The sequence below is a fragment of the Protopterus annectens genome, chromosome 9.part0 (assembly GCF_019279795.1).
Source record: "Protopterus annectens isolate FY-2018-M chromosome 9.part0, PAN1.0, whole genome shotgun sequence".
In the NCBI taxonomy this organism is placed as follows: domain Eukaryota; kingdom Metazoa; phylum Chordata; order Ceratodontiformes; family Protopteridae; genus Protopterus; species Protopterus annectens.
Window position 1 is genome coordinate 469,179,750 of NC_056743.1, and position 72,089 is coordinate 469,251,838.

A 72,089-nucleotide genomic window follows, 5' to 3' on the forward strand; every position below is an offset into this window, starting at 1 on the left:
TTTTACCCTGTTCTCAGTAAACTTTCTGTCCGCACACAGTACTATGCAGTTCAGACAGCGGGACTCTTTGGTTCCGACCCAATGTTTCTGCACATAAGTTCTGCAAAGGCTGTGCCCGAAACCCAGCATTAATGGATTTTAAAATACGGTATGACACTGAGAGCAAAACAAAGCTGCAAACAAAGCGCTATCATTTAAGGAGGCACAAGAACACATTGCTAGGAAGATAACATTACTTGCCATCTCTGCCTTGAACAACTTTACAAATTAATCCTGAAAGTAAAGAAATCAAATGCAGTAACAAGCCCTGCCCAAAACACCACTCAACTGTTATCTATCTTCCTGGGAGGAAAATAAGCATCATGCCACTTTTGTTATCATTATTCTAAGAAATGTTCTTTTCTGAGAAACTTGCATTTCCTTTTATTGTCAGTTTTGTCTGTTAATTGTAACACAACACATGACCCTTGCAGCAGGAGCACACAACAATGACCTGACATGATTTTAGGTAACATAAAAACTGTGGGATGCAACAGTTCTCAGTCAGTGATTTCAGAGTGATAAATATGTTGTTTGCTAGAATTCAGATATCAATGTTCACAGCACTGATCTTTAGAAGTACATATAGGGTTTAAGATTTTTACAAAACAGCATGTAAAATGATTGCAGAATGCATAATCTATGTAGTGAATAGTAAGCAGTGAGACCAAGGTTAAAATAGAAAGGTGAGGATTAAGTGATTTGACCTCATAGTTAACTTCACAAACAGCAGGTCTTGTGGTAAGTAATAGTTGTCATTAATGCCTGGGAAGAGAAGGTTGGTGTTTATATGCTGTAGTGAATCAGGATTATATGCAGCCAGTGCATGTTAGTAGCTCGGAAGATTGCTGCTCCCATACATCACTCTGATACATCATCCGAAGGAAGGACACTCAACCTCATCAACTCAATAGATTTTATACTATACCCCCTCAAAGTATGTTACCTTCTAACTGGCTTAGTACTTTAGCACATGCAATGGTAATAAACTAGTAGATTTAAAAATGTTAGATGTTTTATATGCACACGGGCTAAAACAAAACAACTGCATGAAACAAGCAAAGCTGATCAGCCATAACAGCATATTTTCTCTGCAATTACCTGACGGTAAGCAAGATAAACTCCAGGACTAGATTGAAAGCAAATCTTCATCGTGATATGACTGGAACCCAAAACGAGTCCCCTTCCAAACAACTTCAATCACGTCAGCTATGAACAAATTCAACACGCATTACTTTAATTTTAACTGTCAGTCCTCAGTTACGTTCCTTAAATTGAAAATGGAAACCATTCATAGTTACCAGGGGCACTTCAGTAATGCAGCCTGAAAACCATTGGAATGCCACTATACAGATATATTACATTCAAAGTGATATTGCATCTAGCGACTAGGGTTCAGTTCAACTAACAGGAAATATCAATAAGCAGTTTAATAATAAAAAAAATAAATAATTAACTAAATAGGTACGAAACCAATAAACTAAAATTTACAGGGTTATAGAACAGGATATTCTAACTTTGATATTACTAGTTTGTATAAGTCTGTTTGTGTCTTTTGGCTTTTCCCAGTTAGGGGTCGCCACAGCGGAACTCCAGTCCGCTAATGATTGGCAGTAGATTTTTACATACTGGCTTGCCGGGCCTAACGCACAACCTTCAACGAAGGAACGCCCATTCACGCATGCCGCTACACAGAAGACGCTCTAACTGAGAATTGAATGGGCAACGTCCAACTGTGAGGCGACAACGCTACCACAGCACCACCACTGCAGTACTAGTTTGTATAAGTAACTATATCAAATAAATAATTTTTAACATATATTTAGTAGAAGGATAGAGAGAGGGAAAAAAAAGAAAAAGAAAACATAAAAAAGACATGAGGAAAGGAAAGTATAGAAAGAAATAATTTGTAACTAATATATAACTAAATTTGTAAATCATGTGTGAAGAGTTATAGGAAACATACCTTTCCCTGTATATATATGGTATATATATGTATGAGTTTAGAAATTTTATAACATATTGAATCCATTTAAAAAGTTTTTAATAGTTAGGTTGCAGTTGATACTTTGAGAGATTTCACAGATGTTGGTACTTCAGATTCATTTTTCTGCTTCTTCTTTTTAACATCAGTCCAGCCATTTTTATCAGTGGTTCTCTCCAAGGATGGGGATGCCCATTTCATATCTTCTGAGATAGTTATGTTATTGTTTTTGATGAATTGTAGGGCTTCTTCCAGAGTGTTGAATGTTCTCATCTCACTTAGGTGGAGTATTTTTATTTTTGCAGGGAAGGGCAATTGAGCTTTATTGTTCTGTTTTAGAGTTTTTATTAGTGGCCATACCTTTTTTCTCTGTTCCAGCACTTTAGTGGAGTAATCATTATTGAATCTTATTAGATTCTGATTGTATTTAATGGGGCATTTCCTCCGTGTTCTTTTTAACACCAATTCTTTGTCCATGACAGATAAAAATGTTATTATAATTGTTCATGGTGGCACAGAAGATAATGATGAGTTGATGCTGAAGTTTTATTTCCCAAAGCACGATGTGCCCTTTCTATACCAAATTAAAAGCGTTCTTTAAGATCTAGAATCTCTGGAATCCATGAATTTAGGAAAGATATAATGTCCCCTCCATCTGTTTTCTTAGGTAAACCAAAAATCCTGATGTTTGATCTTCTTTCCCTATTTTCTAGGTCATATTGGAGAGCCAGATATTTTGCTTCAGGAGAAACTCTGTGTTTCCTCTTCTCTAAGCCTTCCATCAATGTCTGACAAAGAAGCTTCAGTGGTTGTTATCTTTGACTGATGTTGCTGAAGTATTTCTTTGAAGACCTCTGTTATTTTCTGTGTGTTCTCTTTTAGATTCTGTAGATTAATCTTGAAGTCATCCATTTTCATTGTAATTCTTGTAATGTAGTAGTCACCAGTTGTGGTTCCTTTTTTAGTATCAGATCAGAACAAGAATTCTTCAGGTTATTCATCTCTCTAATTACCGTAAATAGACTCTTGAATAATTTGACAGGAAATTTGTTGTAAAAATCAACCAAAACTTGCAATTAGTTACTTTAGACTATTAGGATCACGAACCAGGCGTTGAGTAAAAGTTCTTTAATTAAACAGCTTCACCAGCTCAGCGTTAAAAGATAAAAAACACTTCCAAAATATAACGTCAAGCGCTTTCAATAATAATATAATTGATAGTTAATTAAAGTATTTGGGTTGGGTAGGGGTAATATAAATAGACTCACCACCCTATGTAAAAATGTCTTGAGAAAGCCTGGGAGGGCCCGGGTGAAAGCGCTTGACGTTATATTTTGGAAGTGTTTTTTATCTTTTAACGCTGAGCTGGTGAAGCTGTTTAATTAAAGAACTTTTACTCAACGCCTGGTTTGTGATCCTTGTATCCTGATTGTTCCGGATTACCAGTTGGTGTTTATACAGAGTGTTTTGTGTTTTAAATAGCTTGTGGTGCCACAGGATCCATGGCGGAGCGAACGACGAGTGCTGAGTTTTGTAACACACCAGCAATTCTAGCAGACAAGGAGGAAGGAGCCGATGACGCGCCAGTTACGCGACGAGAGTTCAAGCAGGTTATGTGCCTGCTTTCCCAATTATCGGGACTGTTGACGAACACTAACTCACAAAGTGGCAAGGAGGTACCTGCTAACCAAGAACAATTATTTGCAGGTTACAACATCGGGTCAGGGAGACCCACAACCCAGTTTCCAGACAACAATGAAACGGGAGGAATTATCAACGTAGACGCTGAGAATACCCAACAAGTGAGGAGTAAGCGAGGAGTCATTCAGCCTAACACAGCGGCGATGGACAGGGACTTTAACTTTAGTAAATGGACAAACAAATGCTTTTCTTTTGGGCAAGGTACGATACAATCTTGTGATAATGTAAACAGTAATTTAGAAGTAAAACTGAAAGATTTTAATAACAGATTGTACTCGTATAAAGCAACCAAACTCGAAATAGATTACTTGTCAGAATGTGTTAAAGTAAAAAGAGTACCTAAGGGACTGCGCATTGCCAGATTCCCTAATAATGCTCAACCAGGTACAGAATTGTTTAAAGATCTGACAGCCCTATTCAATAGAACGGGGCTTGAAATGTTAAACTTGATGATCAAAGATTACGAAGCTAAAGCTTCAGCATTATTAGGGGAAGTTAATGATTTAAATAATATTATTGTTAAAGACACTATGTTTAAAGGCATAAAGAAGGACTATGAAAACACATTTAAAGAAATCGACAGTCATTGTGTACGAATTGTTAACAGGAAAATAAAAAAGTTAGAAAGAGATTTGCAGGAGTACAACACAGGGCAGGCATATAAAATGTATGGTAAAAGTAGATGGGTACGGGACCAGAATACAAACAATAACTACATTGAAAATGAACAAGACAATGTTTTTTATGATGGTTTAGATGAACAGGCCCCGAGGAGGAGTGAACGGTTGGCACAGAAGTCCAATCAGCAGTTAAACCAAAATAGGGTAGGGCAACAGGATTTTCAGTTTGGTCAGGGGAGGCAGAGAAGCAGGCAAGTGAGCACTCATGTCAGGAGATGGAATCCCCCAAGGAGATAACAAGTGACGAACCACACAATATTGTTACTGAAAATGAGAATTCACACAATGGGTATTGTAATGTTGTTAAGAAGGGAAATTTTTCTGTATTTAATTACACAGAGATTGAGGTCAATGATTTGTTCTTTGAAGTTTTCACTAAAGGACTACATTTTGTTCCACAAAGTCCTATTAATATACCTAAGACTATTCTAGACTTGGAGCTTTTTACAAGGCAATTGAATATAACAGCGAGTCTAAAAGAGAGTTTAGGTGACAGAGACAAACTCCACAGGAAAAGTGTATGGAACCCCCCGTTACATCCTGTTTTGAAAACATTCGAGGATATGGTGGAAGCAGAAATTAGAAAAGTATGTATTAATGACATGTCAAAAAATAACAATTTTCTGAAGCATCATATAAATTGATTAAAAAACTAAATAGTGAAGGAATTAGAGTCATGAAAACGGACAAAGGGGGGGGGAGTAGTCCTTATGTACCAACATGACTATGAAGCTTCTTTGCACACACATTTACATGACATCGAGCAATATAGTCAGGTGTCAGTGAATGAGAGGAACGTCGCATACGCTAAAATTAAGTATAGGCTGGAGGACAACTTATATCAAGGTGCAATTAATGAACAACTATATAACTACCTAATAGTGCCTAAACCGGTCACTCCTATTATGTTTGGCATCCCCAAAGTACATAAAGGGCTACAACCATTAGTATTTAGACCAATTGTAGCAGGAGCTAGGGGGATTACTGAACCACTTGGGAAGTTTGTAGATGCAATATTGAAAAAATTTACAACATCCCTAAAATGTTTATGTAAGGACTCCTGGGAATTTTTAAGAAGTGTTAAGAGAGAATTGTACCAGGAAACAGAATACATGGTGACAGTTGATGTAGTGGAATTATTTCCAAGTATTCCACATGGAATTGGTTTAGCATGGTTCAATGAGATGCTGGCAGAACACTCAATGTTGGGAGGCAAAATGATAGCACTGCTGGTTGAAATAATGGAGGTTATTTTGAACAATAACTTTGTCTTTTTTTGTGGAGAATTATTCCGACAGAAAAAAGGTGTGGCAATGGGGACCCCCTGTGCCTCTGCATATGCCAACATCGTGTTAAGTTACTGGGAATCTAAATTTGTATTCAACACGCGGTGGGCAGAACATCTTGCACACTACCAACGCTACTTAGATGATATATGTATATTATGGAAGGGTAGTATAGAAGAACTGGAACAATTTATTGAATACATCAATAGTAGTACAGAGTTTTTAAAATTTACGTGCAATATTAGTGCGGACAGTTTGCAGTACCTGGACGTGGATTTACGCAAAAATGGTGAAAAGGGTTGCTTTACGTCACGCATATTTAGAAAAAATAGTTATTCCAACATGTTTCTACACTACAATAGCAACCATCCTTTATTTCAAAGAAAAGGAGTCATCAAAGGACAAATTATTAGGGCAGCTAGAATGTGCAGTGAGGATGTGTTATTTAACGATGAGTGCCTATTTTTGAAAACGTTATTTGAGGAGAGGGGGTACCCCACACAATTAATAGATGAAATAACAGCAGAGGTAAAAGGTCAAAGAAAGGATAAATACTTCCCTTTACTAGGAGAAGAGCGTAGAGACAACCACAATAAGACGGGGGAAAAGGTGAAAAAACAAGGGTGTCTGTTCGTGCACACAAATTGCAATGAAAGTTGGTCAGTGGAAAGGATTATTAACAAGTACTGGCCAATCCTGACCATGAATGAAGAATTTAAGAAAACACTTGGCAACAAACCCCAATTTGTTAGAAGGAGAAACAAGAACTTAAAAGAATTACTAGAAACAAATTATGAGACAAAGAAAGGAGGGAGGAACAGTAAGAGTGGTACATTTAGATGTAACACTTGTAGACAGTGTCCGAATATGATTGACAGGAAAGGTTTCTATTTAAATTCAAGAAAAATTTATATAAAATCTCCGGGGTATTTTAACTGTAAAGCTAAGGGAGTAGTTTATTTAGGGTTATGTCAACACTGCCAATGTTTCTATGTAGGAAAAACGGAGAGGACGCTAGCAAAAAGAGTGTACGAGCACCTCTATGAAATCAGTAAAAGGAAGGAGACCAATGCATTTTTCAAGCACTCACTGACATGTGAAAATATGGAATTAAGGTTTATAGTACTTGAGCAAGTGCATGCTAGCCCCAGAGGAGGAGATTGGGAAACATCCTTAGAGTACAAGGAACTGCTTTGGCAAGTGAGGTTAGAAGCAGCAAAATTCCCTGGTCTTAATGGGGCTATCAGTATTACTAGTTTATTAAAAATTAGAAGAGCAAAATTATAAAAATGGGGTGGGAGAACAACCACCATTTGAACAAATAAATTAGATTGTTGGGTACTAAGACAGGTAATATAGAATTGACCGGTGTGGGTTGACAATAAGTTCAGTATGGACACTAGTATAAGATATAGGCTTAGAGAGGTTAAAAGATTTTTCCAAAGACTTTTAAAATGACATATTGGATACGTTACAGAATGCTATGAAACATTACACAAGCTACCAGGTTTAAACAACAATTGGTTTTTAGCCAAAAGTAGTTTGTAAGATTTTTTTAGGAAGGTTTTAGTTAGAATTTTTAAATGTACATAATTGTTGAAAATATGCATATGTTTTTAATAATCCCAATAAAATGCAAACATTTGGGTTGATGGTAACAAAGAAATAGGGAATTGTGCATGATATTTTGTGAGCAAAGTATAACATTGCATTTATATGACTAACACAGAAAGGGTTTTATTTCTTTAAATTGCAAGTGTGATAATAATATAATTGATAGTTAATTAAAGTATTTGGGTTGGGTAGGGGTAATATAAATAGACTCACCACCCTATGTAAAAATGTCTTGAGAAAGCCTGGGAGGGCCCGGGTGAAAGCGATTGACGTTATATTTTGGAAGTGTTTTTTATCTTTTAACGCTGAGCTGGTGAAGCTGTTTAATTAAAGAACTTTTACTCAACGCCTGGTTCGTGATCCTTGTATCCTGATTGTTCCGGATTACCAGTTGGTGTTTATACAGAGTGTTTTGTGTTTTAAATACTTTAGACTATTAACTAATTACTTATAGTCTTTTTGTTATAAAAAAATAATATAATTTCCTGATTTTAATACTAGTTTGGGGAGCTCAAAAAAGTGCTGCCTTCAGTTAGCCATTTGGCCCCCCCGCTCTTATATTTGTGAACCTACTACAAATCTGCCAATATAAATACACGCAGGAGATGCTAAACACTCCAGTAAATCAAACATGTTGCAAACTTCAAAATAGAACTAAAAATACTACTTGGGGCAGTGCTGTTGCTCAGACCCTGGATAATTAACTTGTTTGTACCCTTGTTATACCTACCTAATATATTCCCTACTCTCCATCTTCAGTTATTGACCCCCTCTCTTATTACATGCTTCACATGCAAAGTCACTCTCTTAAAACAACCTGCTGGACCCACAATAATCTCATAGCTTTTCCACATCTTAATGTATAGTCAATCCGTTAACCTTGTTATGCCAAACTGTATATCACCCACTCCAAAACTATGCCATCCCATGCTTAAATAAGATTAAAAGTATACCCAGCGTACTTGTGTGCATATAAGGGAATAGTAGACATAGTGTACTGCCTATATATAGTTACTCTACATATTATTTATATGTCTTTAATCAAATGTATATAAACAAATATCTGCATTGTAATCTTAGTACAAAATAAGTATATCTGCATTGTAATCTCTGTACTGACCTATGTAATCTCAAGATTCCTGAACGAATATGCAATTGTACTTATGTCCAAGAAAAAAAAAAATGCAATTGTAATCTAAGTGTGTTCCATGAAATGCAGCCTTTCTCCCTGCTATTTTACTGAAAAAAGAGAAAATATTCTGCCCAGCAGAATATCATGACTCAAACTGTATGAATAAATAAATGAATGAGATACATCCCATATACAGGATCCCTGGTCTGATCACTGCTGAGTATAAGGGAGTGATTACCTTGATGATAGTACTTTGTCAATTAGCTGGGCTAAATAAAAAAATGTCTTGATAACCATTGCCAAGTGAATGCCAAAACAGAGAAAGGGTCATCAACCCATGTACCTATGTCCCAGACTAAATGTTTGTTGTGTAGTAGTGTATTGTCTGTACAATATGATAAGGTGAAGGGCTGTCTAACAAAAGTGTTGACAGCACACTTTTACCATGCAGATTTACCAGGGAGAGTTCAATCGGGGTGTGGTTGGGTAACAGAGGTCGATTAACAAACCCCAATAAGCAGTCATTTGAAAACTTTGTTAGCAGAGTTCTTGACCGTCTGTTTGGTGAAATGCAAAGTAAATGCTGAAAAGGAAAGGTCCCAGCTCCAAGCTTTGAGCTGAAATGATGGGCTCTTTCACACCTTCTGATAAGTTGCCTGCATCTCCCAGTATGTTGTTTTTCATCCTGTTTGGTATGCATCCTGTCACATATGGGTCGATTTTTAAAGCAGTTAGCTTCCGAATGATGCCAGCATGGTTAATGGTGACAAAATTGTTTGCCCCATCAAGATATGCTATATTTTTTTGTGTGCACTATCTACAGCCACCATTATCATTTCAAATATTTTTACCAGATTAAATAATTGTGATCTACTACTCAAAAAGCTAAACTATTTAGGGCCAAGATGAATAATATTCCTGATATCATAGTTTATGAGGTCACATAATACATTCCATGGCACTGCAAATGAGGGTTGTAAGGCTTGCAGGTCTGTAAATACCAGAGTTAATTGTAAGACCAGTCTTATGTAGGGGCATCCCCACTTCAGTGGCACATCTATCTGGGACAAAACCACTGACTAAATTTAGGATAAGCAATTTATGGGATGGTCCTCCAGGGCATATTTACCACTGTTAATTAACCAGCTAGGTATATTGTCAGGTTCCATGGAGAAAGTATTTCTGGCCTTGGTCAGTACTTTTCAAAATACGACCTTTAGATCTAACTGGGGAAGAAAGGGAGTTGGATATTTCAAGGCTTTGTACAGATACTGAGGCTATGAAACTTTCACTAAATTTGTTTCCATAACATTGGCAATGTCTGCTGGCTCAGAATAGGAGCTGTCATTATGAATAAGTGCAGTGCAATGTAATGTATTACGTCTTAGATTTCTAACATAGCTAAAGAAGGTCTTCTAATTGTCTTTGGTTTCAGATGTCAGCCTAAGTTCATAGCTTCATTTACTGGACCTGATAATATTCTTCAGTTTGTTTGTTTTTTAAAGGAGTTTATTTCTTTTGTCTGTGGTTTACTTATTGTGTTAGACCACCAAGATGGTTAGTTTTGTAATTTCCTATGATACTTGTTTCATGTAGGGAATGCTAGCTGCATGCATTTGTCTAAGTGTTTGCAATGGCTGTATTATTCCTTAGAGAAGGTTGTTGCTGTAACAGGTTCAGTGAAAGTGCAGTCTTAAGGGAATTTTGATATTTCATCACAGAGTAACTTGAGGTTGACACATTTATAATTCTTAAATTCGGGGGATTTTGTGTAATGACTTTTTGGAGTTTAAAGGAGAAGGTCAAATGTTTGTGATCAAGCTTCACTGGGGGATGAGATACCAAAGGAATAGTGCAGCCATATTAGTAAGAATCAGATCAAGAATGCTACATCTGCTAGTAGGCATCAGATGCTCATTTTTGTTAATTCCTGGAATGCTAGGGCATATCTTAATTTGAAAGTATTGATTTCACAGTTTATTGAAGGGTATAGTCATCCAAATGTAATGGAGTTTATGTTGGTATAGAGATCACACAGAACACAGATGAATCTGTCATGCTCATCAGAGGTTAAAGAAGGTGTCCTGTAAGAAGATTTTTGTTGATAATTAATCCTATCTGCAGTAATTAGAAATTTAGTATGTCCTGTTTCTGGGTCCTTAGGGAGGAGCTTGGATAGAATATGTTCCTTGACAGGTATGGAACCACAGCTGCCATTGGGTTTGATGGCATAAAAACCTGCAAAACTCCATTATAGAGGGGAGTGGTCACTTTGAATTTAAACCCGTTCTCTGTAACTAAGCAGAACTAGATGTTTTCCAAATGAACTAGTGCATCAGGATCAGGCAATTTACTGTTCAGACTTCTTGTATTGAGGAGAAACACCTTAATGAGATGCCATTTTGGGATTAGTAAGTTAGTGTTGTAATGTCTATCAACTGGACTTGCCTAAAAAGGTTCTAGGTGTAGGGCATCCTTAGGGAAGTAAGCTGGGTTGTCAAACATCTTGCTCTGTGCAGATACACACAGGATCCCCCTGGGCATCAGCTATTTAACCAACTAACAAAGCCAATTATCTTTTTTTGCAGATAAGCATTAATTAAGGTAAAGTACAGATTCCACTCAGAACATGCACCTTACTTGCATTTATAAAATTCACAACAACCTCTGACATGTCTCTCTGCATGTCCGTTAGGGTTCACTCCTGTTAGTACCACTACCATGTTGTATCCATACTTTAAGAATTCGAGTCCTTAGGGTCCCCTAAAGTCAGAAATCCTAGTGACTTAGAGACAACTTAGTGTAATCCTCTCCTTGGCTAACCTTTTAGTGATACTACAGCTCACAATAGAGTTAACTATCACTAAAACATTTCTATTACTGCTATGGTTTAACGTGGCAGATTTGTAGTGCTTTTGCTCATGGTGACTCTAAGTGATGTATGGATGAAGTCTGTGTCTCCTGATTCTTGCTGACACAATCTCATTTCAAAAAGAAGCTTTGTGAGTAACTCTTTTACAGCCTCAGCATAATACATTTTTGTGTGTCTAATGAGGGATAGTAGTGAAGGTGTATAAAGGTCACAGGGCAACTTTTTAGCTGAGATGGAAGCCTCCAGATCAGTAATGTATTTACACATCTCAGCAATAGAATTACTAGCGAGTATACCAGTATACCTTCAATAAACAAGAGCATAAGGCTGTTTTTACATGATCTTATGAGACCCAGTGCTAAAAGGCTGATGACAGAGGTGAAATGAGTATGCTGACCATTCATCTTGATGAGTTATTTGGAGTTTAGAAGTGTAAAGTGAATAAAGCAGAAGGTGTATGCAATTATGTTAGAATACATGAAATATACAGGAGGCTCATAAGTGATCGGTAGCCTTATCCCAGATGATGTAGATTTTAATAGGAAGATAAAAAAAGTGGATCGATACTTTTAGGCATTTCAATGCACACTAAGTAGGCAGGAGTACATGAGAGAGTATCTAAAGCTCCAGCGGTTAAAGGGGAGAAACTTCTCAGTCTGGCCTTCTTGTGCTCAATTAAGTAAGCAAAAATGAGGTAAGACAAAGGAAGTTCCAAAGACAAATTTGTAGCAAGGCAGATACCTCAACAGTCATAACCATTAAAAAAGGAAGACAGATTGCCTTGGTGGACACTCACCTGGGGATTCAGAAATAATCCCAGCCCTGTCAATAGGATCTGTGGTTAAAAGGGAGTTGTTTTCTTATCTGCCATTGGTGTAGATCAATAAATGCATGACTATGGCCCAGCCAACACGGGTTTGATTAGCAGCTTGGGTGACTGATGCAGTTGCAAGGGAGGGATGAACATGCCTGACTCTGGAGGTGTGTGTTTTTGGGTGTATCATCTGGTGGTTACTGGTGGAGACTGGGCATGCCACTTTGGGCGAAACTGTCTACAAAGGACAAGGGTGACATACTAATGTACTGCATAGGCAGGGTGATATGCTACATAGCTCCATTGCACACAGACCACTTGGATGTAATCACAAAGGCTACACTGTAAGGGGGGAGTATTGTGTTAGGGCCAAGTGTAAAAGCCTTGGCTAATGGTTATGGTCAAATCCCCTAGGATACCATTAGTTTGCATGTCTGGCACCAGATGTATTGAAATATTTCTGGGAGAAATGGAGAAGCTGGCAGACCTGGCAAACAGACATGGGGCACTGAGTAGAAATTCTGTAAGATGAAGAAAGAGAGAAAAAAGTGCTCAAAAAGGGTGTGGGGGTGTTTTCACAATTCAGTAATTTGAAATTTAAAGACATGTTACCTGTGATGAGGAAAGACCTTGATATTAGCTATTTTGTTTCTGAATCACCCTTAACTACTGCTAGTGCTAATCAGCACTTTCCTGCTGAAGATAAACCTGGTGACCCATCTATGTTATTGGCATAGGCACCCCCCCCCATTCAATGTCCAACACACATGTACACATTTAAGCAAACAAGCTTACACACACACACACACACACACACACACACACACACACACACACACACCACATACCTCTTACTTGTTCCTGAGTTGACAAAATGCCTCTGATGTGTTTTTCTGTTGTTTTGTCCCTGCCTTTGAAAATCACAGATTCTTAGAGTCAGTAAATATTAGAAAACATTTAGAGTTTCTTTATCGCTTTTTGTTCTTAAACTGCACAGTGAAGATAGCAGACCTCTCAACCAATTGGGGACAAATTTCAAAAGAATCAGGGACAAGTCAAGAAAAAATCAGGGACAATCAGGGACACTTTTAAAATATTAGTGCTATTAACTTGAAACATTGACAGAATCAGAGCATATGAATTAATACACATTTTCTGAAGTAAAAGAAGTTTATAACTCTTAATTATTGTCATTATTCATTAAGTGTAATTCATCACCTTTCCTCCAAAAGTTACTAGTTTTAGGAGGGATTAAGAGGGACAGAGTTAAACTCTGAGTCAAAATCAGGGACGTCCCCAAAAATCAGTGACAGTTGAGAGGTATGGACGATAGAGCTATTGCTCTTTTAACTTTTTGAGTCCCACTCATAGTTTAAATGTTCTCCCTTGTGTCATCTAGTGCTTTCCCAGCATTGTACTTAAACCAACCACCACATAGGCACGTGAGTTGCTGTACTTGTAACTCATGGACTGTTACACATATTGAATCATGCTAGACAGAGTTTTGTACTTGTCATAATTGAAAATAACCTTTACTTCACTAACTGATTAGCTATCACGGTGGGTTGACGTTACTGCTTTCGAGGTTGCAGGGTATGAACCCCCTCCCCCTTTTTTTTGTATTACCTACTTTATTTTTTAAACAAACACTTTGTAGAATTTTTCAGTATCCCTGGTGTCTAGTGATGGTGTAAAGTACTAAATGACCTTTGTTTGTGGTAGGATGATACAGGGTTTGAATACTATTTAGTGTCTTTATTGAATATATAAAGTAACACTGGTGTCTGGTGTTCCCCCCTCCATTACAATGCTGCAAAATTTGCTTGTTAGTTTAGGGGGCTATGCAGGTATGACAGCCACCATCTCCCCATATACACAATCACACATTAATGCATGCACGAATATACACGCTCACACACCCCTAGTTATACCCTTACTACCTCCCCTTTGGGACCTCCCAGCCAGACACATACTCACTCATACACCTACACATGCAACCACACACACACACTTGCATGCATATGCCAACACTACATGTCTACTAAACTCCCTGACATTTAACTCTACCCTGAGGGTCAGCACAAGGTTTTGGCCATATTCATTAGCAGCAGCACCTGTGAGTGAACATGTTACTATACACAGCTCAGCAATTGTCTTACTTGTTTGGCTAGATAAATGTCTTACCACATCCATTTCTGAGGGAGAGCACAAAGCTAATCAGTATATGCCTCCCTCTCCAGAATATCTTATTAACTTTTAGCATGGCCGCAGAGGTAGACCACCATGGGGCTGCGTGTCTTTGTGCTAAAGCACCATTGTAAGGTTGACTCTGAATTGAGATGAGATGCAGTGAGGTATATACCTCATGTACACTATGCAGTAACCTGTCTGAATTTGACCCTCAGTATACCGATCTATCGAATACAAATGGAGGGCAAATGTATTTAAATAGCTTAAGGAGAGTGACAACACAAAATGATACTCTTGTGCTTGGACAAAATAAAATGAAAGAGGAGAGGTAGAAATTTGGAGGTTAAATTAACATAAGTGGCAGGCAACAAGAATATACTGGGTTTATGAAGACAACAAAAATAGGGTGTGATGTTGGAAAGCTTGCAGATGCTTAGCTCTGTTGCTGAATGGCCTAAAACTACCTTTAAGCAATCACAACTCCTGAAGCCTGGCCTTCTCTCTCAAGAAAGAAATAAAAAAATAATTCCAACAGCTGAACCACTTAAATGGTAAATGCTGCAGTCAAGCTACTTTGCAGGATTACTGACTATAGGCTAAAAGAACTGAACTAAAACAGATGCAGATTCTTAAAATTAACAGATAAAGAAATTAAAATTCTTCAGACATTTAGCTTTGTTGTTTAATATTTCAAACTAACAACAGTTTAAAAGAACATAACCAAAATCAGAAAAAGAGGCTGAAAGAATTTTTCAGATGCTTAGCTCTATTGTTGAATAGCCTGGGAATGCCTTTAAGCAGTCTGGTTCTTGCTCCTCTCATAAGAAAGAAATCAGTGGCCATTTCCAACTGTTCGGCCAGATGAATGACAGCATGTATTATATCTATTTACTGGCCATTGCTGATTTTAGATTTAAAGAGCTTCACTAAAAGTATTGCAAAACTGTTTAGTAAAATTCACTGCAATATACATGAAGTCATTCGGTGTGTGTTGACTACTTAACTAAACACTTATGTGGAAAAAATATATACTGGCACTGAATCTGAGAGGCATATTATTATTAAGGTGCAGATTTTAAGACTAGTAAACTAATAATATTTTCCTAACATACCATACCTTTCAGGTTTACCGGACTTTCAGATTTTCCCTCAATACTTTGTTCTGCCCCTTTTCAAAATGATGATTTTTTTTTTTTAATTGTTGATAGTACCTAATTTAAGATAAATAAGGCCACATTAGAGAAGAATGGGATGTTATAGGTTTAGTTTTTGTTTTTTTTTTTTTTTTGATAGGATTAAGTAATGTTAGATTATTTGCTTGTCCCTTCTGCACTTCTGACTTCATGATTTTGGTCAGCTATGATTTGCATTTAACCATAGTATCAAAATATGGATTAGTTCATAAGATTACATTCCTAAAGAAACTTGAGATCTAAGTTAGGACAAACTTGGAGATACACATTTATGATGTTTTGTGAACTTTTATCTTTAATGTTTAGCTATTTTCTTCAATATTAAAATTACCCATCAGCATGAACAACCGTAGCAACATAATTTGTGTCTGTGTAGGTGTGTGTGTGTGTGGGGGGGGGGGGCAGGACATAAAGAATTAATTACGAAACAAATTGAAACTGGTTCTGATCATAATGTTATCACTGATTACCATTTCTACAATCAGTCATAATTTTATGATTGATTACAGAACTGTACTGAGTGATCCTGGTGTCCAAAGTATAGGAAACAAAGACAATGTGATAAGACATTTGTTAGGATGATATAAATATGTTTTCCCATTAATCAGTAACATTAGATAAATACTAAATCAAAGTTTAGACATCAGGTGTATTAAAATTGATCTAAACACTATGCACAAAATAAACCTCAATAAATATAGGCTGCTTACATGGTTTATTGCTTTGTAGTTTAAACATATTGGACTGAATTCATTAAGGTACTACAACATGTACATGGAGGTGTACACGTCATGGTAGTCTTCTCCGATTTAGCAACCGGCGTATAGCTGCAGTAACCAGCTCTGTTCACCCTCTTCTCTGGGCTCACTCCGCTCTCCTACCCTGCCTCCAATTCCAACCTGCCCCCACTATACCTGCATTTATTCCAAACAATCCACACCCCCTCTACATTCACCCAGTCCAATCACTCCAAAGCTAAGTCTCTCAAACCTACCCTCAACAAGACCCACTACCACACTATTCGAATATGTTTCGCATACACCTTACTACAATACTAGGGATAGCTCTACTTACATTTCTTACAACTCCTCACAACATCACAAGCACCCATCCCCATATACATAACCCCACACTATCACAGCCAACACACAAACCACCACCCTCCACACCAATAGCCAACTCTCTTTACAACACTGCTCCTTTATCATTAGCAAAGTTCACTATCCTACCTATCCACCAAACACCACAACTATCACTAAAATATGAAAAAAACATGCAAAAACTCATAAAAATGCTATACCACATTACAACACAACTACTGCGTAGTGGATATATACATCCCAATCCTGGTCCCACCACTTATCCAGCCAACCTTAACAGCCCACACCACCACCCCACCTCAGTAGGAAAAGCACATACCTCCTAATACTTAAAATCAATCTAAGAAGCAAACTTTAAAAACACACAAACTTCATGCTACCCTAACTCTCTACCAACCCAACATTGTCCTGTTAACTTAAACTTGGCTAAGACCAGACATCAGCAACAATGAAATAACACCCCCTGGCTACAATATACACAGAAAAGATAGACAGGGAAAAAGAGGAGAGGAAGTAGCCATCCATTATAAAATCACCCTATCTCTATACCTACTGAACATAGACACTCCCTCTTTCCAAAAAGCTAAACTAATACTAACCAAACTCTATCTTAATTCAAAAAAGCATATAAATATTATAGGCATTTATATCACACCTGGCCAAAATATCCCCACAACGGAAAATATATTACAGTGGTCATCTAGTACCCACCCTCAAGCAACTATTATAGCCAGGAACTTTAATATAGACTGGAATGCCTGCTACACATCTACCCCTACTAACCACATCAATCTCCATGGCTACTCACAACTAATCAAAACCCTTACTAGAACTGACAAAAAAAAGAGTTAGTACTAGACTGGATCTTTACTAGTCATCCCAATACCGCACAGATCTCTGGTTGTCTACCAGATAGTCTCAGTGATCACCTTCCAACTTTATTTCTCAGATAACTATTAAACCCCTCTAAAATCTCAAAATACCATAAAATCTGCAAAACCAAAAACTTCAACACTCTAGAATTCACAACCTTACTTCAAAATTGTAACTGGAACCCAATAAACTTTCTCCCTCTAGATGAAACAGTACATTATGTTAACACCACCTTCATCAGCATCCTAAATCAACTAGCCCCAGCAGAACCTTATGAATCAAACCTAACTATACTCCCTGGCTTACTAAATCAACCAGATATTTACTAAAATTAAGAGAAAAAGCCTGAGATAAACGGGCTAAAGAAAAAAAAAACACCACAAACCATCAAAAATACCTATAACTTAGAAACTAAGTCAAAAAACAGATCAGGCAAGACAAAAAAAGACTACAATAATAACATCCAAATAAAACATCACTACAATCACCAAAAGTGTTGGTCTACCATTAATAACATATTGCACCCAGGCTATACTCCCATCCCAGCCCAAACTTACCCAATTCCAAGGATGATATTCCAACCCAGTTTAACAAATACTTCACCAAATCCATATTAAACCTTATAAATACTAACTTCACTCCTACCCCCCACCTCCCTCACCAATTAACAATCCCAGCTGCTTTCAATTCCATCCAGTTCCTACTACTACCATAAAAAAAAAATCTTAAAAAACTCAAGCCAACTACTTTGGCCGCAGACAACCTACCAGCAGAATATCTGAAATTAGCCATCTCAATCTCCATGACCATCTTAATTAACTGCTCTGTCACTGAAAATAAAACAACTACACACTGGAAAATAGCACATATAATTCCACTTCACAAAGAAGGTACCTCTACAGACCTTCCTAACTATCTTCCTATAGCCATACTGTCCCCACCTTTCAAAAAATCTTGGCAAAATGTATTCATACACAACTACTAGAATACCTATTAACAATCTCTTAACTCCCACCCAACATGGTTTCTTGAACTAATCATAGTACCACTAGAGCACTAATGAGTTTTACCAACAACATTAATCAATTTTGTACTGAAGGAAATCTAGTCTCCTCAACTTTTCTGGATCTGTCAAAGGCATTTGATGCTGTATCCCATTCCAAACTCATAAATCCCATAGCTGATTTAAGCATCAGCCAGACAGCACTATATCCTGGTTTAAAGACTATCTGGATGGCCATCAACAAGCAGTATTATAGCAACAAAACCTCTCCCCTCTTCTTCTTGTAACCTTAGGAGTACCAAAGGTTCTATCCTTGGCCAACTCCTCTTCACAATGTTCACTACTAAACTTCATACAGCTACAAAAGGTTCCAATATGCAGATGATTCAACCAGGATAAAAAACTACTAAATTAAAAATAACCATAACACCATCTAACTCATACCATACTACATGAATACTTTAAAAAAGTTCATATTTCTAGTCTCTTTAACTATCATCCTATGTAGTTTAACTAAAATCCCTTCTAGCTCCATCCCTGGAACCTGACTACATACTTATCAAACATATTTACTTCTAGTTTCCTCTTCTGTCCCTCAACATATCTCTTACTTAACAATCCAGTAGCCTATGCACACAGCTATTAACTAACCTGGTATAGCCTGCACTAAAATAACCAGCTAGAACAGAACTATGTATACAATTTTTTCTTCTCCTCAATAGCAAACATAGCTACTAGTCTGTATTTTTTCTACCCTGTCTAATATTCCACCAAATTTAACAGGTTTTTCTTCACAAAATGAAATGTAACTTCTTTATTGTTTCTCTTACAAAATATTACGGAATATGCTAAATTTGTTAACTTCACGTTTGTAAAATTAAGTTTTAATTCTTTGTGTGTCTTGGAGCTTTTCTCCCTGTGTCTCCGCTGAAAATGGACATGTTGTCCAGTCAGACTTTCCTCTTAAACAAATGTAAAAATAAATACATAACCACATGAAACATTGTGAAGGGCTGGCCCCATGGCCAAGCTGAATGCTAATGAGGCATTCCAGTGGGAGATGCATATGCTAATTAGCCATGTTGTCTCTTCCTGAAACCGCCTACTGGAAGGCATTTACATGGCCAACTTAGTCAAGAAATCGCATGGCCGTATAGGTCATTACGGGCATCCCCATCATGTTGCGGTAGCAAGCATAGATAAAAGGCTGTGTTACCCACCTAATATGAATGTTGTGGGGGAACCACTAGACACTGGGGATTAATCACTAATTTGCCATTTTGGCATATTACAGCAACAACATTATTATGAGTATAGGGTGGTGGGGAATACATTAGATCCCAGGGGAGTAATCTTTAAAGTACCATAATGGCATCAACATTATTATTAGGGTAGGGGGTGGGGGGTACACTAGACCCCAGTTGAGTAATATTTAAAGTACCATAATGCAATCAATATTATTATGAGAATAGGGTGGTGGGGATAGACTAGACCCCAGGGGAGTAATCTCTAAAGCACCCTAATTACACCAGCATTATTATGTGGATTGGGGGAGAGGAGAACCATTGAACTGCAGGCATTAATCATTAAAGTACCATTATGGCACATAATGGCATCAGCTTTACTAGGGGGATAGTGTGGCGGGGGTTACACTAGACACCAGTGGAGTAATCTTTAAAGTACCATAATGGCTCAGCATTACTATGTGGATTGGGGGGGATGAGGAGAAACACTGGACAGCAGGAATAAAGTGAAGTGCTGTAATGGCACTGACATCATATGGGGAGATGAAAGGGGTGAGGGGATTGGGGGGATGAGGAGAAACACTGGACAGCAGGAATAAAGTGAAGTGCTGTAATGGCACTGACATCATATGGGGAGATGAAAGGGGTGAGGGAAATACCACTCAACTGTGCAGACATTTGCAGAATGGCAAGATCTTTGGCTCATAATTTTGGTTTGTTCCTCATAAAATTTGTGTTTTTCCATCACATCACTGAGTTGATCTGAAGATTGAGGTCACCAAATAATGACATAACTTTGAGTTTCAGACTTCAAATCCTTCAGAAAATGTATGTTAAAGCAACTCTGTTACTCTAACAACTTTCTAAGTTTATAAGACCAATATTTAAAATACGCCTTTTTTTTTTGGCCTCTTTCCCCCTATTTTGTCGGGCTTTGTTCATATTTTTTGCATTAAGAGGTTGAGAGGTATGGTGAGGGTGGGACCACCAGACACCAGGGATGACTCTTTAATGTGCCTTACCTGCACAGATATCCTAACAGGAATTGGAGGGTGGGTGGCTACATTAGACACAAGGGTTGATTCTCTAAAGTGCCATACTGGCATCAATGGCATTATGAAGATCGGAAGCTGGTGGTGACCACCAAACACCAGGTATTTCCTTGCAAAATGCCATTATGGCACCGATAGCAGTATGGAATTAGAGGGATACATTAAACCACCAGGGAAGGCTCTTTAAAGTGCCATAATGGCATCAGCATCTGAACAGGGATTGCGGATATGTGTCAGAATATATTACACCATCAGGGCTTAATGCACACGTTGTAATGGTGCTAAAGTGCTACAGGTGTGGGGGGACCTTTGGTGGGTAAAATGGTAAAGGCAGGTGTGACGATTGGGGAGGGATGGGTGAAGACTGCCTGCCTAGTCAAATAGAATTTGATACATAATTCTATCAACTGTATAAATAAATGTAAATAACAGGCTTGTGTTTTAAATGTAAGAAAACACTGTAAAATGTGAACTTCAAGATTGTTGCAACATTGCCATCTGCTGTAAGGAAAACGAAGCCAAGTATTTCAAATGTGTCTTTTTAAGTTGAAAAGATCTTATGAATCTCTTTAATGTTAGAATTCGGCTCCAGGGTGGCTGGATGAAGATTTCTTGCCCATTGTTTTAAGGCTAAAGTTTATGACTAGAATTTAGATGTGGAAGGTGTTTTATTGCTCTGGTTTCTTTTAGAATATACATCTGAAATGGCTTCTATTGTAAGTTTCTGTGCAGGTGTTAGATTGCTAAATAATACAGTTTGTGGCCTGAGTACTCAGACCAGGTGTTAAGATGATGCAATATGAATGCTGGGTAAACCTAAGTGTCAAAAATGATGTAATTTTGGGCGGGCCTTAGAGACATTTTTGAGAGTAATGTTTAAATACTATTTCTCACAAGAGACTAAAAGCATTTTGATCTGGATATCCAACTGTCCAGCACTCTGCCTTATGCTCACATGTAAGATTCTAGCACTGTGATTTCTTGTAGGAATAGTTAAAGCTAGTAAAGATTAATTAGGTATTTTCCTTTGAAATCAGACCTGTATTGTTTTAAGTTTCTGTGTGATCTCTGAACTCTTAGATATCTCTGTGGAGAAGTAGTTTTGTCTTGTGTTTTAATTATTTATTATTAAATATTTTAAAACCTTCTACCTGTGGCTGATTTGTGTAGAGATACACTCTAGAGTACATGGCATATTTATAGAGGTTATTGTAATAGGCCACTCTAAAGTAAGCCTTGACTGTTAGTCATACTACCATTGGATATTAATATTGCACAGTAATAATTGGACACACTTTTAATGGCCATTTAGTAGCTGATATTATTAACTGCATGGTGGCAGTAATTACTACCGTATAGTCTGGGTAAAGGGGCACAGTTGGAGAATCTGTGTCAGCCTTTCCCAGGAGTGTCTGTGAAGTTCAAACCAAAGAAGGATACAAAAAAAACAGATAATTACAAAACGAGGTCCTTGTCAGCAGAAACCACACAGCAAAATGTCCTTAACACAGTTTATTTGTAATACAAAACAGAGCGTTTTCACCACAGCACTCTGTGGCTTCTTCAGAGGAATTAAAATCTAAGGCAATGCGCTCCATACATATCAGGAAATTCAGGAAGTGACATCTTCGAATTTCCTGAAATCAGCGGCACTTTTTTAAAAAACATATGGTACACAAAACATGCACCACAATACATGTCCTCTATTAACATAAAAACCTATATAATAAAACTTTAATGTAAAACCATGTATATTATAAAAAAAGAACATATGTAAAACATATGTTATAAGTTATATTTTAAATTTTAGTTTTAATTACAAAAGACCAGCTACCCTCAATAGAAACATTTTTTTATATAAGTATATATGTATATGTATAAACCTACAATTGCAGGTTATTACATTTAACTATTATTAACACACTTAAATTATCTTTTGAGTGTCTTGTCTTAAGCCTACAAACATCATAAAACAAGTTTATTTAGAACCCAAAAGTACAAAAAAAAAACAATTTTTTCAATAATATAGGTATTTTAACTATGATGTTTCCACATACCTCTGTAAGTGTAAGAAAATCATTCACTACACTATTCTCATAAAGGTGACTACAAGTGGATAGAAAACTATAGTGTCCCTGTAAACTATCTAAAATAACTTCTTAATTTCAGTACAGGGGCTATGTTACAGTTACTATTCAAGCCAGGATGCCTAAACGCATCAAGGCGTAACTGCCATTCTAGTTCCCGATTTTCCAAAATTAATGAGAAAGGGCCACCCCTAGTCTTTAATGGCACTTGGTCAATGGCCATAAACTGAAAACTGTGACCTGGATTTAAGCCTATGTGCTTTGCCAGTGCATTATCACTTTTATCATTCTTAATAGCATACATGTGTTCATACATTCGGTCCCGGACCCTACGGTCCATTTTTCCGATGTAGAACGCTTGGCAACAATTACACATGGCTATATAAATAATAGATTTGCTCTCACAGTTTAGAGTAAAACGAATATGGTACTTCCTGTCCCTGACCATAAATGTTTCACCTATTCTGACCTTGTTACAAAATTTGCAGAAACCACATTTGGACATACCTTTCCTTCTATGAAATGTGTTTTGAGATACGTCCCTTTGTAACAATTCCTTAAGGTTGTATGATCTCTTAAAAATAAATCTAGGTTTGCTACCTAATTTTTCAACCAAAAAAGAATTTGAAGATATAAGGTGCCAGTTCTTGCGTATTATAGCCAGAATCCCTTTAGAATTTCTACTAAAGGTGGTGATGAAACTCAAAGAAAAGTCACATTCTTCACCCAAAGATGTAACTGTGACTATCTCCCCATTGTTCATGTTAGTCTCCTCCAGTGCTGTATTGGTAATGGGGTCAACATGTGTAAGATCTTTTTGGAGTAATAAAGGTTTATAAAAACCATTAGTCCTTTTACTAGTGACTTCTCCAATCAGTTTTCTATCCACTTGTAGTCACCTTTATGAGAATAGTGTAGTGAATGATTTTCTTACACTTACAGAGGTATGTGGAAACATCATAGTTAAAATACCTATATTATTGAAAAAATTGGGTTTTTTTTGTACTTTTGGGTTCTAAATAAACTTGTTTTATGATGTTTGTAGGCTTAAGACAAGACACTCAAAAGATAATTTAAGTGTGTTAATAATAGTTAAATGTAATAACCTGCAATTGTAGGTTTATACATATACATATATACTTATATAAAAAAAAATTTCTATTGAGGGTAGCTGGTCTTTTGTAATTAAAACTAAAATTTAAAATTTAAAATGTAACTTATAACATATGTTTTACATATGTTCTTTTTTTATAATATACATGGTTTTACATTAAAGTTTTATTATATAGGTTTTTATGTTAATAGAGGACATGTATTGTGGTGCATGTTTTGTGTACCATACATATTTTAAAAAATTGCTGTTGATTTCAGGAAATTGGAAGATGTCACTTCCTGAATTTCCTGATATGTATGGAGCGCATTGCCTTAGATTTTAATTCCTCTGAAGAAGCCACAGAGTGCTGTGGTGAAAACGCTCTGTTTTGTGTCTGTGAAGTTGTATAAATACTTATCTCAAAGTGTGTGTGTGTTGTGTCAGCTACTTGGCAGGGACACGAAGCACTGGTTGAACAGAGAGGGTACTGGAGGTTTCAGCTTGCCCAGTTAGGCTGAGACCTGGACCCTATAGCTGTGCCAGTGGGGAGTCTTACTGGGGACCTAGTGAGCAAGGGAGTAACCAGCCCCAGACTGATTGTGATCTCTGTGTGCACTTAAGGGAAATTGTACTTTACTGTGCATATTAGTTATCCTTTCCTCTTCTATGAGACGACCTCCCTGATGTTAGTAGTGAGGATTGAGGCTCCTTGATTGCTGGGCCAGGGCATGGTTGTCACAGCAGGTACAGGAAGTTTTGTGTGTGTGGTGTTATGTTCACGTTTGTGTACGTGTGTGTGTGTGTGTGTGTGTGTGTGTGTGTGTGTGTGTGTGTGTGTGTGTGTGTGTGTGTGTGTGTGTGTGTGTAAGACAGTGACTGGGATAATACCATTGCCTACATGAGCAGCAAGTTACTACAACAAATGCATATCAACAATGAGTATGTGTAAACTCTTATATTGTTATCCAAAGAATTAAGAAATCAACATTCAGTTACCTCCAGTTATGGTTAACAAAACGGGCAAGGAGATCAGCAGTTTCTGTTAGGCACATATACAGGTGGGGAATGAGATGACTCAGTAATCTACTGCTGTATAAATAATTAATCAATCCCTTTCCTATGTCTTACCATTAATTGATATACCCTTTGCCTTCAGAGTCAGATCATGATAACACAAAACAGAATTCAAAATTCCGAAAATCACACTGACATGGAGCCACTGAACAGCTGCAAAACTTCACTTTACTAGCGTACCTCAGCTAAATGCCTTAAAAGACAAACTTCAGTACGCCAAGCAGCCATGATAATTCTGGAAAACTCTGATGGTGAATATGAATAACAGAAATATCTCTGTTCAAAAAAAATCTGCATGATGTTTTCCAAACTGCTATCAGAGCGGAGTTAAAGTCCACCTGCCAGCTGAATCAGTAACAAGAACAAACTCTCACCTTAAAACAGGGTGATTTTACAGTCATGAGTATTGTTCACAGTGTATTAACACAGTATTACCAAATGGTAACTTTTAGAAAAGTTTTCAAGGACACATGGCCACATTTGAGCAACACAAACCATTTCTATGCTGATGGCACTTGTAAAAATTAAATTTCAGTTCAGTGTTAGTCTAGCTGAACTCAGGAATTAAAAGTTATAAGACAGGATGGAATGAGAGTGTGAGCATTTTGCTTATAAACTGGGATATCCCAAATAAAATCATGAAACATTGTGTTTATGCTTACCTTTTTATGTTAAAATGTTCTTGGGTAGATAAATATCCAATCCTCAACCCATTACACAACACACTTGGGAAAGTCTGCAATTCTTACTTGTATGATATTCACAAAAAATTCAAATCTCAAACAGTCTTGTTTTTAGATGCATTGAAAAAGTTGACAAGACTCATGCAAGTATTGATATCAACATCAAACCCCTTTTCTCATTTTTGTCCTTGGGGTCATTGTGTCATACCATCAGTGACCATCAAGTACAGTCACTCTTCTCACTGCTAGTTGTTTAAGTATCTGGTTTGGTAAATAACGTAAAACCTACACTGGCAGTGGATATGAGGTAACAGTTTTAGTTGCTGTATTCCTGTAATATGTCTGCAAATAAACATTTAGATCAGCTGCCCTGGTAAATTAACTACCATACTGAAATAAGTTCTAACTTTCCGTGGTGGTGGTGCTGCGGTAGCATTTTAGCCTCACAGTAAGACTCTGTCCAGTTCGATTCTCAGCTAGAGCGTCTTCTGCATGGAGACATGCGTGAATGGGCGTACCTTCGTTGAAGGTTGTGCATTAGGGCTGGTAACTCGGCATGTTAAAATCAACTACCAATCATTAGCGGACCAGAGTTCCGCTGTGGCGACCCCTAACTGGGAAAAAGCCAAAAGACATAACAACAACTGAGAGTTTACTGAATTTCCTGTTTGCACTTATTTTTAAAATCGTTTTTTTCTCAACTTGCATTTTATCTGTCTTTGGCCTAGCACTCTTGTGTGGGGTCATTTACTGCACTGTTATAACTTGCTGATACTTGTTAACCTCTTCTATCTCTGAAAAAACAAAAAAAAAAACTAAAAAATCTTGCTTTTTTCCCACTTTTCTGGGATTTAGAAAAGTTCAGTTACAGGCTTGCTGTTTTTGAACTGTTTGTAAGTTTCTGTGAGGCCATTTTTGCTTGGGCTAAAGGAAAGTCTCTCTGTTGATCAGTGGCAGTGAAAAACATTGAGCAGCCTGCCTGCCCCTGTGGGAGTGGTTACTGACTTGAAACTGTAGTTTTATTGGCCATTTTGGGTCAATTCCAAAACTCCTTCATCTTCCTCTCTTAAAACCTGGTTGCCTCGTGGTTTTGGTGTCTTTTCAGGCTTGTTGGCTGTTGGTGAAGCACCCACCAAGAGGAGAAAACGCTGAGAGAAGAAAGGAGCCACTTTTGAAGTATTTTTCCTCTGTTTATTTGCTAAGTTTTTCTGCATATTTTGAGCATTTTCTGGCTTGTTAAATTTGATTTCTGCATTAGTAACTGTATTTAGAGCACAACCTAGAGCTGTTTACTGAATTTCCTGTTTGCACTTATTTTTAAAATCGTTTTTTTCTCAAAACTTGCATTTTATCTGTCTTTGGCCTAGCACTCTTGTGTGGGGTCATTTACTGCACTGCTATAACTTGCTGATACTTGTTAACCTCTGCTATCTCTGAAAAAACAAAAAAAAATCTTGCTTTTTTCCCACTTTTCTGAGATTTAAAAAATTTCAGTTACAGGCTTGCTGTTCTTGAACTGTTTGTAAGTTTCTGTGAGGCCATTTTTGCTTGGGCTAAAGGAAAGTCTCTCTGTTGATCAGTGGCAGTGAAAAACATTGAGCAGCCTGCCTGCACCTGTGGGAGTGGTTACTGACTTGAAACTGTAGTTTTATTGGCCATTTTGGGTCAATTCCAAAACTCCTTCATCTTCCTCTCTTAAAACCCTCTTTTGTGCGGTTTTGCACGTTTTTGAGCATAGCGCAACAACGGGCAGCGCCGCCTAATTGGGTTTAAACTATTCCTGGCTCCACAAAGTCTGCTCTTCACTTTTTCCCTTAGAACTGCTCTATCTCTCAATTTAAACACCATATTCTCATTCTAAGGCCCTTCACTGGTCCAATTAAGTAATCCTACAAGTTAGCACTATTAAACCATAAGCACTACTTACTCTTATACTCTCTACGATTACCCTGTCCTCTATTGGTCCATCTTAAATTCAGTTTCCCTATTACTCTAGCATGTCCAAAGGTCAGTCAATGGTTTCCTCTCCAGTCCAGCTGGTGAATCTATGAATTTTGAGGCAATGTTACAACTGTCTCATGTACACGAACAACCCTCTCCTCCTCCAAACAGGTTCAAATATATGTGAGAGATGCAACAATTTAGCCAAACTGGAGGCTGAGCTCTCTCATCTCAAAACTGGTGTAACCAGTCAGGAGGAGAAGGTAACCTCACACAACACAATTCCAGTATCACATAGTCCCACCACATCAGCGAACCAAACACATAAATACACAAAAACATACTCGGAGGCTCTAAATAAAAATCTACCTAAGCATCAGAGACTTCCAAAGCAGACATCCAAGCAAACGCTACCTCAAAACAAAACACACACAACACATAACCCACAAAGTCAGTGTGCCAAGCAGCAACAGCCCTTAAGGCTGAATAACACACCTGATACTCTTGTTATAGGTGACTCTATTGTCAGACACACTGACGTCCCGCTCACCAGGCTGAATAAAGAGAAGGTCACAGTGAGCTGCCTGTCGGGTGCCAGGATCCGACACATAATGCAAGCACTCAGGTCACTCCAAAGCAAATACAAATATGACTCAGTCATTGTTCATGCTGGTGTGAATGACCTGAGACGTACCTCCCTGGACTACATGAAAAGAGACATAGAGGAGCTCTCTGATCATGTAGCCCAGGCTGGTATGACCCTGACCTTGAGCAGAATCTTACCCTCACCTAGAATGATGCCACAGTACAAAGACAAAATGATCGATTTTAACAATTGGCTAAAATTTTGGTGTCATTCAAAGGGGATCCAGTGTCTGTCAGCCTGGGATGACATGCTCGACAAGCCACGTTGCTTCACTAGGGACGGCTTGCACCTGTCACCACTGGGCTTTCAGATATTGGCAAAGGCTCTTGCCACCCCCATAGTGCCTTTTTTAGACAAGGCTCAAAAGTCAAACCCACCCCCATAGACAGCACAAGGAACAAGAAACTAAGGGCAATGCTGCTAAACACCAGCAGTCTTAACCTCAAGATGCATGCACTCGAAGCTCTCCTCAGTATGGAGAACATTGATATCTGTGCAGTGACAAAAACCTGGTTTAAGGCTCCAGAGAGCACCCCAGCACTACCAGGCTATACCTCATATCATGCTTTTCGGCCCCAAAACCCAGACCGAACCACAAAAGGAGGGGGAGTTTCCATATTTATCAAGGATATCCACACCTCCAGGTTAGTGGCATTGCACGAAGTATCAGAGACCATCCATGTGCAACTAACAGTGGGCAAGACTGCTTTTCAGTTTATAGCATCCTACAGGCCACCCTCTCAAAGTCAGGAATCCCATTCGGCTTTCCTGAAAACATTGTAGAACATGAAGATCTCTCCGAACACCATTATATTGGGCGACTTCAACTACCCAAACATTGACTGGAAGCACTACTCAAGCCCCAGCACCTTAGCCCAAAGATTCCTGGAAATTATAAACTCAAATGCTATGGAACAACTAGTCACCACTCCCACAAGAGGGGGCAACATACTAGACCTGATCATTACCAACATGGGGACTCTATGGTAAGATCAGACCATAAATTAATTTCACTGGATGTCCACATCTCGACCCCACCACCAGCCCAGAAAACCACGGTGAAAAACTTCTCAAAAGCGAACTTCTCACTTCTCAAAACCGAAGTGGAATCCTTCAAGGCCCCAGGGCCAGTGGAAACTGCAGCCCAAACTGCAGAATCCTATATAAATGCATTCTACGGACATCTCCAGGAATGCATGGATCATGCTATCCCAAACAAAACCAAGACCCAATCATCTAAAGGCAGGCGTCCAGTCTGGTGGACCCCTGCCATAAATAAACTGTACAACAGAAGGAGGAAGCTACTACATGATAGAGCAAAATCCCTAATAGGGAAGGCATCTCTGATCAGTACTAGCAAAAAATTACGATCCCTCATAAAATCCTCCAAGGCCAGCTTCGAGAGAAAAATTGCACAGGACACCAAAGACAATCATAAGGCTTTTTTCAGTTATGTTAGAAACCTGGGATGCAACTCCCAGACATGTTCTGAGTTGATTCTAAACGACAAAAAATACACTGAACCCACAGACATCGCCAATATCCCGGCAGACAGGTTCAGTGCAAACTTCTCCACCCCCTCCCCCCCAAAAGAGCAAGTATCTATCCCGGCAGAGGGCTGCCTCCCAAACATCTCAGATGCTCAGGTGAATGCCCTCTCCAAAGCAAAAACCACTGCTTCCATGGGACCAGATGGCGTCCCAGGTTGCGTCCTACATGAACTACAAGAGGAACTAATCCCTCAAATAAAACAGCTATACAATCTCAGCCTCACTACAGGATATGTGCCCACAGAATGGCGTACAGCAACAGTGGTCCCCCTTCACAAAGGTGGAGCATCTATGGACCCTGGAAACTATCGCCCCATAAGCCTGACTAGCTTAGTCTGCAAGGCTATGGAGAGGATCATCATGGAGCTCATAAACAAAGACATTGGGGACCTACAGACACTAGATCCTACCCAGTTCGGCTTTGTCAAGGGCAGATCCTGCCTTTTGAACCTGGTTGACTTCTTTGAAACAGTCACCAAAGCCATAGATGAAGGGAAGGTAGTCCACACAGCCTATCTGGACCTTGCAAAGGCATTTGACACAATACCCCACTCGGGCATCATAGATAAGCTATCCAGCTTAAATATAAACCCCTATGTCACAAGATGGGTCACAAACTGGCTCAAAGACAGAACCCACAGAGTGAGAGTTGCTGGAGCCATGTCAGACTCGAAACCGGTCACAAGTGGCATCCCACAGGGTTCTGTCCTGGGACCACTCTTGTTCGGTATATACTTTTCTGAGGTACAGGCAAACGTGGGTGGACTATGGCTCACCAAGTTTGCAGACGACTGCAAACTGGGCCATAATCAACTCTCCAGCTGACACAAACATCCTTCAAAAAGGTCTCACAGAGACAGATAACTGGTGCCAGCGCCATGGTTTAAAGCTAAATGCCAAAAAATGCATAGTCATACCCTTTGGCAAAAACAATGTGCCCACAAATTACCACATAGGGCGAAACCCATTAAGTACAGAGAAAGTTATTAGGGACCTGGGGACCCAAGTTGATAGCAATCTCTCCTTTGAAAACCACATTGCCAAAGTAGTTAGAAAGACCTTCTACATAGCCCACCTCATCACGAAGGGTTTCACATCTAGATCAAGAGAGGTAATCGTGCCCCTTTATTCATCCCTCATCAGGCCCATCATAGAATACAATGCCCCTTTTGGGATGTACCTTACCCGACACCTGCAGCAATTAGAAAGACCCCAAAAGTATCTCAGCAAGAGGATCAAGGGTCTCAAACAGATGCCATATACTGCTCGGTTAAAAAATCTCCAGCTCTACTCAGTTGCATACCGCCTACTTTGAGGCGATCTATGCCTGACATACAAAGCTATGTCAAATCCAGAATTACTGGACATGCTCCACCTCAGTAAATCTAAATCCCTTAGAGCCACACGCTCGAGGGACTTGAACCTCAGCACAGAAATAAATAGAACTTGCTGGAGGGACAGGTTCATAACCCAGAGGCTCCCTTCGCTCTGGAATAGAATTCCAGTTCATGTGAGGCAGAGCACCTCACTGAACCTCTTCAAGAAGAATCTCGATAAGTGGATGGTGGATCGTAGGTTTGTCCCAGGGATTACTCCCGTGTCACTATTAGACAGAGGCACAGTAAACTAAACCTTAAAAAGGGCACAGTATACTCAAATCAAGGGGTGGTGTAAGCCATACAGAATCCGGCTAGGCTTATAATTGCCCCAGGGCAGATAGCCTAGTATGAACCTATGAACCTATGAAATAAGTTATAAACTTGGGGATTTATCAGAGTTTAAAAAATTAATTTTAGCATAATTTTAGCCAGCGCAGTTTATTTCATATAACTTGATACAATGAAAATGGAATCATCTCAAAAAGAAGAGAGATTTATATTAGTTACTTAATGTATGTGAGCTGGTGTAATGAATGGATATGATGGGAACTTGCACTGGGAAGCACACAAAGTACAAAAAGAAAAAGAAGAAATTTACGTTAAATCCACATGTGGGAAAAAAGAAAGTAAATAGAGAATGCATAAAAGCTGGATTCATTTAAAAAACAAACATCCACATAATATACTCATCTAAATGCACTATACAACCAACTATGATTACCTCATTTAATGATTCTCTTAAGAGTAATGACCCTTCCATATTTGTGATGCTCACACTGTCTGCATGTCTAATGAGAGTAAATTGTGTATATCTACAGGTGGAGAAATAAAATTCCTTGAGCATCATCTGACTGAAGTGCATAGATGTCAGGAACACGATGCTTACCATTTTACCACTCTTTTCTCTAGGAAATTTCTCATGTAGCAACAGTGATTCGCTTTAGGGGAGACTTCTCCCTTTTTTGAGTTGGTGTGATCATGGATTTGGAATACATACGTTTGGGGGCATGGGGTGGCTAGACACCTGCATCAGGGAATACAGGTGCTTGTTCCCTTCCTGCAAAAAAAAATGTGTTTAATTATATCATTCTTCAGTCCTTTGGACATTAACTTTCAGTATATACTTGGGTTTTTGCCATTTGATATTTCATGTTGAAGCCAAGGAAATAATTCATATATCACTTCTAAAATTGTAGATGAAGAGATGAATCCTGAGAAGGTACTTAAACAAGGCCCTGTCCTTCTGATATCTTCATTGTATAATTTATGCTTTAATTTCTGAAACATTAGGATTTCTATTAAAAGGAAAAAAAAAACAATATTAACAGTAGGGAACTGGCCCTACTGCATGGCATGGCATTTTATTCTGTGTCATACAAACTACTCAGAGGTGATCTCTGCCTTGCATATAAGGCAATCTTTGACCCTGCTTTAATAGAAATGCATATCTGTAAGTCAAATGGTACATGGGTTTACTCACTCTAAAGGCCTTAACCTGGTACGTGACATTAATAGAACATGCTGGGGGGACAGGTATGTCTTCTAGAGGTTAGCACACCTTTGGAACAGATTTCCACTTCATGTTAAGCAGAGCACCTCATTGGGCCTCTTCAAACACAGTCTGGATGATTGGATGGGCAACCGTGAATTCACCCCAGGTGTTCCACCTGTGTCCCTCTTGGACTGGAGTGATAGGTTTACATGACCTCAAAGCCTACGGACAAAGGTAGTCAGAGTGTTGTCTATGGTCATTAAAGTAAGAGAAACTGTAATTAGTGAGGCCAGGATCCCTAGGTATTTATACTATATGTGATATTTCAGCCCTTCCACAAACAGTAACAGGTCCTGTAGCATGGAAGTGGGATTATAACACATCATGTTATTGGTTGAATCATAGACAATCACATGAAATGATTTCATCAACATGACAGCCATGAGATAAAAAGTAGCCCCCATTTTACAAGATACTGCATTAAAACTAGTAACACAGTGAATCAGAATAAGGCAGATATCAGAGTAAACTGCTAAATAGGGAAACTGACAGAATAACTGGTAGTGTACGTGAGGACTGTAGTCAGCATGCAAGGAGCATTGTGGCAACAGACACTGCCACAAAACATGTTGTGTATGCCATATATGTGCAGAGGTAATGAAAGAGGATTGATAGCTTGGGTACAAGGTACAAGGAACAGGCAATGCAGGTCTCATTTCTGTGATGGTGTGAGTTTTTCAGCCTGACTGGGAACACAGAAACAGGCAGGACATGCTGCAGTCCAGTGGGTGGTTCAGACTAACTGAACATGTGGGGCAGGCAAGACAGGTTGCATTTGAGTGGAAGGGGATTGTTCATCCTGCCTGTCCACAGGGTACAGACAGGAAAGGTTGTAGTACTTTGTGGGGTATCACAACATGACAAGGCATGACCATCTGGCAGGACAGGTTGAGGTCCAGTCTGGGGTTCATTCAGTCAGGACACAAGGAACATAGACAGGCTTGGTCACATTCCTGCAACATAGGTGTCTACACTCTATGCCAAATGCACACAGACTGTATGGGGATTAGATGTACACAAGTGTTGAATAGTGTGGTAATGCCAGGGACAGTGCTGCATAATGGATCCTTGCATGTGAACTTCCAGTACACCAGTCACAGACAGTGCAATAGGAGACAAAAAGCATCTCTCACTTGTCTATTCTTGCTATACTATGGCACTATATCAGAACAGTTACCTATAGCTGCACAGAGAAGTTGACAACCTTATGGGTGCTGGTGACAGTATGGAGGTAAACAGTGGCAGACATGGACTGTCGTACATGCATGCAATGATCCACATGTGCAACCTATATGTGAACATGTCTTAGTATACGGACTAAATAAAAAAAAACAGCTTGAGAAGTTTACCATGCAAGGGACAGAGGTGCTACCACAGTCACATAATTACACATGGTAGGTGTATTCTTATGAAGAGTAAGGTAGCTAGGTGCTTGGAGGACCATGTGAGGTAGGAACTGTTGCAAGACAACAGTGCAGTGGGTCACTATAACAGGATTATGCAACTGATACCTAAAAGGATGACACATATGTTACTGCATGCAAAGACTATGGCACAAGACATTTCCATAGAAAAGTTGACTAATGGGTTGGTCCACCATCATAGAGATATTTCACAGAGATGGTTGAATTCCCAGTAATCCTCAGTATGGAATGTTAGAAAACTGTGATATCTAGCAGTGAATTGGATACAAGATCTTTTTTGGTGAAGACTGCTGAATGCCTGCAATAGATGCCCCAGATGATTAGTGGCATATGATATTCTTGTAGAACATTGAGTTGAAGCTCTGTATAGTTTAATTAGATTAAATACTTATACATTTATGTAATCCAGAGACAAGAAGACTGCTGCATAGACAACCTGTACCACAAGATATGTATATGCCCATATGCCCTTTATAGAATTGTCATGAAGTCTATGTGTCACATGATGGTAAAAACCTCAAATATGTTAAAACATTGCCACAGGCATATTATCTGTATGCATTCACAAATTCTAATTCTACAGGAACATGTCGCTGTACAACATGTCTGCATATGCCTACATTCAACAGGTCTTTGGAGTTTAATGATGATGATGATGATGGCAGGATACACATGATATAGTTTGGTGACAAAGTGGCATAGTCAGTAGTACTGACAGAGGAAGGCGCACCCACATCACTTCCAGCTGAGATGGCTGTTGATGTTCTGAATGAATATTTGGCATTACCTTTGTGTGTTGAAATTCATCTCATCCATTTCAACTCCACCCCTAATACACAGGCAGACTTCTCAACTTATAAGTCAAGAAATCTGAACAACAATAATGGAGGAACAAAGGCCCAAAAATATGCACACATTTTTAAATACTGTTCTTATAAACTTAAAAAGCTGCTAAAATAGCAACATTTATATTAGCATGAATTTTTTGAAGGATTTAGCATCTAAAACTCAAATGTATATAATTATTTAGTGGCTTTGGTCCTCACGGATTTGCCAGAAAACCACAGATTTTATTTGAAACAGAAAAATATGAGGTAAAAATTCTGGACATTATGTGAAAATCTAGACAGCAAGAGGCATATACACAGACAGCACAACTACTGACAGCAATGGAGTGCTGCATTGCTTCTGAGATGTATACATATGGTATTAATGAGAGGTGCATACCAGGCCATAAGATCCTAGGAGGTTTACTAGGCTAATGGCCTTGGGGGCCCTTACAGGCCTAGCAAGAGTTTATCCCCAAAAAAACCCTCAGTCAGTGCCTGTCACCCCTGTCAATGAGGGCTTCAGGTGGAACCCCTGGGACAAATTTGTGATTTCCCATCCACTCTTCAAAGTTGCACTTGAAGTGGGTCAGCGTGGTGCTCTGCTTGACATGTATGGGGAGTCTGTTACAGAGACGGGGCAGCCTCTGGGAGACAAATCTGTCTCTCCAACAGGTTTTTTTAATGTTGCATATTAGATTCAGGACTTTTGAGCAGGTAGTGCATGAGGAGTTAGACTTACAGATATGGAGCATCTCTAGTAGGGCAAGGTCCGAGATTGCCTTGTAGCAAAGAAACAGATCACCCCTGAGCAATCTGTATGATACCGAATACAGAGATAGTGATTTGAGTTGGTCTGCATAGGACAGGTGTTGGAGGCCATGGATTCTCTTTGTGAGGTACTTCAGGGGCTTTCTGGTTGGTGCAGATGTTTAGAGAGTTACATACCAACTGGTGTGTTATACTCCATCACCACCATTACTCTAGAATATTTTTGACCTTGGTGCTACCCTTAGCACCACTCAGCAGATTCACAGTTTACTGATCCAGGTACAGATAGATTCTAGGTAGGTCATGTTAGGGATCTTGAGTTTGCTGTATGCCCTCAAAGGATACCTGCAAGCACTGCAAGGACTGGATGGCATTTTGCAATAAATGCAGACTAATGCAGTATACAAGGACCTGTGGCACACATGCTTACTGAAGGCAGAGATGACCTGCTTGGCTTCCATTGTTGTACTTCAGGAGAGAAGACAAAATGGCCACCATTGTCATGCTAGGGGATATATTCAGACTGTTTGATAAAATATAAGACTTACTTATATGGTGCACACCAGCCATGTAGCCTTACATGAAGTGAAACCTGCAAGTGTCCATTCAAATGGTCCTGGATGCCATAAAATTGCTGGAACAACATGGTTTGAGCCACAATAGCATTCCTTCCCAAACACTCAATGTGCTACTGCATATCCTAGATAAGATCCTTTCAGTTTTGTCACTACGTGCTATAAGGTGCACCCAGCAACCATTCTTCCAATGGAATCCTCACTCCATCACTGAAGGGCATTATTGCTGATTGTCACTGACCTTTTTGTCATGGCTAATGCATAGAATACATATGACTCTTCTGCCTATAGAAGAATTGCTGTTCCTTTTCACTGCCCCTGCCCCACCTGTGCAAATGATGACTGTTCAGTGTCCACTTCCTGGTATATGTAAGTATGATAGTGACTGATGTACAATGTGGCCAGTCAGTGCACAGTAAGGCATACCATGGCTCTGTTAAATCATGCATGTTTTTATTTTTCAATGTTTATCTTATTATAGTTCGTAGTTGTAGACCAGATGATATCTCTTTTCCAATGTTGTATTATATTCCACAGACCTGTACCTCAACTGAGGTGACCACCCCAGCCATTTTTTTCATGACTGTCTACCTGGTTCTTCCTCTGCTTCTGCCAAAAAACAGTCAGGTAGTGCTGCAGTGTTCCCCTTACTGCAACAGTTATAAAACTTAGTGCTGCACATGAATATCCTGCTACAGATCTCTCAGACAAAAGGTAGCGCACTACCAGATACAGCCTGACAATGGGAGAGTGCATTCAAGAGTCTGAACATGCCTGCAATGGTGAAGTACATCAGCCGTATAGATATAGCCTGACAATGGAAGAGTGCATTCAAGAGTCTGAACACGCCTGCAATGGTGAAGTACATCAGCCGTATAGATATAGCCTGACAATGGGAGAGTGCATTCAAGAGTCTGAACACGCCTGCAATGGTGAAGTATATCAGCCGTATAGATATAGCCTGACAATGGAAGAGTGCATTCAAGAGTCTGAACATGCCTGCAATGGTGAAGTACATCAGCCGTATAGATATAGCCTGACAATGGAAGAGTGCATTCAAGAGTCTGAACACGCCTGCAATGGTGAAGTATATCAGCCGTATAGATATAGCCTGACAATGGAAGAGTGCATTCAAGAGTCTGAACACGCCTGCAATGGTGAAGTATATCAGCCGTATAGATATAGCCTGACAATGGAAGAGTGCATTCAAGAGTCTGAACACGCCTGCAGTGGTGAAGTATATCAGCCGTATAGATATAGCCTGACAATGGAAGAGTGCATTCAAGAGTCTGAACACGCCTGCAATGGTGAAGTATATCAGCCGTATAGATATAGCCTGACAATGGAAGAGTGCATTCAAGAGTCTGAACACGCCTGCAATGGTGAAGTATATCAGCCGTATAGATATAGCCTGACAATGGAAGAGTGCATTCAAGAGTCTGAACACGCCTGCAGTGGTGAAGTATATCAGCCGTATAGATATAGCCTGACAATGGAAGAGTGCATTCAAGAGTCTGAACATGCCTGCAATGGTGAAGTATATCAGCCGTATAGATATAGCCTGACAATGGAAGAGTGCATTCAATAGTCTGAACATGCCTGCAGTGGTGAAGTATATCAGCCGTATAGATATAGCCTGACAATGGAAGAGTGCATTCAAGAGTCTGAACACGCCTGCAGTGGTGAAGTATATCAGCCGTATAGATATAGCCTGACAATGGAAGAGTGCATTCAAGAGTCTGAACACGCCTGCAATGGTGAAGTATATCAGCCGTATAGATATAGCCTGACAATGGAAGAGTGCATTCAAGAGTCTGAACACGCCTGCAATGGTGAAGTATATCAGCCGTATAGATATAGCCTGACAATGGAAGAGTGCATTCAAGAGTCTGAACACGCCTGCAATGGTGAAGTATATCAGCCGTATAGATATAGCCTGACAATGGAAGAGTGCATTCAAGAGTCTGAACACGCCTGCAGTGGTGAAGTATATCAGCCGTATAGATATAGCCTGACAATGAAGAGTGCATTCAAGAGTCTGAACACGCCTGCAATGGTGAAGTATATCAGCAGTATAGATATAGCCTGACAATGGAAGAGTGCATTCAAGAGTCTGAACACGCCTGCAATGGTGAAGTATATCAGCCGTATTGTGATGTTCTACTCCATCTCCAGCATACTCTGCAGACTGCTAATGGTGATTATTATTTACTTGCTTTTGTTTACCAGGAAAGTCCATCTGAGAACTGAAATGCCCATTTTCAGTTGAGGCCCAGGGAGAAAAGTTCCAGCTTATCTAGTTATCAACTGGAACTCCAAGGCATACTTACAATTGCCTACAAAGTACAACAGTGAACACCATTATGGAGTGGCCTGTTTTCTACATTCATAGGACAGCATACTGAGAACCATTTGGTTAGACATGTGTGCACCTATCAACTTAAAAACCTTGTGGAAAGTCACCAAACATCTGATATAGGTAACGTGTTCCAGAAGTGGGAACCATGGGATATACACTGCACACCTTCTGGCATTTGACAGAGTTGAAGCCTTTCTAGTTTACATATCAGCCACAATGAGGGGAAGGTCAGGTATTTGCAGACTGTGTGTCCAGGCATTGACCTTCAGGCTCAGAGGGAATGGAGTGTATTGTAGAATTCCTGTGTTGTGGTGTATCAGTGCTCTGCTGTTCCTGAAAACCAAGTGTGCTATTCTACTGCAGCATCACATCACATCATAAGAAAATGTTGTGGGATTTTCATGGCCAACAGCTGGAAATTTCCTATAGTGCCCCATGTTTTTTGTACTCTTGCTTTGTCATCTTACCTTCAAATTACCTTCCTTAATCCATAAGCATAGTTTTGTTTTGTTTTTTGACTCAAAGGCAATGGTATTTGCTAATACAAATGTGTGCTATTGCTAACTACATATGTTTTACATCTGATGTTACAGATGTATTTATTTTATTACAAAAACAGAAGAAAACAAATAAGCTTCCAATACAGCATATGTCACATATTACTGAAATAATAGGGGAGAAAAACTCAAACTACAGAGTTTGATGAAGAAAAAAAGTATTTTCAGCCATCACTTTTTCTGACTCTTCTGTTAAAAAAAAGAAAAACACTAGGACAGCAATTTGTTTTTATATATAATCTCTTCTTTATTTGGAATAGACACATTTTACTATATTCGTTTTGTTGCATTTACATTATCACTGCAATTGCTTAATGTTATAAAATGTATTCTCAGTTTTACTTGTATATTATTTGTATATTAGTTTTAATACACGTATATACTTGTCTAAGACAAATCTAAATCAGCCATATCCAGTGTTTGTCAGTTGCATTAAATGCATAACATTTTGCAAATGTGGATGTTTATTTTAAAACAAAAAGGTAAAGCTATTAGTTACAGTAAAGTAACATTTGTTAAAAATTAAGTCATTGCACGCTGGGCTGTACATTACATGTGTAATGCATTTTTGAATTTTCCATGTACAAGCAAATGCTATTCTAAACTTGTACATGAATTATATTGATGTTGATATAGTTCTTAGTAATGAACATCATTTAATGCATGCGGTTTTAATTTTATTTAAGGAAAGCCAACATGGATGTTTCTATCATTTTTACTTATTTACAGACTTTATTTTCATGGCTTTAAAACAATGCAGTTATTTACCATTGTGAATATTTAAGAGTTCCACACTGCTGGAAATATTTAGCATAACAACATAATAACACTGACATGTTTTCCAAAATCAAGCATTGACACAACAAAGTAAGCATTCATATCTCAACTACAGCTATTTATCATTGGTCCAGTTTCTTTTATACCCTTTAAACTAATCTGAACCTGAAAAATGAGTTTAAGAATATCATTAGGTTCAAGACATATTTTTTAATAATTACTTAAAAGGTTTCAAGATAAAGTGAGTTTATCTGTAAAAGCAAAACATAAGTTGTGTTTTTATTACTATTTAGCCAGGGCAACAAAAACAGTATTTCATTATAAATGCTTCTATTGCTAAGACATTTTCATTCAGCTTTTTAACTAAAATCCTTAATTCTTTAAAGAACATCTGTTTTTGCAGTTGTCTTTACCATGAAGTTTTATGCTTGAAATATACATTTTCCTAAGCAGCTATGCTTTTAAGTTTTTAGTACCCATAAAATGAAAACCTTATGTTAGAGAAACATTTTGAATATGTTGAAGTTATACTGCGGAAAAATCTCTTTGTTCAGTGCTTGTGATGCTTTCAGCAATATATTTCTCCTGCTATATGCATTGTTCATTAAATACCTACAGCTGCTTTGTATGCTACCAGTCCTGTTTGTCTAGTTATTACTGAGTTTCTGCTATCATTAAAGTACCTCCATTGTGAACCTATTGTACCATTATTTTCACATTATACCGGAGTGCACAGTCTGTGGAATTACCAGATGAAAAAACGAGGAATATTTTTCTAGGTATGGACAGTTGTTGTGATTGCATTCAGTGTATCAATGCAATTGAGGAGATTCCATTTATAAAAAGATACAGAAAGAATGGACGATAGGGAAAGGACAGCAGGAAATGATCTTGGCTGCACACTAGAAAACAACATACCAAGTGAAGATAAAGGACTTTACATGTATTCTCTGGAACAAAGGGAGAGATAAACTAGGCAGTGTAGAAACAATTAAGAAATACACAAAATCTATGACAACAGCATTACTTGGAGTAAAGCTATGCAGGAACAAGAAGGCAGAATAAGGAGAATATGCTAGAAGACTGGGGATGTATTTTTTTTCTAAACGCCATGTTGTGGGATTCAAGCGTACATGCGATCAATTAAAATCACTCTACCAGCATTTCAAAACAAGTAGCTGCACTTTATCTACTATGCACAATGATCTAATTTACATTTGTTGACTGGTATGACTGACCGCAACCAATTTTAAGTGGCAGTAAAAGGGGAAAGAGCTTCATAAATAGGTATATAACAGATATAAATGTTGTAAATAAAACAATGATAAAGTCTGTTAATATAGGAATCTAGTCTATATGGCATATATTATGCATCAATAATATCCATCGGTTCTGTTTTGAAGATAAACATAATTATGGTTAGCTATATTCATAGGTTCATAGATGTGTACTAGGCTAATGGCCCTGGAGCCTTTACAAGCCTAGCCCATAGGATTACCCTAGCATTGTGCCACCCGACCTTAATTCCCAGTGCCTCTGTCAAGTAGAGCCACTGGAGTGATCCCCGGAGTGAATTTTCTATTTTGCGGCAAATAAAGTAATTAGAGATCTAACATAAGTAATGCTGCTATTGTGAGGTAAAATATAATTAACAAGATTTCACACATGTAAGTGGAGTCCTAAAAGTTTACATGTATATTCACATGTTTATATATGCTTAGCATAGGGCAGTTGCACAGCAGTTGGCATTGATGCTCCATAGCATATGGTTTGGATCAGTTTTGGTGCCTTGTGTGTGATGTCTGCATGCCTATCTGTGAATGAATTTTTTTGTTGGTTATCTGGTTTACATACACATCAAAAGATGCTATGTATGAGAAATGTCATTCCTCCAAATTGCTATTAGGTCAGTTGTGTGAGCATTAGTGTGCATATTCTATGTACTGATATCAGCATTTGTTCTTTTGCCTTGTGCTCAGGGAGTACTGGATTAGGCTTTAGCTTCCATGTAGCAATGAAATGGATTGAACAGGTAATCAGAGTAGGAAAGATGGAAAGCACATACTGAAAGGCAGAAAAATGGCCTTTTCTTCATTGCTTCATGTAAAGAAAGATGAATTGCTTGACTGAAGGTTCAGAACACGCAGCAGCACATAGCATCATGTGCTAGAAGCAGGAGTGCACTTTCTGGGGTAGAATACACAACTGTTTGTTGCTTTTTTCCTAGGAAGATGTGCAAATTTTGAAATAGCTTTCAGGTTGTGTGGGTAAACGATTAAATAAAAAGAAAATAGCTATATGAGTAAATGTAAAGAGACAGTGTTTGTGATAAGACAGTTGAAAGAGCAAAACTATGAAATGTAAAAAAAATAAGAAAAAATGTATTAAGCAGTTAACTGATATTCTAATTTTGAGAGCCCATGTTAGTCTTGCTGGAATTTACAGTTCCAGGTATAGCTTAGATATGATTATTAAGCACTGTTTAAAATGTCAATGGTCTGAAATTAGCCTGAGGGAGATAGCTGCAATATTACAAAGCTTGGTGATAAGTACTGTGTGCATGGATTTCCTATGATGATTTTTTCAAGGGGTCAAGTTTTGTGGAGAAGGAGCACAGCCTTGTTTTTATTGTAGCTGTTAGAAAGTGGCTGGACATTTCTGTGGTATATGCTAGATGAAATACATCCTTTTTTTTCATAATGAATATCAGTCAGCTTACAGGCAGATCCTGAGATCACCTGGGATTGCATCACAGCTGCCCGAGTATAACAGCTGGAGTTTAAGTTGATCATATCACTTTTCTATCATTCATTTTTCCATCAGTTGTATGTGACATTTGTTTCTATCTGTACAGTAGGTGGTCTGGTCTCAGCCACATGAAGAGAAAGTAAAACAGACTTTACACTGCCTGCAATGATACTGTTTCTTTGAGGAAAGTTGACACTGAAGGAATAGTAATAAAGTATGGTAGTATGGACCCACTGGACAAAATACTTGTATTTCGTATGTTGCACTTTTTCTTATTGTCACATGTTTGAGTACTTGTGTACCAAATGTGTATATACACAAGCTTATGAAACATAAAATTTCTCTGCCAAGTTGGTTTGATCAAAACTTTAATTACAGAGACACGACATCAACGTAAATGTATTTGTAGAAGTTTAAACTAACAATTTTTTTTTACTAATTGTTGGGCTCTGCTAGGGAGTTTTTTTTTTTTTTTTTTTTTTTTAACAAATTTTATTACACTGTTTAAGTTTTGTGAGGGAAGTACCTCAAAGGTTATTAAGCTCAAGTATCCCAAAGATATCATTATATTGTCTGTAACCTGAATATATAGCAAGTCTCAAATACTCTAGTACCAAACTATTTATGCAGCTTTGTCATGAGGATTTTTAGTGTCTGCTTACCTCAACAAATTTAATAGATTATTTCAAATCCAGCCCATCCTCTAACTGAAAATTACATTTTAATAGAAATATAGAAGGAGTTAATTTGCATTACTATGCTTTTCATTTATGCCAAATTTAAAACTAAACATTATTACAGAAGCTACAAATTCATCCTGAAGACATTTGCAAATTAAAAATGAAAATCCCCTCCAAACAAACTATGACTGACTGAATATAATCACAAAACTAAATGATCATGTTCACTGAAAATTCTAAAGGACTATGTTTTCTGTTATATGATTTATGCAGATATACAGGGAACCACTGTATTCAAAATAAGTGACAAACAGTGTCAGTGGCATGTCAACCTCTCAAATAGTTATGGTCTCATCTGTAAACGTATACACCCAACCTCCTTCATTAGCTGTAAATGTTGTCAAAATGTTGTTATACTAAAAATAAATGAACTCAATGTGTGTCATGTGGGACTCTGTGGTTGATTGTTCTTTCAAGTGAAAGCTTCTTACATAATCTATCCCAATTTATGCAACTGAAAATCAGATTAGCAGGTCAGCTGATTTTACTAAAATTCACATTGAGGGCAATAGGATTTCATGCTCTTGATGAGGGGCAGCATACTGAATGTTTTTGCCAGATCAAGATGTATAATATCTGTCACATGGACCTCAGCTATAACGCCAGTCAAACTGTTGCAGGAATAGATTACATTGGTGAGAAATCAATGTTTGCTAATGAGTCCAAGTTGACTGACATCACCAGTTATCTAAATGAATGAAAAGAGTCTGAGCAAAACACTTACAAAATGCTAATTGGGATGACAGGACAATAATTCTTTTCTCTCTGTTTTACTTCATCTCTCTTATGAACTGCAACAAGTGAGGCGATATTCCAATATTTTGGAAAATACCATTTATAAACTTTGCTGAAATAAATAATTAGGGTAAGGCTGAATAGAATCCCTGATTTTCTGAAAAAAAAAATCCACTAAACCAATTCATACCTGCCTTTGCAGTATGTATATGGGGCTCAACAGTTATATTTTCCTTTTTCCAAATGAAAAAAATCCAGCTAATTTCTAGTATCTACAGAAAATGTTATGGTACCTATAGAACTACATCAAAGCAGTCTCAGATATTAAGCAGAAAATATTTTATTGTATTTTTGTGACTGGAAAGCTTTTCATTTCAAAACTAGATCTAACAGTTTTAAGATTTTTCTTAAAACAATATTGGCCTTGGTGTACCTTTCCAGATTATGGCCAGATAGAAATCGTTTTTTTAAATGGATAAGCTATAATTCCTTCCTTTAAACTAATAGTTTCAGGAATTTATTCCACCATGGTGGTTGTTTTTTTTTTTTTATCATTTTATAGTATGGTGTTGTCTTGAGTAAGCTTCTTACTGAAAATATTCAGACTCTACTTTCCACTATTGACTTTTGTCATGACAGAACGCCAGCTTCAGCGTTTGAGTTCCTACTGTATACTTCAATAATCAACCTTGTAAAATTTCTTAGAAGGACTTGTATGTTAGAACACATTTCCTTATTAGGTTTGAATTTGCAAGGTTGTGTTAAGATGACCTACATTTTCATATTTAAAAAACACAGAGTGATGACTAACACTAAAATCGGAAGTGACTCAAATCACATAAAGTTTCTCGTGCCCTCTATAAGGAACATCAATAATTGGTAATAAGCATTTCTTAGTCTCCTACTTATCTGAATTTCAACAAATCTTCTGCATGATTTTAGTTCATCCTAATTCATATCTGGAGCATGAAAATAACCAGGTTTACCTTTACATCGTCGATCCCAATATGGGCAAAACAGCTTCCGTGAATACCGAATTGTGAACGTCTCCAACGTCAAATTCTGAATAAGTGAACAACAAAACCTCACCCCTTTTTGACACATGGTAGCATGGAGGTGTAGCACAGCCGGAAATGTTGAAATTCAACATATTTTTGACATTTAAAATTTTTTGCGGTTTTGGTTTGCTTAAATGAGTCCGTTAAGTGGCCGGTCGACAAAGTGTGATCAACGATAAAAAGGTAAACCAAATCACCAGCAGCAATAATATGATTTTGATAACATATTCAGTGTTCTTTTCTCATCCTAAAAGATGAAGTCAAATTGTGGGAGGTGAAGAATGCTGCTACATCCCAATTATAATATTGTAAAGAAAAAGAAAAGGATGCACCTAAAATCATACAGGTACTACTTATAATCCTTGATGAGGAGCAAAACTGATTCCTTACATATATTGACACTATTCAACCTGAAACACTTTTCCTGAACTTGTGGTAACCTCTAAATGTGTGAATTTGCAGTTGGGTAAACAGGAGTATACCAAGTTTCCATTATACTAAACATACCACAATTATCATTTTCTACTTTAAATTTCATACATTTGATTTAATTATCAATGCATATTGTATTGCACATTCATAGTCCAAGACTGCATTTATTACATTGGCATAGTTACATTCTATATGGAATATGTATAGTAAAGATTTCAATGACTTTGCAAGTAGCTACCTCATAATTAAATACCTCTGTGTCCTAAATTAATCATGTCAGGATAGAATAAATGAGTGTGACCTATGAATTCAATATACAAGAAAAGATTTTTGCTTCTCAGGGTTAAGTTCAGTCTGCTCAGCTCTCTGTTTATCATACTAGAAAGTTTCATTTTGTTGAATTCCAAGCCTAGAGAGTGAATTATATCACTGAATATCGCAAAGAAATGGTGGCTGTGACTAAATTTCAGAAATTTTTTGGCATTCGGTATAAAATTGTCAGCAAGTATTTTTCTCCAGGAATAGTGATGCCATATACAATAACTAAATTAGACTTTGGTAAAACTAACCTCTGTTTGACTCAGAAGTGCCTGAATGACATATTATCAGTCACAAGCAGTTGAATGGCATAAGCAGTGAGTTTTCAACATAACATCAAGACGGACATTAAGGTAGCAGTAAAAACAATGAGATAGTTTATATGCACTTCTGTTCACCACCAACTGTCTGGAGTAAATAATAAAACAACAAATAACTAATTAACTAAAATCATTTGCAACACAAAACATAGTAGCAAAGTTCTGTCCTATAGTAGCACACATTCTGTCCCAGCAGTTATATCAAACGGTCCATGAGTAAAGGTGTTGGAGGAAATAAAACATTATATATCTGTGTGTATGTGTTTATATATATATATATATATATATATATATATATGTATATACACACATACATACACACGTGCATATGTATATATAGAGAGAGACATATACATATGTCTTTGAGTGGATTGAAACCACTGACTCTGACTTTTGACTCTTTTACTTAGACTACTATGCCAATGAGAAGCTTGACAGCAATCACTGCAATGGTATCCCTTAACCTACTGCACTTTGCTGTCACTTCTCACATTTCACTTCAATGTTTCTCTTGAACATTGCACAAACAAACCAAAGAGTAGGTCAAATGTTGACGTGAGCACTCTTGGGGTAAAAATTAAGAACCAACACAAACAAACCCTAAGTAGGTAAAATTTATCATTATGCACTCATCTTGAGAATGCCTTTATCCAGCATGCCCTGGATAGGGATTCTAGTTGACCACACATTCTCTATGGTCTAACATTATTCCCCAGATGCTGGTGGCATATGGTCTATGGTTAAGAACAATTCGTCCACATGTTTCTGGTATAGAAAGCAGAAATGTAACCAGCAGTTTGTAACTAGAAGTAACAAGGTTTTCAGCTATAAACTGACAGTGTATCTGGTTAGTTGTGCTCATCATACATCCTTCTTTTTAATTCCACTAGACTAGTTTTGAAGCAAAATGTTTGCTGCCAATAGGAAATACGGGCCACTTCTATATGAGTTTGGCTTAATAGCTATTTTGTGTAGGATAGGAATCTGGTTTATCAAATGTAAAGATCCTTTCACTGTACTAGCTGCTTTATACCATTCAATGCCACAAGGTGGAGCCTGTCCCAATAAGCTATGATTCTAAGGCAAGATACAATTCTAGATGAAGTGCCAGTCAGTTGTTTTATGCACATTCATTTTGATGTATAAAACATGCATGATGATATATGATTCAAATTATAATCAACTCATTTTAAAATATCTCTTTGGAATGGCACTCTGGCAAAATTGATGAGGACACAGTGATACAGGGAGAACATGCAATTTCTGGACATAAGGCAACTCATCTCACAGCAAGGATTACTATAAAAGCTCCAGCTACTGCAGCTATGCTCTATTTGATCCCACTAGGTACTGCTTTCTACTCCTGAAAATGTCTTCCTAGAGAAAAAGTAGGTATTATCATTTTTAAGCACCTGTTTTGCAAATTATTACACCAGTGAGGAATAATTTTAACAGTATCTCAGGGATACCACTGTTCAATAATATTCCCTGCTCCTGGATAGCTTATTTCAATTTTGGAAAGTATGCAAGAAGGCAACACTGTCATTTAAATGCTACAAATACTGCACCGGACACACAGACACACACACACACACACTGCATGCTTTAGTAAATCCTGGTGAATCTCTTCAAACTGGTGTTGTACTGCAAGATGATGATTTCCCAGGAAATTCAATGAACTGCGACATACAAATTTAGAAACTGGCTTTACAAAGTGAGGGTAGCAAAGCAATGCACTGTCTTTTTACTTAAAAGGATTGAACAACTTCCCATTGTTTTAACAAAGACTTTTGTATTATAGAATGGGTTCTCTACCTCATTTGAGCAAAAATTGTGTATATGTAATTATTATTACCTTAAGAAATTAGCACACACGTGCCACTTTACTGTCCACTGGTAATTAGTTTTTTAGCTTTACTCATTAAAAACGCTAGTACAATTCAGAAAAAAATGTGCTTGATGTTTTATAAAAACTGTTGTAAGGCTTTAAGGCCCTAAAGCCTTGCCATCACTCAAACTGTCCATAGATCATGTTAATTTATACTTTGAAGATGGTGAATCAAGACCTTTGAATTCATCAGCACATATTCCAAGTAAATGTCAATGCTTCATATAGCCTACTCTCAGCACATCCATTGCAATGCTTTTACTATGTAGATGTTGAAGGCAGTCACACATAATATGAATATTGTGTTGATCTTTGTGCCTCAGATATGTTGTCTCAGAAGCAATTAGCAGCATGCTGTGTCTTACTACATTTTTGAATATCTACTAGATTTTTATTTTAATTTAATATCTTTAATCCAGTAAAATAATTTTATCCTCTGTTAATCTTTTTAAATAGGTAAGCTAGAGATTTTTTCTTAGTTTAGTTAAAGCTCTTATTGTGCGCCCCAGATGTCTGATGTTTAAGTAGTGCCACAGGTACTGCAGGGGATAGCTTGGGAGGGGGTGTAAGTGAGCAGCCAACACAGGCATGTCCATTCAGGGAGGGTTAGCCTTGGTTTCCAGCAATAGTAAAATTAAGCCCCTGGCTGATTCCATGCTCCAAATGTATAACATTTCATCAGGAGGTTGCTGATGTATGGAATTATGCACACAAACTGCAGGCAATATTTGTGGAACTTATAAGCTGCCAATGATGGTTTCTGCTTTCTGAGAGAGTTCAGATGAGTAGGGTAAAAGTTTATACTGAAACACCATCGCTATAGGGAGTTTCAGCTGAAATTATATGGTCATGCCCTTAGCATTCTTATCACTACAACAAAATATTCTTTATTCTTTCAATACTTATATTAAACATAATAATTAAGCAATATAAACATACCAGTTAGAGAGCAAAAACAAATCAGATAAATTCACAGAAAATGTTTGACCCCATAAAGAATACAATCGCTTATATTAGACCACCACATCAGCAAAGGGAACATACTTATATTACCCAAGTACATCAACAAAAGGAAGTATCCATTCCAAGACAAGATCTCATCAAAAAAGACAGCAGTCTGTGCAGCATCATGCTTTAAATCACTCTTCAAGGCTGCAGACGTACTGTCCATGAAGCCTTCCTGGATACATTAACCACACCAACATTTTCCATGTGGCCAGCTTTATGATATAGACCTAACCAAATAAACTGAACATAGGACAGAAAAAAATTTAAATTCCAGGAGTATAATACTGAACATAACATTTGTATTTACATAAAAGAAAGGTAGCAGACAAGTACTGCTCAGTCTCCCAAGCAGTGTCTAAACTGATCACTCAATATCATCCTTCACTCCATACAGCACCGTAGGCACTGCTCACTCACAGCTGATAACTTGCCAAATGCCAAAGAAAAAAGGGGGGCACCTAACTAAAGCACTCACAAGGCTGTACCCAATAACCATGCCCCCTCTTGTTTATGTTCATATATAATTACTAATGAGCAAATGTCTTCATAAAATCCTGCAAGACTACATTGAATAAATGTAAACCTGGATCATTTAATGAATGGCATCCTCCCTATACCACCCTTGAGCCCTGTCTGCAAACACCTGCAGTTCAATCACTTGAATAGCTAACAGAAAATGCTCAAGCAACCCTATAATTTGTTTACATAGGTATTTTTATACCCCAAGTAGACTCCAAAGAATTTTTCCTCACATGGATAGTAAATCTTGGAGGTGTGACGGGCTAGAAAGAGGTGGCTGGGAACATATTTTATGGGAGTGTAATGAGCTGGCAGATTTTAGGGATTCCCTGCAGACTGCTCTTTTGGAGAAGCTGGGTGAGTGGATTGGATCGTCTAGACATAGTAAAGCCTTTCTGAATCTAATTATGGTGGCTGACAAAAAAGCAATTACTAGAAAATGGAAATCAAAGTCTAAACCAACATTACCAGAAGTAGTGATTATAGTAACAAGAGGTAAAACAACTGGATTTGAGATCTTTAGAAAAGAGATGGTGCAACTACACAGGAAAAAAATGGGAATTTTGGAAAAAATATATCCAGAGAAGGAACAAAGTTTAAGAAGCAGGACTTGCATAAGCCATACAATGCTTAGCTGACAACGACTGGATAGATTAGAAGTGATGTATAATGTTCGTAGCTACAGTTGTTTCAATGGTGTCTGTGATGTATAATGTTTGCAACTAAAGGGGAGTCATCTTGTTTTTCATTTATGTAAATGTAAGATTGCCTATGTCATATGTGATAATTTAATAAAGATGTTTGTTTGAAACAAAAAGCAATCGTATCATTAAGAAATCTCTTTGCTCTCTCTATGTCTGAAAATGTTATTGCTCCCCAGAAAACCGGCATAGAAATGATTGCAAACCGTACTATGATAGAAGATGAACACCCATATATAACACATCTGTAATGATCCTTGTTAAAAGCATAACAATAATAAATTTGACAATATCAGTTGATACTTCTACAGCGAAAAGCTAATGCAACTTCATACCTTTTTTGCTTTTCTAAATGATATGCAGGCTATGTCATGGCCCAAGACTCTTCCACCCATTTTTTTTTCTTGTTGCCCAAAATGCACATGCATGAAAAACAATCAAAATCTGCTTACACCCTGTAAAACAAGCAACAAAAAAGCATTCATACACTTATCCTTTAACAACCTCAGCATTCCCAACCACTGTCACAGCATAGCTCACCTTGTACATGTACTGAAAGCCTTTAACACCCATTTTCCTTTCCTCTTAAGGGCCTACATTGAACTACCTGCCACTACTAAATCTGATGCCCTGCTGATCATGATTGAATGTGATGAAGAGATACCCTTCAAAATTCATTCACATCACAATGCCTTCTTCAGAATCACATTAAACTGCCTATGCCAAGTTGGACTGCCATTCAGAAACCTAAAAACTGCTCACTCACAAGGAAAATGAGTAACTTTCCTCCATGCCACCACCCATTGGACCAGATATAATAACTCAGCCCCACCTCTCTCCAGCACAAACTGCTGAATTTTTTATGACTTGATTTGTCTTAAGATCTTGCTATCCAAATTAAAACTGCTACCCTAATAATAAGCACCTCAAACCACTTCAACAGCCCTAACACTTCCCTAATCCTAAAGGTCCCTTAATAAAGGAAAACAGACAATGGTGACTGCAAGCCGCGGTGGTGCAGCAGTAGTGTTGTTGCCTTACAGCAATAGGTTCTTCCATTCGATTCTCGGCTGCAGCGCATTCTGTGCGGAGTCTGCATGTTGTCCCCGTGGTTGAGTGGCATTCGAAAGACATGCGTGAATGGGCGTGCCTTCATTGAAGGCTGGGCATTGAGCTGGCACCTTGGTACTGTAAAAATCTACTGCCAATCATTAGTGGACCAGAGTTATGCTGTGGCGATCCCTAACCGGGAAGAGCTGACAGAAGAACAAGACAATGTTGACTGCAAAACATACTTCTCAGAGGAAGCGGATTGTATTCATAAACCATCTAGCATAACACTTAATAACCTCCTTCCAATGGCCAACTTCTCATCAACTACTGCTCCAGTTGCCCTCTCCCACATTTTCAACATTCTCTCTGTTACTCAATGTTTTATAAAATCATGCAACCCAGCAACTTAGAAGCTACCCTTAAAGATGCACCACAATAGAATGAATAAACTCACCCAGTCTCCACTGGTTACTAAATAATGAACCACCAAACTGACCACACCCTTTTACTAGTTGGAAATTCTAGTATAAAGGCCACACAGTAGATTTAGCCCATGACTGTTACACTAACCAACCTGCCAAAACCCTTCACTCAACCAAACATACTTTGACAAAATTGTTTGAATCTTTTCTGCATCCAACACCTCTAAAAACTAGCATCCAAAACCTGTAAAGTTGAAAGTGAAATAAGCTATCAGTAATCCCATTCAACCGACCAAGGGCATGATTAGCAGAAAATGCAATGTCTATGCCAATTTCTTCAAGAGTTTGTGGACCATCACGGACTTTGCTGATCTTTAAAACTTGAACTCTTTCTTCAGTATCTGTACACGTCAGACCACCATTGCCACCCAAGATATCATCAGTTCCTACAAGATGATAGTCTTCCTTAACTTAGACCAATCCTGTGGCCAGTCTGCCTTAAACAACCTCCCTTTAAAATTAATATCCATATTAATACGGCATGCCACATCTGTAAACGAGTGTAACTCTTCAGAAGAAATTCAGCCCTGCTGTCACATGGTAAGCCCATCATACTGAAAAACTTATTCCAAACCGATAAATCTTCATTTACCCTTTTGTATACCCTTATGCTATGGTACTTATTCCTACCTTCCTTTGGCAGGTTCACTAATTACCTAGAAAAAGGCCTACCATGCAGTCTTGAACAACACATACAGCTCTATTGTATTATTTTCCATAGATTTGTCCTTACCTAAAGAGCTCCGATCTTACAGCTTAGTATAAAAAGCTTCTTCTCTGGTAAGTGAAATAAATCCTCACAAATACCAATTTCCATTCCATAGAAAGTCATCACCTTAGACAGGCCTTCTTGCTTATTTTCACTAAGAGTACCTCCAAATCCTTGCACAAATCCAAAAAAAATATTTACACTCATTTTTTGCACTTCTACTGGGCCTTTATCAGTCTAAAAAATTAATTTAAATAGTTCATTGCTTTTGTCCCACTCGCTGTTTGCTCCCACATAGAAAGCAAACAAAACTTTGCATGGGCTACTGCTCAACCCATGGGCATAGATCTATCAAAATGAAACTTTCCCCCCACAGTCATTCCCAACAATAATTAGAGTTACAGGCTTACTTTACCTCATAATTTCCCTACAAATTTACAAGTTAATGGATTGATACTTCAAAGTTCCCAGACCGTCCCTGATTAATTCTGAATTTGACACTGAAAATGAGAGGAAAGTTATACCTTCAGTTAGTTAGCCCCATATGATAACATTGCTTAATTGTTTGAAGTGTCTCAGACTGTACTAATGGTTACCAACTTTCCTGCACTTAGCATAAAACGGTAAGCATTTGTCCACCTTCTTCATTCCTTCCCATCTTCTGATCCCCCTGCTAGTCTCCTCCTAAAATTCAGACCTGTTGCCACCAAAAGCACTGAGAACAAGACCTCCTTTCTTCCTTCAAATCTTACTCTCTGAACTTCATTGATACTTACACTAAATGTACACCATTCCTAGTGAATAGACAACACAAGCATAACTCACAATATCTTTTTCGTAATGTTAGTTTTCCTACTGGTTCTCTTGCAGCCATAACTATCGAGCAGGATTCATACAGCTTTCCACGAGTGCAAACTACATGTACACTTAGTTTTAACTTTCTGAGTGACTAGAAGCCACACAAAATGCAGTAAGGACATTCTTGACTACAGATCATGTATACTTAGTGTAGGTGTTAATGAGTCTGGCCTGTTACTTGTGCATATTTTAAAACACTCCATAACATTCTCTGCCATATTAATGAATGAAAAACCTTGCCTTCAAGTCTTTATTTCTTTTCATTCTTATATATGTTTTATTTCCCTTGTGTATTTTATCTCCTTTTTTTGACATATTTTATATATTATGTCCCTAACAATCACCACTGTAATAGTGAGGGAATAAAATCAAGTAACATGAAGTATCTGCCTCTTTCCACAAGGTAACACAGTATTATCCCTATTCTGTCATTCATTTTTTTTTAAACTTGTCAGGAAATGATATAGTTAATCCCAACCTCTTTTCCTAGCTGCACTCTTTCTGACCCATGAAGTATGGACTGTAATAGGAGGGACTAAACTATATATATGATGTAAGCTTTGTGTCTATGGACTTGGCATTACTGTTCATGACATACCATAAATAAATACATATGGCTCCGCAACACTTTATTTCAATAAACATGTTGCATGGTGTTTTGAATCTTCTGCCACATTTCTGAAGCTCTTCTGAGTATGTCCTAACATTCTCCACTAAATGTAGGTTATAAACCATAAAGTAGGTTCATGCAGTGACCATGCCCCTCAACACTAACTGCCTTGAATGTCAGGTTTCACTGCCTAAGCTGCCTTGGCCTCCTTAATCTTTTACCCCTCTTTATACACACTGCCTAGTGAAATAATTTCATAGGTTCATAGGTTCGCAAAGAGGATCCTAGGCCTTACACACTTGGCCTATATGGACAGACTCAAAAAACTCCAACTATTCTCTGTCTCTTATCGCCTACTTAAAGGCGATCTCTGCTTGACTTACAAAGTCATGTCTGACCCAGTTCTATTAGAAATGCTACATCTAAAGAAATCCCAATCCCTCCGTACCACACGTTCCAGAGACCTCAACCTCATTACCACAATCAATAGAACATGCTGGAGGGACAGGTTCATATCCCAGAGACTGTCCATGCTATGGAATAGACTTCCCATACATGTCAAGCAGAGCACCTCACTGGCCCTCTTCAAAAGAATTCTTAACAAGTGGATGGGAAATAGAAAATTCACCCCGGGGATCACTCTGGTGGGTTTACTCGACAGAGGCACTGAGAACTATGGTCGGGTGGCACGATGCCAGGGTAATCCTATGGGCTTGGCTTGTAAAGGCTCCAAGGCCATTAGACTAGTACACACCTATGAACCTTTATAACTATGCTGCCGACCTTTCCCAACGTACCAGACCTATTATGTAAGGACATCTCCATCCACATTATTTTCTTCTACTGCTTGAACCTCCTGCCATCTTCTGTATGAGTATAGAACTTGCCATACTCCAGTAAACCCAGAATTGTCCCAACTCAGCAAGGACACCAACACGCGATGCTCTAACTCCTGTATATGATTCAAATAAGGCTATTTCACTTACCTCCTTACCTCTAACATTAGGCTTGGCAAAGGTCACCATGGCACTGCCAATAGCTATATCATAGCAACATTCACAGTAAATAGGATGAGCTTCACCAGCCTATGGTATAAATACCTGCACACCCCATTACGCATCTACCATTCCAATACTATATATAGGGAGAACCTATATTAATGATATAACATGAATCATCTCTAGTATACATTTCTAACATTTATAAAATATGTGGCTATATTTAAGGTTACAGCACTCATTATTGATTGAAGTAAAGGCATTTCCCGAACCTCTCAGAAGCAGTGCTTTTGTAGTAAAAGCAATCTCTTTCTGAGCTTTATGGCACAGACTTCTTCTAAAGGGAAAATCACATACAATGAAAAAAAATATTCTCTCACCTCCACACTGACAAGTACTTAACCCCATCCACTTTTCCAAAAAAAAACATATTGACAGTCACTGCCAATAATTTGACCTCTTTAAAAAGATTATTACTGAGAAGAGTATGTTTTCCTTTACTCCATTACTCTAGAAATCCATTTTAGTCCTTTTCAATGAGAGATTCATCTAAAATCTTTCTCATCCCATCATAATTGATTAAAAAATATCCTCAGAAGTAAAAGCACTGAGCCTGCAAAAAACAGAGATACATTTAGGTGGAATATCAAGAAAAATTGCCTGAACAGATGGCCATCTCACAAACCACAATTCTCTAGTGGTCATCATTTCTTGAAATAGGCATTGCAATTGCAAAAACTGTCATCAGACCTGTTTATCTACCTTCACCAGATTGTGACGGTTCCTTCATTACTGAACTTATTGTCAAATTCCTTCACATAAGGCAAATGAAAACACAAAGTCATTCACCACCTAGTCAGGTCCAGAGATGAGTTTCCTATCCACTGAGACCCATTTCTCAAACCCTGTCCCATATACATTTCCCTGTATAATCCAGCACACAATTTCTCATCTAGCATTGACGTTTGCTCTCAAGAATAGCTGGTTAACTCATCTTCAGCATTTTGTGCTGTGTCAAGAAGGATTATCGACTGCATTTTCAAAAGTTTAAGGAACTGTGCTAAGGCCATGACTCTAGCATTTTTGCTCCTGCTGCACTGACCCCATTCTCCTGAGCAGCTGGCTTCATCAGCTTAAGTCTACACAGGGAAGATGAACTGTAACGCTAAATAACAGTGCACAATATTACTTAAAATAGGCTGAAGCGTAGCATCTTTGCAGAGTAAAACCACATTTTTTACCATACCACTTGTTACTATAATTAGGACTGATTCTTATTTTCATATTTTTTTTGTTGCAGACTAACTCTGTTGTGGTACAAAGCATCAACCTTAAGATAAAATATTTAGAAAAATTAGATTTCACTCGGAGTAATTTAATGTGCTCTTTCAAAGCATACAGATGCAGATTTTTTTAAGCTGCCAGTTTCTTTTGTAGAAGCTGTATGGTTTGCTGTTCTGTTTCCCTACAGACAGATCAGTATATATGTATATTACTTCCATGACAAAGCATCCTTAACTCATCAGTCTATGTCTCCACATTTATGTATACATGCAGGGCTTAAAGTTCTGCATTTTAGCTATTAAGCTGGAGTTGTTTATGTAGATCTTCCTACTACTTGGCAAACCATATTTCAATATGGCAAGTATTCACTCTTGGATGAGACTAATAGCTCCTTGTTGTAGCTTCTTTAAACATTTGCACCATGATCAATAATGAGACTACATAACCTTTTTTGTTTTTATAAAAAAAAATATCTGCATGGATTTCATGCCAGCCACCATCTTGGATGATTACTTCACAGTAGGGAAAAGATTAATGCAAAAGCATGCATTGAAGAAAATCCATAATTATTCTTTAGACACAACATCATTAAATATCAGAGAAAAATTGTAGCACGCTGAAAATAATTAGCTATGATGTTTTCTGGAGCCAAGTAGACCATTCTCATGAGATGGCTATCAAGTATGAATTACTATTTGAATACCCATTAATCCCTGTGTATTTTTTACTGGCCCAGTTATAATTCTGTCCTTCTCTACATCAAAGACAGATAGGCAGACAGACACACGTGAGTGTAGTGTATGCACACAAATGCACAAACACACTTACAGAGTATGCAATTATGAGAGCTGTTGCAGGAAAACTAAGCATTGATTTCTTCTCCCTTCAGGTTTAATATTTCCCTTTCTATAGCACTGAGCAGTAAATATCACCTTACCAAACAGCTGCCCTTTCAGCTCTAATTTTTGACTGTTGTGTGGTTGCAATGGCTTTATGAAATAGTAAAAAGGAAAGGAAATATATTTGCTTCCAAATGTTCATATTTCATGCTATATCATTTAGAATGCATATTCTGAGTCTAAGCAAGGGAAAAGAGCAACAGAATGGAAGAAAGTAATTCAAAAACATGGATGCCACATGCCTACTCCTGACTGATGAATTGCAACCAATTATGTAGATCCTATGGGTTGGACAGAAGCAAAATAAAATGAACCCAATCTTTTAGAATGCAATGAAGTTTAGGCATGCCTGATATATGCAGCAAAGACTGCCAAGTAATTTCTTTGAATAGTAAAGAGCAGATATAAAAATGTCAGTTTGCAAAAATGAAAATTGTGTTGCCATTGTTGACACCTCTGATAGCATGTTTGGTTTGCCAGTTTTCTCAACTCCCTTTTCTCTGAATAAAGTATGGTTATGATAAATTATAGTAAGTGGCGACCCAGCACTTGTACCACATATACACACACACATACACACACACACACGCACACACACACACACACACACACACACACACACACACACACACACAAACTTGTACTCCTCACCAATTTCTCTTCTAAACTCCCCAACTCATAACTTGTTATGCACACAGTTATACAAACTCATACTCCTGTCTACTTTTTCAAATTAAACTATGAGCTCAGTTTGCTCTCAAAGACTGAAATCAGTCACAAAATATTCTTTGGTTTACATCAGAAAACATAAAGAGGAAAACTGCAAATGTAACTATTAACAGTAAATGTTAAAGTGAAAATCCAACCAGGGTATGATGAATGTTTACAGAAAAGGTTTGTACAGACTCAGAATAAAAAAAGAAAAGTTTGTTAGGCCAGTTCCATGGCATATAGGAGTTGTAACCTGACAGCAACTTAGGAGACATTTGTTCAAAAATGAAATTGATATCTGCGGAGTCTGCTGGAGAGAGAGGTTGGATTGCTATTTTGGCTAGATTACCTATCTCAAGGGGTGCAGAGAGAGATGTATTTTCATCCTAGTGCTAGTTACATGGGTGGATGCCAATAATACAAGTACAGATGTATGACCATGTGTACTGTATACAAAGAGATGAGGTAAGATGGTGTGTGTAGGGAACATCCCAAAAGTCTTTTTCAATTTCTCCAAGTCTTTTGGGTTTCTAATACCATGACAGGAGTGGACTCTATTCCTTTGTCAAAGTATGATTAAAGTTCATGAAATTAGTATTACTTCAGTCTTTGATATTAGCCAGAAGTGCTCACAGTGCCCGCAATGTGCCCAGTATTGACTCCTGCGATTAATACAGAGTTACATGTAACAGTAACATATCCAAGTACAATTGTAAATTCATTTTTATAAAATGTGTTGCCCCTCCTACTATTGGAATTGTCTGGGTATCCTTCTTCCACACTGCCTTCATTTCTGCCTGCAAATCCTGGCATTTTATGACTTTTTGTCCCTCTGTATATAAGACACTGTAATCACAGGGTGAGCAAGTTCAACGATCAATGAGCTTCTGTCTTATTTTCATGGATCACTGTATCTGTTTTACTCGCATCTATATTTTGAACTGTTGGTAATGGGTGATCCCATGTGAAATGAACTTCAGCTTTTTCTATAATACTTTGCAGCTCATAATTCCAGTGCTTGCAAGCTACTTCAATATCGTAATGTTTTCACAGTCTCCAGTGCAACGATCTTACCACATTATTATCCCTTTCAGTATACAGTCCTTCTGCCATTAGTATATAACAACCATCAACAAGATGTCCACCTGCGGCTGAGGTACAATGGTGGAGGAACATCCAAAAAGCACTCTGTAGCCATCAAGATGGTACAGTATACTGAGATAACTTGATGTCATCTTCACCAAACTACTTACATAAGGATTTCTCTGTTTGGGGTTAAATTCAATGGACTGAGTCAAATACATACAAGAGATGGGGGCAAATGACCAAGGAGGGGAGCATAACTAGCTGGCCAGCTAACAAGATAAACAGGTAAAATAACTACATTTACTTGTCAGAGTTGAATACAAATGAATCAGCTGTTATACAACTAAAGATATGATAAATGCTAACAAATATAAAATTAAAAACTAATTCTATAAGGCAAAAACAACTTACTGTCACATCTTGTACATAATCAGTAAAAATTCAGCTATGGCAACAGGATGTAACTGTACCAGTTAATGTTGTGAAGTAAAATCAGACACAAATTACTTTAGAACAACTTTAGACACACACCCCCAGCTTGATCAGTATTTTCAAATTAAAGTCATTTAGTGTTCAGTGGAAAAATGCTGATCTATTTTGCAAATGTTTTAAGCAGTATTACATCTCCAAATGTAATTTAATGAACAAGCAGTATTGTAATTAAAAAGTATCATGTGATTTGAAGTACTGTTAATTGTTTTAGTGATATGATTAAAAATATGTACAACTCCATACATCCTTTGAAGGCTTTACTGCCACTATGACAAGAAATAATAAATTACTGTTCAGATTTCAAGAACATTTTGTCGGTTGTTATACCTTTTTTCTTTGTATTTGACTCTAAACAAGTCTATCATTTGGCCTATGTAATGCTAGTGCACATGTCTATCTTTCAAGTGTGACCACTGATATAACAGGTGATTGAAAACAATGTTTCATTCTATATTGTTTGTATAAGCCAACTAAAAGATTTTGAAAGGCTGCAATGATTCTCCTAAAAATGTCTTTGGTTTGCGTAGAACTATTGAGGAAAGGCTTCAGGCACTTTTATTATATATACATTTTCTTATAGGTTACTAAAAGGAGACCACTTTCTTGTCTACAGTATGGTGCATAATCCACTTCAGTATTATTGATCATAAGTGGAACACACTGCTGGTGGAGTTAAGATTAGACTGAAGTATGCAAGCATCAGTGTTAAAAATAAACTGACAGTTACACCACGTAACACATTCACTATATAGGAAATAAGTTTCTGCTTATGAGCAGAGTAAATTAGATCTTAACTTCCTTAAAAATGATTGTGATAGGTGTATGGCAATTAGAAAATAATCTTCTTATGAGCTTAACAATCAAATGTGCAAACCATTGGAAAAATAAATCCAAAATGCAGCTAATGCCTCTGCACCAACAGAATTACCATACACATGTACAATTGTCACATATTTATCAATGCAAAGAAAATTAAAATATGATATGCAGTAGTAGGTGATAAACATTGCATTCATTTTTTTTGTAAACACTAACCCTTTACTGTTAGTATAGAGAGACACAGCCGTGACAACAGCCAGGTGATCGGAGTTTGAATGGTGGCTCAGGAATTTTTTGAAGATGGGATGGATAGGTATGCCCATCCTGTTGGGGAGAGAGGTAAACAAGCTCAGTGAATACCCTAATGGAGAATGGGGAAGCGTCTGCATGGTGCTTCCTGGGTGGAAGTGGCAGCTTCTTCTGATAACAGCACCTTGCAAAAATGATGGGTGTTTCAGCACTGATACCACTTTTACATCTTCTCCTTTGAGTGCTATTGTGTGAATACCGGGCTGTGCATTTGTAGAAAAACAGCTCCCCACAGCAGTGTGGTATTGCTTCAGAGTTCTCAATCTCCTCAATGGCCCTGGACATACGTTTGGATTACACTGGATAAGGCTACGGAAGGTCTAGTAGACCAAGAAGAAGAAGGGGGGACTGAGGCCAGCTGATAGCGGATGGTCAGCTCTGATGAGGGAACAGAAAAAAAATCTGCAACACAGTATTAGATTACTATTTTGTACTGCTTTTTCTAATACCCATGCATTGGGCAGTCACTGTGTCAGTTTAAAGTGACACCTCTGCTGTGACTAAAGCATGAAATAGTTTTACACCATTGAATCAGTTCATTATGATTACTATTAAAAAATGTGCAAGTTTGCAATGTGTGTGTATATATATATATATATATATATATATATATATATATATATATATATATATATATATATATATATATATATGTGTATAGAAACACTTCACATAATCGAATGACTGAAATCTCGAATTTCATACGGTCAAGACCATATGATCGAGATTTCAGTAAATCGAATATGTGTAGTGTTCAAAAATAAGAATTTAATTACATTAATATGTTATGTGCACACAGAGGCAAGTATTGTTGTTCGCTCTGTGTGTATGTAATATTTTATTTGTTTTGCAGTGTTGACAGGAAATGAGAAATCTCCCGTTTTGCACTTCTGCATACAGCGCAAAACGGGAGATTTCCCATCTCCCCACTGTAGCGCGATCTTGGAGTTGGTATATTTAAGTAGGGAGGGTGTGGGGGGCATGTTAGTCCACATCCAACAAACATATTTGTCTGCATTATGAGGTTTCACTTACCATGCTGGTGTCCACTTCCAAACATCACATAGCACAGATGTGCATATTTTCCTGGCAATCAATAATAAATGTTAAACAAAAATGAAAACACAACAGCACACATCATTATCATTTATACTATGACTGTAAATGATATGTGTTACAGTGTAAAGTCATTAAGCCAGTTGTAAGGTTTTGCAGATAACATGTATTCTTGTTCCCAGGATGATGCATGACAAAATGGAAACTGCAGATGCCTCACCCAAGGAAAGTTTTAGCAACAGCTGTTTATACAGCTGTTGGTTTTGCCATCCTGACAATACTAGGTGAAACATTACATACAAAAATGAGGTCATATTAACTGTCAGCTATGCTAAATTTGCAGAAATACTGACGGGGACCATGTGTTTTTGCTGCTACTCCACTATAATAGTATATTCATCCATCCATCCTCAATTCCTTTTCCCATTTTGCACATGGGGTCAGGGTGTAACTTCCACAGTGACAATCATCTTGAGTCAAGGTTTGAACCACTGGGTGGCTAGCCCTGCTGCTGTAGTTCATTCGCACCACTCACTCATGCACATACACTTACTTATGGCCAGTTTAAAGTGCCCAGTCCACCTGCTACATGTCTTTGGAAGAAGGCACCCCAGCCAACAATTGAGCCAGAGAACCTCTTGCTGTGAGGCAATAACACTACCTGCTGCACCACTGCAGCAGTGTAATAGTATATTGTATCTTTGCAAGATAGCTGGGGTATCAGTGTCTTCTTTTCATAACATTTCTGTCCCTCCCTCCAAAGACTCAAGCTAGTTTTTCAAGTGACCCTTGAGAAACATTGCTTGATAGGGATGGGCCTTTCTGGGAATACATTACCCCATTCCCTGTCTTGAGATTCCATCTTTGTTGGCATTGCTAACCCCACTTTGGTGCTGCACATATCATATGCCTGAAACCATTGGCTCCACCACAGTAATTTGGGATTTTTCTGGCTTTCTTCATTTGGCCATGGATCCCCCTCATACTCTTCCTGCCTCTTAATGAAAATATATAGCACCAGGGACTCTCTATGATGGTAAGGATTCATCATGTTAACATGGTAGAATTTGTGCCCCTGCCTACTACCTAGCAGTTCTATGATGTAGTTAACAGCACTCACCTTCCTTACCATTTCGAAGGGTCCCTCCCAAACTGCCTGCAGCTAGTTGTGTCTGACAGGAATGAGAACCATGGCCTGCTGTCCTACAGCATACTCTCTAGCTCGAGTATTCCTGTCATACCAGACTTTTTCTGCTGTTGGTCTTCTGCCAGGCGCTCCTGGACCAACCACATGAGTTCCCTGAGCCTGGTCCTGAGATTTAGGACATATGCTGCAACAGACTCCTTGTGGGATTCACACTCACCCCCCCACTCATCATGAATCAAATCTAAAGGTCTCCTCACCCTATTGCCATAAAACAACTCAACCTGTGAAAAAGCTGTGGTTTCTTGGGGCACCTCTCTGTAAGCAAAAAAACTGATGGGGCAAATATTTGTCCCACTCACTTTTAAACTGGTCTACAAATGCCCATATCATGGTCTTTACTGTAGAGTTTAAGCTCTAAAGCAGACCATTAGTCTGGGGATGGTTGGAGTGGTCTTTAGGTGATTTACCCCATAGTGCTTTCACAGACAAGTCAGCTGGTCTGACATGAAATTGTCACCTTTGTCAGTCAGTATTTCCTTTGGGAAACCTAACTTCCTGAAAATCTCTAAAAGCATTTGCCACCTTTTCTGCCTCAATGGAGAACAGAGACACTCCCTCAGGGTATCTGGTAACATAAGCTATGAACACTAGGATATACTTTTTTCTCTATTGAACCTGGGGTACTCAGGGGCCCCACAGTATCCATATCTACCCTCTGAAATGGTTCCTCAATCAAAGGCAAAGCCATCAAAGGAGATTTCACCTTGTATTTTGTCTTGCCTACTGTTTGGCCCTGCTCACATGTCCTGCAGTACCCTGTTACATCTATGTAATTCCCAGGCCAATAAAAGCTCAGTATAATACATCTCTTTGTATGCTTTAAGCCCATGTGACCTGCAAAGGGAATGTCATGGGCTATGGCTAGAAGTAACAGATGGTAAGCTCTGATCAATACCAACTGCTGTATTCTCTCATCCTCTAACACTTCCTCAGGGGCCCACTCTCTACACAGTAACCATTTGTCCCAGTATTCAGATTCCCCTTTTCCTTCAGACTCAGGTGCCTCACTAGCTACTTCTTTCAGGCCTTGTAATGTAGGGTCTGAGAGGTGAGCCTGTCTCAACTCTCTCTTGGTAACCCTTCCCAACTCCTCTTCCACAGCAGGTCTGGTATCCTCTGACACGGGTGCCTCACTGTCAGCCCGGGTACTACTACTCACCTTTGCCCATGCAGTCGCTCTGCTTAAGGGAACATCAATATGCACAAGCAGCTGTGGCTCACCTTCAGTCTCACTGCCACAGTGTAGCACCCTCCCTGAAGTAACCACCTCACCAGTCCTGCCATCTGTCTGGGTCCCCCCATGCTACCATATCCACATGCTTGTCTCCAAGCCTGACTGAGTGTAACTGCATGCATGCAAGGTACTGTATTATCAAAATCATTCCCTATCTGGACATCTGCATGGATACCTACTTGCTAGCTTCCTTTTCCACCCTCCCCATTAAGGTGAACCCTAACCAAAGGTATTTGGAATGGGTACCTCCTAAAGCTCAAACTGGAGTAGACTGCCCAAGCAAGTAATGTTCCTCTTTAACCATTGCAGGCTTCACAATGGTTAGGTCAGAGGCTGTGTCACTCTTAGCAGTGGCCCATTTCCCATCTACTAAGGTAGGATATAACCTCTTGTGGTAGTTTGGTACCATTGTTGCCTCAAGACAATTTACTGCTAGCATTCTGTCATTCCCACTTACTGGTTCTCCTACCTTTTATTCCCAACCTTGCCTCCATGGACATCTATATGCTACATGGCCCCACTGGTTGCATTTAAAACATTTAAGCCATGGTCCTGTACGTATACCTAGACTAGTGACTTCCCCTGCTACTTGCAAACTCTGTTGGGGTGGTTTAGGCTGTCCACCATGGGTTTGCTTAGACCCATGAACAGCACTGTGTATCCCTTTCTTTGTGCAGTGTTGCCTTGCTTACTAGGTATAAAAGTCTCCCTTTTTCATCAACACATATGTCGTATTGCATTGCCTATCTGCTAACCAGATTCTCATGTCCTCAGGCAGAGTGCTAAGGGCTTGTTCCCTCACCAAAATGTCTGCCAGCCCTTCAAATGTGGTGACCTGACACCCACTCACCCATCTATGAAAATAAGTGCTTAACTCAGCAATATATTCACACACACTTTCATCTACATGGCATGCACCAGTCCTTTGTCTTTTAACAACTCAGCCAGCTGGCTCCTTGCCAGCTAAAGGATCTCTTCTTCTGACATCCTTGCCTGCTCTATCGGATTAAGCCAACAAAAATAAATAAATAAATAAATAAATAAATAAATAAAACTATTGTGGTATGAAACTCTGAATGTTCAATGTGTGGCTAATTGGAAGTACAAACACCTTCTTTAGTGACCACTGTTCAAAAATCCACACCACTGAATCCCAATATTTGGATATCCCACCACTGCCACCAATATATGTGATGCCCCACCACTGGGCCAGAAATCGAGCCGCAATCCTCATCACTGGCAACAGTGGGGGATGTACATTGGGAGGATGATAGCTACACACACACAGTATTTACAGATGCAGCTCTCTGCATCAAGTGCAATTTCCTTTAAGGGGACACAGAGATGACAGTCAATCCATGGCTGATTTCTCCCTCTTTCTGCAGATCCCCAGTAAGACTTCCCACTGCACAGCTATATGGTTGAGATCTCATCTGAGTGACCAAGTCAAGAACTCTATCACCCTTTCTGTCCAACCAGTGCTTCATGTCCCTGCCCAAGCAGCTGACACACAATCTTTAAGGTTTGAGTTATACACAGACACACACACACACACACACACACACACACACACACACACACACACACACACACACACACACACACACCTGGGAAATTGTGGCATATGTTTGTTAGCTACTCCCACTTCTGCCCAGAGTATAAGGTAGTTTTCCCTGCCACCAGTCACTACTTATCAGCTACTTTAAGACCCTTAACAAAGGGTGTCCAATCTTACTATGTAATGTTACTATCAATTCAAATGGTAGTTTGACCAAGAGCAAGGTTATTAGAAGTGGCCTACTCAGTGTCACCAAATAAATATGCAAATACTCTCAGAACTTAAATATGTCTCACAAACATCAGCCACAATGAAACATTTAAATATATTTAATAATAAAAGAACAAGACAATACTAAATATATAATCACAGTAACATCAGAATTCAGAATCATAGGAAATATTTAAAACAACATTGCAGGACAGCCTCAGAAAAATAAAGAAAAACATATATATTACATTTTGCTATATTCCTGACTATATCTAGAGAATTAATATGTCCTAGTTAACTTGCTTACAGAGCAAAATATCTAGTAGAAAAACAGACAGACAGCTGACCCAGCAAAATTTTAATGTATATATATATATATATATATATATATATATATATATATATATATATATATATATATATATCCCATCATGCACAAGTCAATCAAACAATTATGCCTATCCTTCCTACTTAAAGGAATATTATCAAAATTAGTAAACAAATACCTATAAATATAGATAATACATTTGATAAAACATAAAAAGGCTTAAAACTTCATAAAATCCTATTTAAACTAAAACATATGTGTATGTGTATATATATATATATATATATATATATATATATATATATATATATATATATATATATATACACATTTCTAGCATACATTTAAATTATTAAATAAATAAACAAATAATGACATGAAGCCATCAGCTTTTAACCTAAGAATAGAACCAATTGATACATTCCTATTTAGCTCTGGTTGTTGGGTGGCATTAGTTCTCAATTGCCACCTCAACTCTAATAATTCTAAAAAATCGTTTTTAGGACACCTCTGTCATTCAAAACCACCTGTTCCAAAATGGTAAAACTAAAATAATGCCCTTCATTTTCCATGATATGTGAGGCAAGGGCATTTTTTGCATCCTTCTTTTTAATGTCATAGTAATGCTGATATATTCTCATTCTTAATTCATCAATAGTTTTACCTATATAGAAACTTTTACAAAAGTTACTCAGGGCAAGATATACCACACCTTTTGTACTACAGGAAAACTTCTGTTTATAGAAACATTTTCCATAATTAGGTATTGAGACAATAGTCCCTTCTAAAATGTATTTACATTGCAAACAAAAAACACATTTCAACATTTTTCCTATCTCCAAACACCCTCAAGCATTCTTCTCCAACATGTTTTTGGAAACACAAATCCTTTTTATAAACTATCTTAGGATTAAAACCCATCAGCTCATTAAATTCAGGATCAATATTAAATATATTTCAATTTTGTTGCAAGATTTCACAAATATTTTTAATTTTTTTATTATAACTAAAGACACATGTAACAGAAAAACTAGTGTTACATTCTTTATCATTCTTTTTGTTAGCCATAGCGAAGTACCTTTCCCCAGTAGAGGTGATAAAATACCTCTCTGCCTCTTTTAACCACTTCTTGTAGTAAAGGATATACAAAATCATAGGGATAGTTACTATGTAAAAGCATATCTTCTAATATCTGAATTTCATGAAGAAAATCATCCCAGTCTGGCACCATTCTTGCAAGATGTACCTCTTGCCCTTTTACTAGGGCCCTTTTTTGATGTATTGGATGAAAGCTGTTGTAATGAAGTAAAGTATTGGAATAGGTCGGCTTTCTATATAATGTTGTCTTGAAGACCCTATCTTCTCTCACCTTTGAAATAGTGATATCTAAAAAATTAATAGCCTCTTTATTAAGACTGTGTGTAAAATCAAGGAAGTCTGTACTTTCTTTCAAAAAGGACAAAAAGTGCTGTAATTCTTCCTCACTATTGTCCCAGAATATAAGAACATCATCAAGGTACCTGCAATAATACTTCCAGTACCCCGAAAAAGTACTAGTAAACACAAACTCCCTTTCCAAGAAAGCTAAGACAATATTTGCAAAAATGGGAGCACAAATGGCTCCCATTGCTACTCCCTCTACTTGTTTAAATAATTGTCCCTCAAAACAAGGACATTTGTATCAAGTATTAGTTCCATCAAAGTTCTAAGTGTTAAGATCCGATCATGTCTAATAGTGGTATATCTACATAAATACAGATATAACCACTCAATCCCTGTATCATGTGGGATCACTGAGAAAAGGTCCCTAACGTCCATGGTAATAAAGGACAGGTCATCTGTATACATATTTTTGTCAAGTTTTTAAGGAGATCCTAAGAGTCCTTTACTAACCATGTACAGTTTAACAAAATGTCTTTTATCTGTACATCAATGAATTTATCTATAAAATAAGTCTTTGAAGCTTTTGCATCCGCAATAGGACTAAGAGGGGGGGTCAACAAGATCTTTATGTAGTTTGGGTATACCGAATATGATTGGGATTTTTAACTGACATGAAATTATGTTCCTCCAAACTAATTTCCCTATTAAATAAAAGCTCATCCAAGACGATATCAACTTTTCTATAAAGAATGTTCTTCTCATTTTAACTAATTTCTGTATATGTGTCATTATATAGCAATCCAAGATTTTTTTTCTACATATGTATTAACATTCATAATAGCTAAACCACCCTCTTTATCTGGTTTCATAACACGTATATTTCTATTATTGCAGACCACATTTAATAATTGTTATTCTTGTAAATTTAGGTTGCCTTGTGTTTCACTGTGTGTTTCCATTTTAAACATTTGTAGTATATCAAGTTCACACATTCTTTCAAAAGTCTGTATGACAGGATGTAATGGAGGATTAGAGAGACTAGGTTGCTTACATATTTCCCTTCCTATATGTAATTCAGAATTATCTTTGAAAAATGTTTTTAAATTTAATTTACGTGTAAATAACTTTAAATTAATAAGAATTTCATCTAGTGTGGCCTTCCTACTAGGGACATAGGACAAATCTTTTTCAAAAATGTTCACAAGGCTGTTCTGAAAAACTATGTCACTGTAGTTATATATTTTAAAATCACCACAATCATTAATCAGAATATTGCATGATACAACAGGTTGTTCATTAAAATCGAAGAAAAATCATCAACATTACAGTTGCCATTCGCCAGCACATTGGAATTAAATTGTACTTCATTTGTCTCAGAGGATATATTTAGTAATTGTTCCCCCTTCCCCTGTGATTCCAGTTTTTGTAACCTGGTCCTCCCCTCTGGTTCCTCAGTCGCTCGGATCTCCTCAGAGGGGGGTATTCTAAATGGTCTAAGTAGTTATCATAATTGCTATGTTGACCTGAATGAATTTCTTCATTTTGACCATTTATGTCAATCTGATTGTTTATATTATGGTTAAAGTTTTTTTGATTGTCCAGGTGGGGGTGGGGGGTATGCTCTTCTCTGTGCATAGTCACACTCATCGTGTTTCAATTTCTCTTCTTTTTTATTTTTAAGTACAGAAATAGATCTGTCAACTCTGTTAAAAATAGAAGAAAAATCAGTCTGTTTACTTTCAAACAAAAGATCAGTCTTAATATCATTGTCAAACTTTTTAACCTTACCAAAAAGGTCAGAAATCTTCCTATCATTGTCCTTAATGAGACAGTCCAAGAGCTCGCAACCATGTCTGTTGAATAACTGCAACAATTCCACATGTAGTACAGTCCTTGACTAAACCGGATGGATACTTCCAATACCGAAGCCCTTTTGGAATTTCCTCACGGTGTTTACATTCTTTTAAATAATTGTTCTCAAGTTGTAATTTGCAATATTCTAGTATATAAGACTCAAACAGTTTAAGTTGTTCGTCCAATGTTCCGTTATACTCTTTTGAATAATTCTGATTACCGGAACGCCATTCACTGTCAGTTTCTAGCCACTGAGATAGAGATTTTCTTCCATTATAGAAGGAACCACCCCTTCTATGTTCATCGTTTGAAACCATATGCAAATTCGAGCCACATGATTGGCTAACACCAATCTGTTGACATTGGGCAGGAGTAATCCCTTCCTGGAAGCTCCCATCATCTACACCTTGGTTAATAAACCCATCAGGTCATGTCGATGTGGATGGACGATGGTGTTGACAGTCTCTCCATTAAAATTACCAAGCTATCCACTGTGTTGTTTAATGTTTGTAGCGAGGATGTCAATAAGTTCAAAGTAGGTGGATCCACAGTACCTGCTTCCTCCATCACCAAACCACAAAAACGAATGAAAGGCAAACCAGTAAAAATAAACCCCAGCAGGACAGAAGATCCACAAAAGATGTTTATTTAGCACTTTCGTTTGGTATAATACAAAACTTCATCAGAATATCTAGTAGAAAAACAAACAGACAACCAAGTTACAAAAACTGGAATCACAGGGGCAGGGGAGGGGGAACAATTACTAAATATATCCTCTGAGACAAATGAAGTACAATTTAATTCCAATGTGCTGGCGAATGGCAACTGTAATGTTGATGATTTTTTCTTACGGATTTTAATGAACAACCTGTTGTATCATGCAATATTCTGATTAATGAGTGTGGTGATTTTAAAATATATAATTACAGTGACATAGTTTTTCAGAACAGCCTTGCGAACATTTTTGAAAAAAGGTTTGTCCTATGTCCCTAGTAGGAATGGCACACTAGATGAAATTCTTGTAAATTTAAAGTTATTTACACGTAAATTAAATTTAAAAACATTTTTCAAAGATAATTCTGAATTACATATAGGAAGGGAAATATGTAAAAACCTAGTCTCTTTAATCCTCCATTACATCCTGTTATGCAGACTTTTGAAAGAATGTGTGAACATAATATACGACAAATGTTTAAAATGGAAACACACAGTGAAACGCAAGGCAACCTAAATTTACAAGAATCACAATTATTAAATGCGGTCTGCAATAATAGAAATATACGTGTTATGAAACCAGATAAAGGGGGTGGTTTAGCTATTATGAATGTTAATACATATGTAGAAAAAAATGCTTGGATTGCTATATAATGACACATATACAGAAATTAGTTTAAATGAGAAGAACATTCTTTACAGAAAAGTTGATATGGTCTTGGATGAGCTTTTATTTAATTGGGAAATTAGTTTGGAGGAACATAATTTCATGTCAGTTAAAAATCCAAAAGTCTCAACCATATTCAGTATACCCAAGCTACATAAAGACCTTGTTGACCCCACTTTTTGTCCTATTGCAGATGCAAAAGCTTCAAAGACTAATTTTATAGCTAAATTCATTGATGTACAGTTAAAAGACATTTTGTTAAACTGTTCGTGGATAGTAAATGACTCTTGGGATCTCCTTAAAAAACTTGACAAAGATATGTATACAGATGACCTGTCCTTTATTACCATGGATTTTCTCAGTGATCCCACATGATACAGGGATTGAGTGGTTATATCTACATTTATGTAGATATACCACTATTAGACATGACCGTATCTTAACACTTAGAACTTTGATGGAACTAATACTTGATACAAATGTCCTTGTTTTTGAGGGACAATTATTTAAGCAAGTAAAGGGAGTAGCAATGGGAGCCATTTGTGCTCCCATTTTTGCAAATATTGTCTTAACTTTCTGGGAAAGGGAGTTTCTGTTTACTAGTACTTTCTTGGGGTACTGGAAGTATTATTGTAGGTAACTTGATGATGTTCTTATATTCTGGGATAATAGTGAGGAAGAATTACAGCACTTTTTGTCCTTTTTGAAAGAAAGTACAGACTTCCTTGATTTTACACACAGTCTTAATAATTAACTATTTAGATATCACTATTTCAAAGGTGAGAGAAGATCAGGCCTCCAAGACAACATTACATAAAAAGCCGACCTATTCTAATCCTTTACTTCATTAGAACAGCTTTCATCCAATACATCAAAACAGGGCCTTAGTAAAAGGGCAAGCGGTACGTCTTGCAAGAATGGTGTCAGACTGGGATGATTTTCTTCATGAAATTCAGATATTAGAAAATATGCTTTTACATAGGAACTATCCCTATGATTTTCTACATCCTTTACTACAAGAAGTGGTTA